Raw genomic sequence first — 72,089 nt, forward strand, 5'->3', positions numbered from 1 at the left:
GAGGGCACAAAAGCACTGGGCTCACAGATCTCAATGTCATTTTTACTTCAAACCTGCTACAATCATGGACGCAGCGACCTTGAAGGTTAATGGTTCATTTCTATTTCAGGGAACTAAGGTTATGAAATTTAGTAATTACCGTATGGATGAGTGTACTAAAGCTGTTGCAAGGGCAATATTGCAGAATGACCGGAACGCTACAAAGCTAAGCTGAGAGGCTTTCTTGCGCGTACCATACAGAACCCCAATAACAATAGCTAGGACGAAAACACTTAGGGAGAAAGTAACTCATCTCTATGCCTGTGTTGTAAGGGTCGACTGGGAGGCCACCCTTAACACTAGTTCCAAGGCCAGGGTTTTGAGGATCTATGACATTAGTTCTGTAGAATCTAGTGAATGTATGGGGAGTAGCCCACCCCACTGCGTTGCAGATGTCCTTGACAGATGCACCCTGGAACAAAGCCCATGAAGCTGCCATGCCCCTCGTGGAATAGGCAGTGAGCATTTCTGGAAGGGGCAAGTTGGACAGCTGAAAGGCAGTCCTGACTGTGTCTGCTATCCGCTTAGACAGGGCTTGACCATGGGACTTTGCCCCATAGCAGACAAAGAATTGTTTGAACTGCCTCCAACTTTTTCTCCTGTTAACGTAGTACTTTCAATTTGTAGTTAATTACTGTGAAAAATGTATTCGTCTTTATAAAATATGCTTTATAATATAGTAAAATAACCCTTATTATTTATTGTTTACATTTCATTTTTAAGAAAATGCATTATTTTGGATTTTGTAGTTTTAGATTTAGTACAGATGGATGAAACAGGATGACATAGCAGGTGTTATGAAGAGTCTGCCTGTCCAGGAAAGAATGACTTCAATAGATGTGAGTCAACATGTAGAAAAGACTGCTCTACAGGGTTGCATCTTCAGAAAATAAATTCAAATGCATTGTACAGCTATGGCCAAAAGTTTTGCATTGCCCTATTTTTGCTTCATAAAGTAAAAAAAAAAACAGCTGAATAATGTTACATTAACATACTGAATTACATATCACTTTGTAATGTATGCTTAACAAAAAACTAACAAAAATTTAAAATTGTGACATCTCAAAATCTAACATGAAATACTGTACTAATATTATGGCTTCAATATTTTGTAGTATAATTGATTACATGATGTTAAATAAAATATCTAAAATATGTTCATAAAGCTTTAAAAAAAAAAAAAAAAAAGTCAATCCTAAAAGTGATGCAAAACCTTTGGCCATAGCTGCATATAGCGCCAGTGGTGGCCTAATACAAATGCACAGTGATAAGAAAGCCTATACTTTCGATATATTTGATTGTAGCACCATCTTGTGGAACACATTTAAAAGTGCATTTGATTGGTTAATACCCAATATATAAAGATACATGTTTAACAATGGTGTCTTTAGAAGACATTATATTTGGGAACAGTAGGTTTATTAAAGGTAGACCCCTGCTTTTCATTAAATCTTAGCATGTCATTAAACCAAGCATGCCAACTAAGCATGAAAAAAAACACAACAAAACACTAGTCTTACATTTAATACTATATAAATTAAGACTAGTTTTCTATTTTAGGCACAAAAGAAAAAAAAGAAAAACTTGGTGTCTGTGATCTTGAGTTTACCTTATCGTGTGTTTTTATAAATTCTGTAACAGTTGTTGGTTGGGTACATTTTGCTCCTTATTAGTCAGGGAATTCTGCCAGCAAACTAGGTCTGGATTAAATCAGAAAGAATGTAACTATCATTTACAATGGTCTTTCAAAGACAGACTCTAATAAAAACATATGTCAACTAGACTAAGAACTTATTATTATTTATTTATTTGGCAGAAGTCAATTCCACTTGCAGTTCTTGAAAGATGAATCACACAAAATGTATTGATCGCCTATTGATGTAGTCTCTGTATACAGTGTCACAGTCGTTATCACCTCCAAGCTAGAACAAAGACCAGAGAAAAAAAAATCTCAATCAATCTCTCTCTCTCGTTCTCTCTCTCTCTCAAATAAAACAAATATTAATTAGGTATGATATTTAAATTTAACGTGTAAGAATAAGCATAGCAATTTTGCTGAGCTCACGTGTTATCAAGTTGTATGTGTGTCGTTGGTTCCTGGTGTCTCAATGGTCAACTGTGAATATTTATCATTATTATTATAGAATATACTATAATGTATGCAGTAGCTAGAGAATGAAATCACAGAAATGCCAGGAATGGGACAACTAATTGTAGCCTGTCTAGGAATTGCCAGAAACATGTGACAAATAAGTTTGGGTTTTTATTTAAGTAAAGAAAATCTTTAGTCCCTTCAACCTAACCTACCAATTTACCTACTTGTCAACCACGCTTTTGGAAGATAAATCTTTAAATACAATCTTCTGTGTTTGGAAAGAGTCAGCATGATTTATTGCTATGTCAAGGCCATCAATAGGGAATACATTCAAATAATTTCTTAATTTGCATTAGTGCAGTATTGGTACAGTTTTTAAAACATATACAAAATATATAGTATGTGCATGCAGGCCTTTTAAGTATATTATGTTTTAAGTTTACATGTAACTTAAAATACTGAACAAGTTCAGAAAAATAAACCAACTTGAAATACATTACACACTCAATGCAAACAACACTATTCTCTGGCAAAGGACAATATGATATGTAAAATAATTGACAAACACAGAACAGGAATTACTGCAACATGAAGACCAAGAGAGATTTCTGCAAAATCTGGAAGAAGAATCGTTCGAGCAGCCCTGCAGAATCGTCAGATTACTGAAACAGACTTGACACAAGAATTGAGAGAAGATGGTCAAAAAATTTACAAGCGAACAATTCAACAAGATGAATGTCCATGGGCAAAAACCAAGATGGAAACCAATACACAAAAGAAAGTGATTCTTCCATTGAATATTTGAAGAAGCCTGATGATTTCTTCAACCACATTTTATGGTCAGATGAATCCAAAATATAATGTTTTTTCACCAAGAAAGCAACAATATGTTTGGAGGAAGAGAGGAGAAGGATTTGTTCATCATGCCCAGTGTTAAACATGGTGGAGGTTGTGCGATGGTATGGGCTTGTTTTTCTTCCTTGGGTACTAGTGACCTTTGTATTGTAGGATCAATGAATACTGCAAAATATCAAGACATTTTGTACTCTAATTGTGCTAGAGCTCAGGAGCCGGAGCCAGCAAACCCATAGCATAGCCAACCCTACATCAAACCCTGAATCTTGATATTCCAGGTTAACCATACTGGTCATATAAAAATTTACATCCCCATGCACTCAAGTAATTGCAGTTTTAAGATTATGGTCTAATAGGTTTGGTTCCACAAAATTTCTGGACCAAAGTAATTGCACTGCCCGAATCTACGAGTGCCAGAGCTTCCTTCCTATTAAGTTTTAAAGGCATTAAAATGTATGTACCCCTAGTGCTGTGTTCACCACATTTATCACCCCACAATCATACTTATTGAGACTCATGTTACACTGCATGGGCTCCTGTTCGTTCAGGCACTGCACACTTATATGCCCATACTCTTGGCAATAGAAACATTTATAGTTTTTATACCATTCAGCCTGTGGCTCCTCTTCAGCTCCCCTTTTCCCCATTTCAGTCTTACCGATGCCACTGCGAGACCAGTCCTTCAAAAAGTCCTTCGGTGCACCTTGATGGTGTCTTGTTGGGTTCCCGAAACAGTCTAGCTGCAACCGTGATGATCAATGAAGGCTACAAACTTGTCTGCAGTGCCTGGGTCCCCTTGCCCAACATGTCTCCTGAGTGAGGCAGGCATGGTTCTTCATTTACCTGGGTCGTTGTTTTAACCTTTTTAGCCACCTCCTGGCCAGATGTATAAGGTTGAACATGTGTGACCTTGGGGCAAGTTTCTCCTGAAACTTCCAGGTATAGAAACAGTGTGCACAAACTACTGGGGTTACGCCAGCTCGGGCCAGGATCTCTGTTTTCAAGCTGTCGTAGTCTTCCACTGCCATTGCCTTCAGATCATGATACACCTTCTGGATGTCCCTGATCAGGAAAAGTGTTACTATCCAAGCCAACTGTCCCTAGTGCCAGGAATTTCGTCTTATCTGTTGCAGGACATGGCTCGGCCTCACCATGGACCTCCCAACTGGTGCATTGCTCTCTACCGTGGCCAAATCCTGCCTTTTGGATTGCTCTTGCGCGATTTAAGTCAACAGGAGCTGAGTTGTCTCCTGTTGTGTGGCTGCTTGCTCCCTTTACAGCCAGTTAGTTTCTTGTTGGGCCTCTTTCTGCTCTCTTTGAAGCTGGTTTGCTTCTTTTTGAGCAGCGGTGGCTTGCAACAAGGCTGTTTCATTTGGCAAGTTAGGAGTATGTATATTAATACTGTTTTAAATTACATTTTGGTTGCCACAGGGTACATGAATGTTCTTACATTATAGTTTATTTTCAGTTATTACTTATTTACTTATTGTCAATAAAAAAGTAATTTAATGTAATACATGGTTGATTTTGGTCAAAGATCAAAATGCTAAGATTCCTGTGGATTGTATTGAATATGCATTCATTTTCTTACCACTTACAGTATAGATTTAATTTACAGCAGCAACAGCTTAAAAATAGAAATGTATAAACCTCTTGATTGCTTTTACTTTACAAAATAGCAAAAACTTTGTAAAACTGCAAAAGTACAAGCAAACTAAATTGTAAATCTCTTCTCAATTTAAACTAAATAAATATATACATTAATACAAGAAATAAAACTCACAGTTATAGTATAGTAAACACTATACATTATAAAATTCTAAATTCAATGCAACTTATTTTAAAAACAATTGTTTGAGCATCTAACCATTCAATAAATAACATTTAATTTAGTTCAAGGTTAAAACAGATCTGTAGATATTTCAACAATAAATAAACACATATTATAGTACTTTAAAACTGTCTTCTGAAGTTTTTATTCTAATCAGTATTATTTATATTGTATTTTGTATTTCATTACAGAGCTAAAACTGGATTTGATTTCAAATATAATATTATTAACAACACTTATTTTCCCATTGTTATCTTCGATATTCTCCAGCCAGTTTAACAGTGAAATAATCTGAAGCAAGTTGGGTGAAGCCCAGCTTGTCATTTGATGCATTTATACATTGTGTTTTTGTTGCAAGTAGCACATCATCTTGGCTTCTCAAATCCATCAACAAGGTGTTCCTTTCCATCCCTGCACACACTCAGTAGTACTCATTTGTTAAGGAGCTGTGGCTTACCCAGTTGACGTCCAATAGCTTGTTGAGAGGCATAAGACAAAATGCAAGTTTTCACTACTTCCTGTCGAAAATCCAAAAGTGACTGTGTTTTGGTCTTGTGAGGAGGTGAACAGTGATAAAGCAGCCAAGCATTCTACATGGCAACATCAGGCACAAATGCAAAAATGGACCACCACCACTTTTTATTTCTGATGCCAATTCCATAGCTGCCAATGTTCTGATCCATGTGATCAGTTCCTCCCACGTACATGTTGTAGTAGGACAGCAACTGCGGCTGAACATTTTAAATGTGCTGTTTTAGTGACCGTGACCGTCTTCCGGCTTTCTTTAATGAGCTAACTCCAAAGGCTGCATTGTTACAACACTTTTGTCATTCCATCAGCAAATAACAAGACCAGAATCACTTTTCCCTCCTGAAGTCAAAGCTTCCTGTTTCTTCTTTTTTTCATAGTATCAATAGCCTTCCGTGGACACTGTTCAATCCTGGGCTCTGATTGTACCTGTGGCAATAATCTGTTGACTATGCAGCACATAAAAAAAGATAGAGTGAGGAAAAAAAGTTATCAAAATATAACCAATAGTTTAGGTCCTTTGGCATAGATTTAATTAATGACATAACCACTGATCCCCCAAGGCTAAGCTCAGGATGGTATTTTGGTGATGCTCCAAAGTAGGATCAAACTGCAGCAAATAGCCAAGATGCATGTATAGGTACCACATCTTGTATCCCCAGAGGATTGGTTTCCCGCTTGGCGGATTGTCAACCATGGTAAGGTAGCATGGCTTCATCGATATCTAAGTTCTGCTCAGCTGGACAGAATTTGACAAAACGTTTGTTTAACAGGTCAAATACTGGACGCATCTTTCCCAGCCTGTCACCTTGAGGCAGTGCAGTGAATGTTAGACATGATTTCTTCGAATAGATTGATTGGCCGCGTCAGAGTGAACGGCCCTTTATAGTGCTTTTTTTAATTAGTGAGAAATATGGCGGCTGTTGACATAAAACAGCCCCGGGAGACACTCCACACTGAAGAAGGTGATGACGTAGGAAGGAGTCTAATATGAAAAACCATAGTAACAAAAGGATCATATGAACAATTTTATTGTTCAACTGTTTAAAACAACATATCTTATTAAATGTTTCCTGTTTAACATCTGCATGTCCTTTTCCCAAAGTCTAGGTACTGCAGGATGCTCTATTTGTAATTGGTTAGAGAAGAAATAGAAAAGTGCCATCTGCTGCACCCCAGAAGAATTACAGGTATACTAAATTAGAATGTGAAGGAATGTGTAACTCAGAAGGCTGGTTTCCCAGACCCTGATTACAACTGGTCATACATCCCTGTGACAGAGAGAGACAGAATTTGAGCTGTAAATCTACCTTCCTACCAGAAAAGGTGCTGTGTAAGGTTGGTGTTACATTGGGTAGGGTAGTTCACGATTAGTGCAAGTAAATCTGTGAAACCAGCCCACAGATTATGTGGCTGTATACGCCAACAAAGGAATAGCAGTTGTATAGTAAAATGATGATGATTTAATTCAAGTTTTGTATACATGGCCCGCTATGTGGTATTAACCCTGTATATTGCCACCAAAGTTAAAAAAAATAGATTAAATTGTTTAACACTATGTGAGCATGTCTCCAGAGAGACTGTACAATTGCTGTCATACTGGCTAGAGGTGCCACTTTAATTAACCTTCACATCTGAAGTATCGCTTCCATACGTGGCTGCTGAAGGAGCATTTTTTTATTATTATTTATGATTCATTGACTTGTGTGATGAGAAAGCTGGCAATATTTGTGTAATTATCATTATGGCCTTTACAAACACAGCCTTTGCATTAGTCAGGGTAGGGAAGAAAAGAGGGCCTGGGTTTGTACTATATTCATGCAGGGTAGTACATTGATGTTAAAATGGTATGCCAGTATTAAATGATTAACCACATTGTCAGTTTACACCTTTCCTCTTTTCACTTTTCTTTCATATCTTTAATTTAGTCAAAGGGGCAGTCATTCAAATTGTGTTTATCTTACTTGAATTATGCTGCCTTGGTTAATTATGTAAATTTTGTTGGTACATTGGTATCCCCTCATGTACATACGTACAGACACGATCAAGTCGTGGTTTGCTGCCAGGAATAAGACCTGCTTTTTCTTCCCAGAATCCTGCTGAGAAATGACACTGTAATGTTTGTTGAGAATTTGCCTGTATAATATCTAAAGTCTATAATATATTATGTACACAAAACCAGGGCTGACCACCGGCCAAAACAAGTTGGTTCAAACTGTGTTTCAGCATTCCTGCAGCTGTGAGATTTGGGGAAAAAAGTCTCCCCATACAAAGGCCTATTGAAAAGCTATTGATCTTCACATAATGGAAGTGACAACATTTTAAAAATCTGATTCTGGGCTTGACACCTGAATTCATGAGAAGGGACATTAATTAGATTAAAAGTCGGTTTTAGCAATCTGTGAAGTCTGGTTAATTACCACAATGCAATGTCATTTTGCATAAAAACTCAGGGCTACAACAAGCAGTCACAACATGTAAACAGTTGTAATCAAGTAAAGGTAAGCACAGCTTTCACATGTTTTATTTCAGACTGCAATCAGATATGTTATACAGTTGTAATTACTCTTTAAAATCCCAAAAGAGCTTTTTAGGATAAACAAGTATTTCAGCAATATACATCCCTGTGACAGTGAGAGAATTAGACTTGTAAATCTCCTTCCCGACCAGAAAAGGCACTGTGTAAGGTTGGTGGCATGTTTTTCCATAGACAGACAGACTTGACATGGAAACCAGAAGTCGGCCATTTTAGAGAAAGTGCGTAGCTGCAAGTGCTCTGAACAACTCCATTGTGGTCAGTGATTGGATAGACCAGGGCGTTGGGCTGATTACAGGGAGGAGTTTGGTAGTACAAAGGGGACGCAGCCACATGAGTACGGCCCCTTACACTCGAGACTGAACTAAGTCAGAGCGCTGTTTTTTTGTGTCTGTTTACATACTGAAACCAGGAGCTGCAGCCACAGAGCCACTACAAACCCTTGCACATTCCCCTCATTGCACAGCACGGACACTTACCACTTTCCCCACCGAAGAGCACAGTTTTGTGCATGGAGGACTGTGATTATTGGAGTGTTTAATTTGTGTTTGGAACTGAAATACCTGCTGTGGAACTAATCCTATACTATTGCTGGTATAGAGGTGGAGCAATTATTATTTTGTGTTTAATAAACCACAGACATTTTTGTATTGAAAGTACATTTTGGGCATTCACAACTTGTGCACACACACACACACACACACACACACACACACACACACACACACACACACACACACACACACACACACACACACACACACACACACACACACACACACACACACACGTACTGACAATCCCCCACCAAGGCTGTAGATTCAAAAGTTGATGATCATGGCATACATCAACAGTATAGAATAATAACAAACAATTAAATATCGAATCACAATTTGAAAAGTGTGATACAGATGCATGGATGGGCAGACTGACAACCCACATATATTCTCAGAATCTGATGTTCTCAAGAACTTTTGCTGAATAATGTTAATACCACGCTTCATGTTAATTTGAAAAGCGGTTCTCCAGATACAGGTAAAAATGTCTATGGTGACATACAGACATACGACTGCCTGCACTATATTCCCTTTACAGGGGATTTCATCCTCAGGGGGGGACAATTGTAAGTGTATTACATATCTGGTTGCAGTCGTACATCCAATCTAACATAGTCTGTCCTAACATCCCTCCCTTTTATGAATAATTTGTAGTGATTGTCTAGTTGAGGTAAAATCTTTAAAATATATATCTTAGTTTGATATAGACATTATTAATTCCAAAATTGCCCATTGCCTCACACACAAAATGTCACATTAATAAATAACTGAAAGGGAAACTACAATTTTCTAAATAATAATAAAAAAAACCCCACACTTTGCTTTCTCCTCGACTGGCTTTTGTCTTTGCGAATGTACTCCCAGACCTTGTGTAATCGCTCTCATTTCCCCTGCAGCATTGGGTGTAAGTGACACTAGTGCTTATTAATTAATTGCCCCTGAGAGACCAGTCCTGGGGCTGTGACCACTGGTGTGGAAAGGCAGTCGACTACAGGGAGAGTCAAGCACTGCAACAGATGCTAGGGGTGCTGTCAACGGTTAGCTGGCTATCAATCACCTGGGCCATTCTGGTCCTCCCAGTTGCAGAGAGCAAGAAAGGGAGAGGGGATAGAAGAGAAGATGGCGTGGGACCTGCAGCCTTGCTCATTCCTTTCTCTGCTAGGGATGATATCCGTGTTGTTGTCTCTCTACATGTCCATTGTTGTTCCACAGATCCTGGACCCTGAGGTAAGTGTAGGCTGATCATCTTTCTCAGGCTTTCCAGAATTGTGTTGTCAGGTTACCACTAACACTACAGTGACTGGGCTCTCAATGTCTGGCAGGGATCTATGAATTTAAGGTGGTATGTCAGGCTCACATTGTATAGAACAAAACTGCAAGTAAACAATTTGGGTAGTTTCTTGCTTGGTTTAAAGCACAGACCACATGTGGTTTTCATATATTAAAATAACACTTCTGGGGAATTATTTAAAATGTAAAGTAAGGGAGATCAATTCAGCTGGCTTTGAAACCAGTCCCATTATAATGATTGGGTTTGTTATAGTCAAAAAATGCCAGCTCCATTTAAAGTGTAATTCCATTTGGATAACTGACACTTAAACAGCATTGCTATATATATATATATATATATATATATATATATATATATATATATATATATATATATATATATAATGAACCATTGCAATGTGCCTTTAAATTCTGTGTGACACATGCAATGGTATAAGATATCCAATACAGGCAAATACATAAAACAAAAGCATATATGTTTTTTCACCCTAATAGGTGCATCTTTAATTAATTAATTAATTCATATCTTAAAAAACATAGAGGAATTACTGGTTGACAAAAACTGTTTGTACTTGTTAAAGGTGTATAACAGGCAGAAATACCAAAAACAAAGCAATAAAAGCGCTCTGAAAGTTGTACACTTGTATATTGATTTAATAGTGTAAAGGATCAAACACTATAACCTGTAGAACAACAGGAAAAAAAAACAGCCAGAGGAGCTGTGCAAGTTTGTAAGATTGGGGTTTGTAACTTTGCGGTTCTACTTTAATATAAATGTAATAATTCTGAAACAAATTAAAAATGCAAGCAAAAAAGTGTTTTTTTATTTTGTTATTAATCCTGTATAGAATAAATGAATAAAGCAGGACAGCTGAATAAGAAGAAATTGGCATGCTTACAGAAAACAGCATCAAATTATAAATGGTCAATCACACTCAAATGTCTGCATATTAAGCGTAAACCATGGCTGGGTGTCAGCCACATTCTCTCCCGAGGAACGGGTCATTGTCCTAAACACTGGGAAGGTCACTCTTAACTGGGGAGATCTCTCTCTCTCTCTCTCTCGCACTCTCTCCTATGGCTGGGAATAAACAAATCATGTACATGCTATTTTATGTTACTGCCTGTTATGAGTGGTCTGCATTGCAGACTGCAGGGCTGTCCCAGATTGTATACCTACCATACTGCCTACTTGCTAATAAAGCTGCTAGTTGTGTTGCATATCCTTCTTATAGCTGTCCTACTCTGTGCTACAAATATCTTTACACTGGCGCCCAGTAACAAGTTGAAATTTCAGCCCATTAAATTTAAGAATAAATCCCTTATAAATTACCAAATGTTAAATACAAGATTAAAGTCGCTATATTCCTACTGAAATGTCTCGTTTCTAAATCTTTTGTTTAAATGTTGTCAATATAAATACTATGGTGGTGGATACCTCATGTTTATCTTTTTATTATTTTGTAATCCACATACAATCTGTTTCAAAACTATTTTCAAAATGGCCGCTCTAGTGCACTGGTAGTGTAAGGATTATCGCCCATATTATAAAAAGGTAACACAGAATAATGATCCATGTGGTATGAAACAGAAAAGCCAGAGCGCTTGTTTTGTTTTTATTTTTAAATTGTTTTTCCTGCAGTGATTTCCAGGACAGATCTCAAATCCCAGTGCACTAGAGCGGATATTTAGAAAAGAGCTTTGAAACAGACTTTAAAGTGTAAAAAGTTGTCAGGATGTTAACAATGAAAAGAGAAATTACAGGTACGTTATTTAAAAGTTGTAGGAACACGTGGGGACGTATAACGCTATATTTTTTGGAACCCCCCCCCCCACTTACTCTTTAAGAAGAGAGTGTTGTGGGAAGATCAGCTGCTAGGAGGAACTCTACCTGAATATATGGGACAGGTATCAGGATTGTATGGGGTACTGTACTTGTTGTAATGTACAAGCAGTTATTGTAAGTCCATATTATTTCTATTTAGTATTCATTTGATTTAATGAGTTATTAAAAAAACAAAAGCTTCTTTATCAGTTTCATGAATAAAAATAACAAAATTACAAAAATGAATGCCATGCCCTGGGTCCTAAAATGTAAACAAATACATTACAGAACCATAAAATAAAATTGTGCATTCAAATTACCTTAGCATCTGTTGTGATGTTTAGTGTCTCCTCTGATATTATATTGCCTGTTCCTCCCAAGTCTCTATGTGTTATGAAATAAGCAAGAAAAAAATCAATGTTAATCCAATTCTGATATTATAACAGAAAAAGTTTCTGGTTCCTGTTTCTGGTAAATTATAAAAACATTACAAATAAAACAAAGGATTATTGGATTTAAAGATTACAATTAGATTATTAAAAAAAAAAAAAAAATCCTGGACCAAATTGTATTGTGCTGAGACTCTTTGGGACATGCAGGCAAGGATTGAATCCATAGACACAAGAAGGTAGGGTGCTCAATACAAGTAGGGACGGTAAAGTGTATTAAACCAGATATTTAACACAAACAATTAGCAGCAATTTCAGCAGAAGCAAAAAATAAAAGCAATCTTTCAAACAGAAGTAAAAATACTAATTATACTAATGAATAATCAAGTAATATTTGATATATCAGGATATATAAGAAAAAAACCACCACAATTACAACCATGATATTAAGACCAATAAAACCACAACCTTGCAAAGTGCAAACTTTACAAATACATTTTAACTATACTGTATCTAATATTACAATTACAGCATGCAATAAGCAATCAATAATAAGCACTAAGCATCCCTTGAATCTTTATTACAACAGGCTGTGCGAGTTGCGGCTATGGCTAAATAACCAGTTAACAAAGATAAATTTAAATTTCTTAGAATGGTCAGCTGCTACTCCCAGGTCTTATAATTTAATTCAATCACATATTCAGCTGAGGATCTTTAGGTGTGCATTTGCTGGGTTGGGGGATGGGAATGGGAAATTGGAGGGGCCGTCCTAAAAACAAAAAACATCAATAATTCAAAGCGTGATGACAACTCTTTACATGTCCATGGTTTCTGCTGGAACTGTGCATTTCCCATATGTTCCTTATATAGGCTTGGGTAAAATACTTTGGTAAATGCATTTTAAAAATACAATTTAAAATTACAAAATACCTATACATACATACATACATACATATATATATATATATATATATATATATATATATATATATATATATATAACAAACCAACATTTTCATAGGCCACCCCGAAAACGTTTGTCAACAAAGGTACTGAAACAATGAACAATGAACACGTTTCAAGCTGCATTAAGCAAACGTGCAGTGGGTCCATCTTTCCACCAATGCACCCAATATCTAACATTGTAGACCTACCTCTGGCAGCAATCACTGCTTGGGCCCTGTTACTAACACTAGCCACTACATTTTTATAGATATCTGGTGAAATATTATGCCAATTCTTTTTCAGAGCATTTTAAATTTCAGCAAGCGTTGATGGTCTGATGATTCTGGCCCTAAGGTGACATTTGAAAACATTCCAGAGTGGTTTGATGAAGTTCAAACTGTCACTCTGGGCCTGTAAACATTATTTTCCACATTGTGAACACACATTTTCTCATAATAACTCAGTAGTATTTTGAACTCATATCATTTTGAAAATCAACCCAGTATTCTTTAAGAGGTATACACCACTAACAAAGAACATTTTATTTTCATCGTTCGATTTTTGAACGTTTCAAATTTTTCTTTTTGACCAGTTCTGAACTAAACTACAGTACTTGGCTGGTGTTTGGTCACCTGTAACACTGCTTTTTGCAGGGGTGTGCAATTCGTATCGCCTGACGCTCGGGACAACAAGATTTGTCTGAAGGACATCAAGTTTTGTCGTTATACTTTGCCTGTCAAACAAGTAGTTTTGATTTATTCATTTTTCCTATGTTTGTTCTGTTGCTAGAAACACACTCCGGGTATATTTCTAGAGAGCCACACAAGTTTCTGAAAACTGAATTGTGGTAGTCTAGCACCTACACACAAACAATTTAAAAATTGTTTACATCACCACCCCTATCACTTCTGATTGGCTAGCTACTGATCTTCTATTCAAGGCACAGACTTATCTTTTAAATTTATGGTATTATTTACATTTTTTGTAAATTAGCAAATAAGTGATACTGCTTTCTAATACATGAACCTGACATTTAAATGCAGCAATCTAGTAAAAAAAAAAAAAAAAAACACCACAGTTACTAAGGTATAAGCAGATTAGAAAAAATCTTGTTGGGGTGTTTAAAAAAAAGAAAAGTAAAGTTTACCTTTCAATGCAAGCTTTCCCTGGCAAAAACATGCCATGATTTTTTTTCTTTCGATTTTAGTATTGCAAACCTATAGTTTGCTGTTTACTATATATTATATATTGTTTTAGATTTAAATGCTGTATTAAAAAAAATAAACTTTTTTTAACCAGACTTGAACAGAAGCGATAATAGTTATTTATTGGACATGCACAATCCATCAATTTGTGAATTAAGACATGAATATTGGCAAATATGTGTATAATGATAGAAATAAAATGCTGAGAAATTAACTGTACAATATTGTACTCTTTTTTATATATAAAATACAGACTGTAAATTTCATGGCAATGTGTTTATGTATTAATTACTTTATGTATTTATTTTTCAGTGAGAGTAATGCAGGGAAAAAATGTTGCCATCCAAAAAAACTAAAAAAAAAAAAAAAAAAAAAATACAGGTATGAAAGCAGGATCAACCTGCTGCAGCAGAGTCTACTGTAAATATTGTGTGCATTTTGGTAGAAAAATAAAAATGCAGAAAAACTTAACACGTTCTTTAAAAATCTGGGGTTCAGCAGTTACAAAACTGAAAGAACGTCAAGCAAAATCAGAATTCCACAAAGCAGCAGTAATAGTTAACAATGGTTTCATATCTGTGATGCAACAAACTAAAAGCTATTTTTATATTTGAATCTCCCAAATATTGCTTATTGTAGTTGTACTCTTTATATGGTACTTACAGTACATGTACTAGCAAATGTGTTGCAAACTGCACTGAAAGGAACATTTCCGTAAAGTATGTTATACATTTGTTGAGGCGAGGTCAGGTCACAGGGAACCTTTTGTGTATCTTGAAGAATTTAATGAACCCATCAAGCTACAAGGCTAGATCCGACCCTGTTAATCACTAATGGATTGATTGTGTTTACTGTTAAATAAAAACAAAACCCTACAAATCATAGTCTACTTTTTTGTGTGTGTTTTGTGCAACGGGGAGGGGGCAAGTAGATTTTTCTAGTATTTTCTCCCTTGCACAACAAGGTTTTTTAAAAAATGACACACTCCTGTTTTTGATAGAAAAGGCATCCAATTAAAACCCAGATCGCACCTAAAAGCTTCGAATCTGTCACCTTAAAACAATGAAACAAGCTGGTTCAGAAAATAAATAACTAATGCATTGTTTCAAATGCATGCTTACTTTTTAGTTTAATTAGAACCATGTCATAATGTAATTTAATGAATGCTACGATGTGGCATACAATAACCTAATAAGATTAAGCACTCTTTCAATCATTTATGACTATAGTGTTAAATAGGGTTAAATTGACTCGTTATTGTTGGCTAACATGAAAAAAGTAAAATAACATATAACAAGTAGAATTTCACTACAGTATAATACTTGTTTTGTTAGTTTGTTAGATTGCTTCTGAGGATGCCTGACACGCTCACTGAAATACGTTTTAAAGAAATTTACCAACATCTGCACATACTGGGCCGCTACTCCCCAGATGCGATGCAACAAGTGACAATTACACTAGTTTTAAAACTATACAACTATACTTTTTTTTTTTTTTGTATGTATTTGAATATAGTGCTTTTATCACTATTACTGTTTTCACATTAATCTAACAAAAAAAATCAACCACTGCACCTTCCCTTTCCAATTCATGACCATGTTTATGTGTTATAACTGTATTTATTATTGCTAATTTAACACTCAATTTCTATAATTTTGCATAGTGTTAATTTAGCGTAGTAACTTATATGGCAAATATTATTCTGGAACCATTAATTTGATTGCTGATTGTTTAATAATTAACAAAGTGGGTGCTATTTGGCTTTGTTGAAAACAGTGCATGTTTTAGGTTTGGTGAAAATTCTGTCAGCAAACGTGGACATTTGATGGGAAAAGGGGACGGTTCTGGTCAAACCATAATGTCAGGTCATTCTAGGGTTATGGTATTTTCTGTTACAGATTGCAGTTATTTAAACTATATTCTCATTCAAAGAACACTTTAATCTAGAGAATGATTATAAACTCTCTTCAAAAAACAGTCTTAAGGTTTTGTGAAAAGGGCCCTGAGTCTTGAGTCTCTTTGATCAAATGACTCAGTTCCTGCTGCCTTTAAGCTTGTCCAAGTTACGTCAGTACTTGACCCGGCTGATTTATCTAATTTCCATCCAATCGCCAATCTCCCTTTTATCTCAAAAACTCTCGAAAGGATTGTAGTCAGTCAGCTGATCAAACATCTCACGGACAACAATCTTTTTGAATCTCTACAGTCTGGTTTGTGTCCGCATCACAGTACTAAAACTGCTCCGCTCCAGATTGTGAATGACCTCCTGCTCAATGCTGATGCTGGTGCTCCCTCTGTGCTTGACCTAACAGCTGCTTTTGACACCACCGATCATGGCATCGTCTCTGGAACCTGTCTTTTCTGGATGTCCTCTTACCTATACAGACGAACTGTTTTCTATGCTGGACGCAGTGGTGTTGCAAACCCAGGCAACACCTTGCCCCCCAAGGATCTGTTCTTGGGACCTTCTCTTCAATATCTACATGCTTCACTTGGGTCACCTCAACTGCCAACACAGCCTCACGTTTCACTCCTATGCTTACGACACCCAGCTCTACTTAAAACTTGACCCTGGTAGCCCCTCTGCCATGGTCTGGCTCTCGGCTTGCATTCAAGACATCGAGGCCTGGGTGTCTGCCAATTTTCTTAGCTGAACACTAGCAAATCTGAACCCCTTTTAGTAGGATCTAAAACTCAAATTAATCTAAATATAGCGGCCCTGAACCTCGGAAACTGTCTGCTGCTGCTGCCTTCACCCAAAATACGAAGCCTTGGTGTACTTCTTGACAGCAACCTCTCCTTTGATGCCCACATCTCCTCCGTGGTCAAAACATCCATCCCTACCTTTCCCTCCCAGATGCAGAGATACTTTGTCATGCATTTGTCTCCTCTCAACTTGACTACTGCAACTCTCTATACGGTGGTCTCCCGGCACGCACCTTAAACTGACTGTAGCTAGTCCAGAATGCCGCTGCCAGGATCCTTACCAAATGTTATAAAAAAAAACGTGATAACATCACCCCCCGTCTTGCCCAGCTGCACTGGCTACCTGTAAAGTTCAGGACTATTTTAAAAACTCTCCTGCTCACCTACAATGCCCTTCATCACACAGGTCCCTAGTACCTCCTCAACCTGCTGACCCGCTATGTCCCTGCCTGCTTGTTATCCCCAAGCAAAAGTGCACCACACTTGCAGAACGCTCGTTTAGCTTCATAGCTCCGGCTCTTTGAAACTCTCTCCCAGTTTTGGTGCGTGATGCTCCCACTATCGCTTGCTTTAAATCAACTCTCAAGACCCACCTGTTCTTTCTTGCTTTCCATGCTCTTTAAGCCTGATATCTGCTATTAACTGCTATGTTGCAGCCACTATCTCGTGTATTATGTTACTATTATGTATTATGCACTTTCCATTATAGTTAATGTACTATTTCCTGTATTATGCTACTATCATGTATTATGCACTTTCCACTGTATTTAATGTATTCTGCATTGTTTTTTTGTTTTCTTTTTGTTTTTTACTGTATCATGTATTATGCATTTCTCTGTATTTAAAGTATTATGGATTTTCTTCTTGTTACTTCTTGTAAAGCGCTTTGTGATGGTGGTCCACTATGAAAGGTGCTATATAAAATAAAGATTGATTGATTGAATGCTTGATTGATTGATTACAACTGAATACAAGAGAAAATGTGACCCTTTGGCATATCCCTGACTTTAAACACTCTGCTTAGCTCCACACTAAATTAATAATTTGCTATACAAAATCTAATAAGGAGGAGTATACTTGAGCTATTTTAAGTGAAATAAAATGAATCCACTGTGTTGACATAAGATGGAACAGTCAGCATCCATTAATGCCACAGTCACTAACATACTGAGGAGTATTATAAAATATGTACATTATTTCTGAATTACAAACATATTTCAAGAATACCTTATGAATGCTGGGATCTATCTACTGTATTTAACTTCTAAACTTCCTTCTTTGAAATGTGGTGTATTGAGTATTTTTTTATCCTTTTTGTTAAATAGTTCTTTACGATTGAAAGACTCATTGTCAGTTATTTCTTTCTTTTTTTAAATAAAATCTGACTCAATTGCTAGCAATAGTACTAATAGTACTTTCATATTTTAAGGTCAAGGGTCTCAGACAATTGAAAGACTGTTATATAACCATTGCTTACTCAAAATATTTGTTTTGATTAAGTACATTTTTTCTTTATCTTGATTTATAATCACATACCAGCCATAATCAGTGGAGACAGTACTAATCAGGGCCCAATTGTAACACTTTCCCTTTGATTAGGTATGAGAATTATTCTTTCTAAATTTTTTACAAAAAATGGGTCAGCCTTGTAAAGATGTAAAAATGGCTAAATTAAACTCGACACAATTGGGGCAAACTTGTCACCCGCCCCTCATCTGTTTTTATTGGAGTAGGAACAAGTGGCAACATCAGAAAATAAGAGAGTAAGGCGCAAGCAATCAGGCAAAAATGCAGTTGAGATTGCAATGATGGACTTATATTTAACAAAAATAAACCAAAAACAAATGATTTTGAACAAATAACAATATACAGGCGTACTTTTCTAAGCCCCTGCCTCTACAAATCTATCTAAGCCATGCTTTCAGTTAGTGTTGCACTTCTTTCCTGTCATTAACCAATCAGCTGCTTCCCTATTGACTGACATAATTCAGCTGGTAACATACTTTGTCCCCAAAGACACTGCTGAGGGGAAATGAAGCAGGAATTGCAAATAACCACAATAATAAGGCATAGAAACTGAGAGCTCCCTTTAATATTAAAATGAAAATACAGTACATGTGTGCTATAATATTGTTTATTGTATTTTCATGTAAAAAAATGGGTTCTGGTACAACATTAAATGGAGAGCTCGGTTTCTGTGCCTCAAACTACACATTTGAGACCTATTTAGCTAAGCAAGTGGAAAACAGGAAGGATTTAAGAAATAATTGTGTTAGCAACAATTACTTTCAAGTTGAGTTTGTTGCACAGTTACAGTAAAAGCCTTGACTCAATCTGACAATGAATAACTATGACTTCTCTCTTTCCTTTCAGTTTGGAACAACAAGCCCTCCAAAGAAGAAACCAGACCCAGTTACATCAGAAACTGTTGTTTTCTGGGGGCTTCGGTTATGGCAAGTCATTGGAGTTTTTTCACTGTTCGTTTTGGCAGTTAGTAAGTCACTTTTTTAAAACAATTTCTTATGTAAAATAAACAGAACTACTTTTTGTGCAGTAGTTTTGATTCGTATATTTTCATACTATAACTAATCCTGAACCTGAAGCAATCGATATGAATTAGTCCTACAAAACTTGTTAGGACATTGTGAATGGCAGAACAGATTCCCTTTTGATGATTTAGCATCAATACTAAAAAACAACAAAAAAGAGAACAAAAACTAAAAATAATAATAGGGCTACGTGACAGGTTGGCGTAGGGATGACACCAGACCAGGAAGAAGTACTCAGAAATGGTGCAGGGCAAAACTGCATTGCTGCGCTCGTATTTATTCAATTAAATTACACAAAACAAAAGGGCACAAGGACCAAAATAAAATAAACACAAACACAATAAACAAATTGAGTACCTTTCAAAAAATCCCCAAACTCCTGTACTCTCCAACTCTCTATCACAGACAAAGGATTTCTCCTGGCTTTTATAGTATGTGGCTGGAGCTACATTCTCACATATCTTTCTGGCAGAGAGGAATTTAATCCACTCCCTGCTGATCCAATAGAAATTATTATATATATATATATATATATATATATATATATATATATATATATATATATATATATATATATATATATATAAGGAAATCGATTGTTAAGCGAAGAATTGGCATGCTATCACCCTCTCGGAATATTGGAGATCAAAACAAATACCCACCGAGGGCTGAGAATCAACAAGAAGCTGACATTTGGAGCTAAAGATATAACTTTTTAAAGAAATTGGAACAAGTTTTAAATAAATGCTCACTGGATCTAACACTACTGATAACTGAACAAACTAAACAAGAAAACACATCCCTGAAAAGTGAAGTGATACAACTAAAGGAGAAGACGCAAGATCAAATGAAATCAGGTGATTTTTAACTTACAACAAGAAAAAAAAAACAGGAATGAACTAAGTAAATCTGAGAACGAATTGAAAGTGTACAAATTAAAGAAATTTCAAATAGACTGTGATGATTACAAGAATGGGACAGTGTATGATTGGCAAGCCAATTGCAAAAGCTTCAATCAAAGAGAGGGAAAATGACACATCCAAGAACGTCTGACTGATAAACACAGACAGTGACTTCAGTGATCAAGGACATACAAGTGAATCTTCACAAAATTCAGGACAGGACCATCATCTCAATCCAGAAGAAAATAAACATAAATAAAGATGACGATACATGCCAATGCAAAGAATCACCACCAGGAGTCAGATATACCAGTAATCAATTTATCTGACTATGCATTAAATAAGGAACAACAATTTGGAGCAAGGGTCTTTCTTTTGTACCCACTAATAGACTGAATATTTTAAATCTAAAAATGTTACAACTTTAAACAATTGCATTAAAAAATATTTTGCAACAAAATGTACAGATGTACTTGAATGTAATCTCTTGAATAAGTTTATGAAAAAAATCACTTTTTTTCTGGTAGGAGTTCAAAATCCTACTATAAGGACTTTTTCCAAACTGGTAGAAAAAGAGATTGAATATGTTACAAAGAAACATCCTACTTCAAAAAATTCAAATATAAGTAAATTGGAAAGAGATGCCATTAAGGAACTACAAGAATATAAATCTGCTGATAAAGGTGGTTCCATTATTATTAAAATGCAAATTATGTCACTGAAGTGCTTAGTTAGTTAAACAGTAAAGATTATTGTCAGCAAATCCAATGAAACGTCTCAAACAGGAGAGAGATGATATTTTGCATCGAGCCAAGGCTAGTAACTTTATAACACAAAATCAATTTGATTTTCTTAAGATAGAATATCCAATAACGCCAGTATTCTATACCATGCCAAAAATACATAATAACCTCTTAAATTCACCATGAAGGCCAATAGTTTCAGGCAATGATTCAATTTTGAAATCTTTAAGTCAATTCCTTGATTATTTTATTAAAGAAACTGCAAAAAATTACCATCTTGTCTCTCGGATACAAGAGATGTTATCAAATTACTAGCCCAATACACTGTTCCTTCTGAATCTTTTTTGGTTACATTTGATATGGAAAGCCTATATAGCTGTATACCACACAAAGAAGGATTAGAGGCTCTGTCATATTTTCTCTTAAAAAATAGTGATTTATCAGTTCAATGTTTGTTGGAACTAACTGAATTCGTATTAAGATCAAATTATTTTATGTTTGTAACAATACGTTTTACCTGCAAACTCACATTGGCACGTTATGGTCACATTATTCGGTGCACCCAACTAACAAAACGTGGGTTTTTTACGAAAACTGGAATATTGGCAACAGGCCCTGACCTACTGGGATAGTTTTATCTTTTACGACCCAGGCTTATATCAAAAGAAAACACATGTGTTTTGGAATTAGTTTCATTTTAAAAAAAAAAAAAAATGGCATGGAAACTTGCTTACCTTTTTAATTGAACGAATGGAAAATTAAAGTTGTCCATATTGAACCACAGAGAACATTCTTTTTTATTAGACTTCAAATAAAATAATCTGATATATATATATATATATATATATATATATATATATATATATATATATATATATATATATATATGTGTGTGGTGTGTGTGTGTGTGTGTGTTCGTGTTCTGGTTGTAATGTGAGATGTTTACAATATCATTTTCGTTAATGTCCCTATACACATCTGTGGTTTTGATATTACAAGATGTACATTAAAAGATTAGACGGATCGTTCTGTATTTACACTGTTGACAGGTTAAACACCTCAGGGGAACGACTGCAAGATGTTAATCTCTGCTGGTGTTAATAGCCTAGACTATCAGAGATGCCCAAACATGGGGCCCTATTTGTATACGTGACTAAGGGATTTAGCGTGCATAAACTTTAGTCGTTTAGATGGGTGACTTTTGCATGGGCGACTTTCGAATGCGTAAGAGCTTAGGTGTTTACAGGCATGATTTACTGGGTTGAAATTGTCCGTGTATTTTAAGATTCACGGCTAGATCCATTAGCTGACATGCTACGTGCTATTTCTAAAGCATTTACACGTCTATTGTTAGGCTTTTAGGAACGTTTGCGTTACACCTGCTTCTATTTGGTGTAACTTCAGTCGCGATTCTTTTTTAAAAAATAGACAATTCACTACCCTTTTGTAACGAAAATTGCAGATTTTAATTTTTTTTTTCCCCCGAAGTGGTTGCGGTACAGGCAGAGAAAAGGAAAATAACAGCTTATGCAGACCTAGTATTAGTTTTTTCGACCCAACAGATGATCAGATTATTAGTTGTTTTCGACTAAATACACAAGCAATATTGGACTTACGTGAGTTATCAGAGGATTTGGAGAACTTCACAATGCGCATCTTTTTTATTTATTTATTTATTTATTTATTTATTTATTTAAGCTCTTTAAGGGGGAAAAAAAAAAAAAAAAAAAAGTGACCAAGCTTTTCTGTGCCGTACCACATCATGGATCGTTATTGCTGTGTTACCTGTTTGACAATGTTGCCAATCATGCTTTTTTTAAAAGAGCTTTGAAAAGACTTTCAAGTTATAAGTGTAAAAGGTTGTCAGGATGGTAGCAGTGAAAAGAAAATGTCCAGGTACATTTTTTAAGCAGTTGTAGCAACATTTAACTATATATTTTTTCGGAACCCTGTTATTTACTGTTCAATGCTGCATGTCTTTGAAAACACCGTGTAACAATTTTTTTTTTTTTTTTGGTTCCTGGGTAGTAAGTGTTATTTCCTAATTACTTAAGCCTCAAAAGTATAGAAAACGGCTATTATTCCCCACAAACTTTGCTTTTGTGACCAGGACAGTGATATTTTGAAATTTACCTATTTTCCAGAACATTCCAGATAGATTCAGTGCTGAGTAAACGGAGTAACTTCTAGAATTTTCCACTAATATAAATAGTAGTATAAATACAGGGGCCTTAAACCCACCAGTTCAGTTTAGTTCCAGCTGCCTAAGTGGATACATATCTGCATTTTTCTGAGATGGCATCAAGAGGCTGCAAGCATCCGGCAGACGCATTTTGCTATGTCTGCGGCCAATTTATCAAGACAAGAGCGAAAAAGTACTCCGTGGAAGCATCTGCTAAGATGTGTGAGGCCTACAAGGCATATTTCGGCATGCCTGTCGGGAATCAAGACAAACCCTGGGCACATCATTTCACCTGCGAGCACTGCAAAAAGACCCTGGAAGGTAAGATGGACAATTGTTGCTCAGAATTTTATGTTATAAAATTAGTTAAAATTTTTAAAATTGTAAAAGTTTTTAATTTTAAAATGTTTTACAATTTTCAATGTTATTGAAAAAATATATCATATATGAAAAATGTTGCGAGAATCTCTTACACATTAGTCATGGGTGAAATAAATGTATTTTTGTAGGATGGTACAGAGGGGAAAAGAGAGCCATGAAGTTCGCTATCCCAAGAATTTGGCGGGAACTCTGCTTCTGCCACAATGTGACCAGTCTGTTCGAGGCATCGCCTGTAACCAGAATGAGTGGCGCCTCTTCATTGACAGCTCATCCGGGAGCCTCAAAGCCGTGCTGCTCCATAATGGTAATAAGTACCCGTTTCTTCCCCTGGCTCACTCGGTGCACCTCAAAGAGGATTACAACAGCATCATGACCTTGCTGGACGCCTTGAAGTATGATGAGTATGGCTGGGAGGTCATAGGAGAAAATGGTGGTATTCCTGATGGGTCTTCAGGCGGTTTTACCAAGTTTCCCTGCTATCTTTGCCTTTGGGACAGCAGGGACACTAAGGCGCACTACCACAGGCGGGACTGGCCACAGCGGACCGAGTTCTCTGTGGGGAGGAACAATGTCAAGTGGGAGCCACTGGTGGACCCCCGGAAGGTGCTGATGCCACCACTGCACATCAAATTGGGCCTTATGAAACAATTTGTCAGAGCTCTAGATAAGGAGTCGGCAGCCTTCAAGTCCCTTCAAGACTTCTTCCCTAAGCTGTCTGAGGCAAAGGTCAAAGCCGGTGTCTTCGTCGGACCACAGATAAAGAAGATCCTGGAGTGCAATGAATTCCCCAAGAAGCTCACTAGTAAGGAGAAAGCGGCTTGGAACAGCTTTGTCGCAGTTGTTCGGGGCTTCCTGGGCAATCGCAAGGCCGAAAACTATGTGGAGCTGGTTGAGACTCTGGTGAAGAACTACGGCACAATGGGCTGTAGGATGTCCCTCAAAAGTCCATATCCTTGATGTTCATCTTGATAAATTCAAGAAGACCATGGGAGCATACTCGGAGGAGCAAGGCGAGCGCTTCCACCAGGATATACTGGACTTTGAACGTCGCTACCAAGGACAGTATAACGAGAACATGATGGGAGACTACATTTGGGGGCTGATTCGTAAAAGTGATTTACAGTATAATCGTAAATCTCGAAAAACTACTCACTTCTAAATCTTTTGTAGTCATTTTTGTATTACTTTAGTATAAATACATGTTAATTTGGATTCATATGTTGTTTTTTTCTGACTTTATGTGAACAAAAAGACACACATTTGCCCGTTCTGTCATTGGAAATAGGTAAAATTCAAAATATCACTGTCCTGGTCACAAAAGCAAAGTTTGTGGGGGATAATAGCCATTTGCTATACTTTTGAGGCATAAGCAATTAGGAAATAACACTTACTACCCAGGAACAAAAATTGTGTTACATAGTGAAATCAGTTCCCATGTTTTAGTCACAGCTGACCCACAATGATCAGGAGTACCAGGAAGTCACTACTTGTTTTAGTAATGTAGTGCTAAAAACCGAGGAAATATTTCAAGAAACATTTTCAAGCAACGTGTGATCATTCTGAAAATGAAGGAATGCATTATTAATCCACTGAGTTGTGTTGCTGTGAAGTTATAAATAGGGTTTCTAATTTTCGGTTTTTATTTTCCATATCTCTCCCTCCCGTTACACCGTAATTAATAGTTCTTAAGCCTTGACTGACCGGACTGTTTAAATTAGCGATTGCAGTACTAGAAACTAACGTTTATCCGCTATGATCAATCTCGTGAGCAACTTTAGTTTATTATTGAACAGAGAAGATTAGTTCAGAGATTATAGATCCTACTGAAATTTTCGTACACTGTGTTGTATATTCTCAGTGCGCTGCCATCGCTGGTAGTGTCACATGAGCTGTTCAGTGTCTTGAAATGTAAATAAATCCTGTTTGCCTGCGGGGTGTATCAACTTCAACCTCCATCTTTGAATTGTATTATTGGTCCGGCCAAACTAGCAATTTTAAAGAGCAGAAAAAAAACTAAATGAATGACATTTTAAATTCTGATCCTTTTGGCATTTTTAGAATGCTTGTATTAACACAGGTTAGACTGGGTTTTAATTTCTATAAAGCAGTGTATAATATAGCAATGTTTGAAGAAGCCTGGTGTGCAGACAGTGTATTGTGTGTTGTTAACGATGGTGAACTGGAGGAGTATCTGTAATGTGACTTTTTATGTGTCCACAGTATTTTATGTATTGTTTTGTTCACCTTGGGTGGATCTGAATTATGATTTCATGACAATATATGTTTTATAAATATTGACTTTGTGTATTCTCTTTAAATGTTAAATAAAGTTTTTTCAAAAAGTAAAAAAAAAAAAAAAAAAACAACTCCATCTTGATCTGTCACTCAGCAGTGAAAGGATATCCGTCTGCTGCGTGGACGCGTCCAATCACAAGCATTACACCGTATCTTTCTAAACAAGAAATTTAGGGGTGCAGGGGAGCTCCCTAATAAAAAAAAAATTGTTGTCAAAACAACCATTATGTGAATAAAGTAATTGTTACAGCTGTGTATATAGGTATTTAAAACAGGATTAATTTATCTGCCCTTAACTCTGGTCCTACCACAGTCGGATACCCGATGGATTACTGTATAAATTATGTGAGAACTATGTAAAATCATGAACACCAATAATAGGAAAGCAGACTTCTCAAGGGGTCTGAGAAGAAATACATGCACAGGGAATTAAAGCACATACCCTTGGATAAGACATAAAACGGAGGTCTTATTGTAAGTGACTGCAGCAGCAATTGTTGATGTAGTTCTGCTAAACTAAATAATAATAATAATAATAATAATAATAATATAATAATAATAATACATTGAAGGTAATAATTTAAATTCTTTGTCTACCTTCTCCCTTTCATGGCTGCTCCATAGATCTGACAGGACAATGTGTAAAATCTATTCAATAAATATGGTCCTCTAGACTGTCCCTGTTACACATTTTAGATAAGTTATTTATGATTTTATACCAGAATTATATTTTACATCTACGTCATTTAGTGCAGTGACGTCTTTATTTTCAGACATAGATATATATATATAGAGATATATATATATTATAATATATAAGATATCTATATTGTGCGTGATACATTTAAACACGCACAAAAATGCCTGTGTCTGTGTGTTTACACACTGTGTGTTATTGATTTTATTAAAAATATATTTCAGCATTTGTTTCAGCTCATTTATATATTTTTTGATGAGTATTAAATATATGTCTAGTTGGGTAATATATTTGAAATATATTGGTAGAAAATACGTTAAAAATATTTTGCAATATATTTAATTTACATAAGTGGAGAGAACAGAAAAAAAAAATACTGGGAAACCTCACCAAAAATCATCCAGACTGGAAAACTTGTATTTATTTTAAAACGTGTTGTTCTTTTATTTTTCATGCAGTGGCTAGTATTAGCCACTAGATGGGACCCTTTACAAAAGGAAAACAGCGCAATAATAATTAAGCCTTATCCCATGTTCACATTATATATAATACTTAAACTCCTCTCTAACAGTAGAACTACCAGAGTTATACGCATACCTAGAACAAAAATAAAGGTCTATTGGAAGAAACAACATAATTATTATAATGAAAGGACAATCAGATAAGCTGTAGTTTTAATGAGGCACGTCACATAAGACATCTGCACAACTGAAACATTGTAAATAAATGAACATTTGAACAGAAATGGGTTTATATACAGATATATTATGCGCAACTGAATAAAACAATAAAAAATTAAATACACAAACATTTGAAAATAAATTCGTGTAGATACAGGTATATTACTTATATACAAAACTGTACAACCGAAACGATGTAAACAAATAACAATGAAAATAAATGGGTTTATACACAGACATTAACGTGCAAATATGCAAGCGAAGCTATGTAAATAAAAAACAAACATTGGAACATAAATGTTTTTCATATACAACCGCGAGCCTAAATGTCTGCACAATCACAATCCACACAGATGTGGCGCTTCTCCATATACGCAGTGCACTTTTCACTCACTGATTTTGTGCATTGGTGAAAAGAGATCGTTAACATTGCATTTGTCAACCTGGCATTGTCGTCGCTTGCGGCTGACACAGGGGTCCCTACCTTCAGCTGCGGGTATGCTTTGCACTCTTCTTCTGTTCAGAATGTTTCAGGCAAAGTTCTTTAGCTAGCTGCAATATATAATGTCTCCAGGTTATCTTCTTACCCGTGCATTCCTTATAAGGAATACAAGAATTGATGCCGCCTGGTCTAAAATGTCAACTTCATACTTCGTTGTATTGTAAAAATCCACAGTCTGTTTTTTCCCGAAGGTAACATTAAAATACGTGAATCTAAATAGATCACAGGAGATACCCGTTTCACATGACAGAGAGTAGATGCCCGAGTTACAAAAGGCTGATTGAATTACAATAGACAGTTTAGATTATAAGATGTTATATAAGGGCAGTCTGATCGACTGAACTAATGACAATTCAACACATCGCCCGGCAGTCTTGGCTGATAAATACAAGCAATAAAATAGAATACTGTACTGTATAAGCAAAATACAACTGTTTTCTATGTAGCGGTCAATTTGACCAGTCTGGTAGTTCTAAATATATTGCATCTCCCTCATTTTTGCAAACCTACGATTCATACTTTGTCAGGACAATTAATACATATATTTAGGCAAAGTCATAAACGCACAGCTCCATATCGGTCAGACAAGTGGAGTAAATTTAAAGAAAAAAAAAGTGAACGGTCAAATTGACTGCGTTGGTAGTCTAGTGTTCATTACAGGACACCAGAAACAATACCTGTATGACCCAACTTGTTCTTCCAGCCCAATGAGATAGAAACAGACTTTTTGAACTCTCTCTCTCTAGTTTATGTTAAGGTACCAGCATGAATATGATTTACATACTCCACACACCTGAATCAACAACAATATATTGTCCAGCAATTCCACCACTTAAACCCAGACTTCCATATCTGTTGACTATATTCAAAAGCATACAAGTAAAACACAGCATGGGTATTTACACAACCATACCATCAAAATAATCTAGCTATTAAACAAGAAAACAACTTGTTGAGTCCAGTGGCATACTCCATTAGGTTAAACCAGGATACACATTAGACCTCATGCTGGCCCATCCAGCATTGTGAACAGATTCACTCTTTTGATTAGTGATAAAGAATCTATGCAATGGAGGCTTTTAAACCAGAATCATATCTAGTTTGTGCTGTAAAATACTCCCCTGGCATTTGTCAGTCTGTATGACCTATTTGTTTTGCATTACACTAACATGATCTCTTAATCAAGTGTATATGTTGTGTAGTTTGTAAGGAATCATGAGTTTTAAAAATGTACAATTACAATTTTCTTTTCTTCTTTAGTAATCACATTGTGTTGCATCTTCAAATGTCGAATCCCAAGAACGAAAAAGGAGATTGAGGCACGCTTTGCACAACGACAAGCAGCTAAAAAGTACGCTGATACACTGGAAACAGTACCTCCGCTAAATGAACTGACAGACATACCCGGAGGTAAGACAGTCCTGTAAATGTTAAGATAACTGAAAGTAAGGGTTATTCTGAAACAAACCTTGAGGAATTTATCTTAAGTATTTAAAAAAAAGATATTTTAAAAAATGACAGGACATTGCATCTTCAGGAACTAGAACTAGCAAAGCCACAGGGCCAACATGGACACATCTTTAAATACAGAAATATACATTCACTTTAGACGACTTATGATTGAGTGTACAAGAAAACCAACTCAGGATAAATACAAAAATAGGTAATATAATATAACCTATAAAGACCAGCCACTATTAAACGCAATCTTTCTGTCAATCTATTGACTCATATACATGTTAGAATCTTCAAAATGCTCTGTTAATTTATTTTTTTTTTATAACTGGCATAGCAACAAATAGCAATCAAGTACCTTTAAATAATCTTTCACATTATCAATATAAATGTGCAATTCTGCACTGACCTACGTCTTCTCTCTGTCTCTTTCATACTCTATCTGTCTCTCATTTTCTTTTTCTGGATGGCAGGCTCCTCTGATTCTGCCTCCCTTCCGACCATCTCTGGTCAGATCCAGTCGAGGAGCAACAACCCTCTTCCTGTAGTGAAAGAGGAGGATGAGATGGCTCTTCACTGAAACTATGTGCCAGGCTGCCTTTCTTGTGTTCCTCCCTCTTCTGCTCCCTGACTCTTCTTCTTCCAGGCAGTGGCTAGGAAGACTTTATTTGGAAGCACAAAGGGGGAAATGGAGGGTTTCCTGTTTCAGAAACTCCAGATGGAGTGTCATTTCATTTTTTAAAATAAATAATAGTACATTTTAGCAACATTTTTTTTTTTTTTTTTAACAGTAGTATTAATGGTTTTATTGATACACTGAGAAGTGTCTTTGGTAATGTCAGTCAAGCTATTGTCAAGATTTTAGTAATACTGGATTTCTTAGAATTCAGATTTTAAAGTGTTTGTGATTGATTGTAGTGTTGCTAGTTTATAAGTAGCCAGCACACCTGCCTATTCAACCAGCATACGTGGTATGTTTCGGACACTTTGTTTGGTACACTTTTAAAATATTTATCTGAGCCCCAAGAAAACTATTAAACTCTAATGTTGGGAGTATAGACTTCTGAAAATGAGCATGTTTGAGGAAGGCTTTCTGTTGTAAATGTGTGATACTGGGTGTTATGTGTTAGACCTTGTGGGCCATTGATAATAAATATATATGAATCCCACCCCTTTCCTGACTACCTACCGACCTACATACATACAGTCTGGCTTGCAGTATAATAGAATATAATCTATAAAGACCAGACACCATTAAATCCATTCTTTCTGTCTATCTATTCATTTGTAATTGCCTCTTTACAGCCACTTTTTAAAGGAATTTTGAAGAAACTCACAATTAGGCAATCATTTTCGTGAGGTTTAAATTATTTTAAGTTAAGTATTGTGAAGTATTGCTATTGCTTTTACATGCTATTATTATAATTATTATTATTTGCAGATATTTGCATATATTAATGTAAATTCTTAGCAATTACGTGTTTATTGTCAACACAACGTTCACCAAGTCCCTTATCCCAACTAACCATTCAGCTCAATAATAGTTGTTTGCATTTGGAGCTGTTCTTGTTAAATATGGTTTCATATCATTCCCCTTTCCTGTATAGTTTATTTAATTTTGATATGCATTTTAAGATTTTAATTCGGGTCAGACTTTTTTTCATTGGTCAACTGCCTCTCCTTCAGCTCAGGATAGCAGAGGAAGCTCAACGTTTAGATTAATACACACAAAAATGACAACTTCACCTGTGCAATAACTACATAAATTTAACATAAACAAATAAATGTAAAGAAAAATAATGAAATAATTAAAAATTGATATTGAGGGTTTACAATGATTCAGATTTGCCAACATACACACACGCACAAACAAAAGTAGTCGTCAACAGGTAATTAGTTGCCAAGAAGCAATTTTAGCCTAGATAATTAATAACTGAAAAGCAACAAACAGGTAATTTTGAACAGATGTATTTCTACTCTCTACCTGTGTTTTCTTTAAAATGTGATCCATCCCCAGTGAAGAGAATAGAATATCCCACTCCAGTTCATTTATGGTACTAAAATGCTCTTCAAACTTGAGTTGCTTTGGAAAGCAGTGCACTCATTGTGAATCCAGGTATCTGTGGAAATGTGCTTCTCTTAGCTTTTGTAGCAATTTACTTCGAGCTGATTTGAACTCGGCTCTCACCAAGATAAGCATCAACTAAGAGTAGCTTTACAGTAAACTAATGTGATTCATCTGTGTCTCTATTCATTTGTGTTTCCTTCCATCTGATGATGTAGATATCCTGCCTGGTGATGGCTGAAGTGTAATGCTGGCTCCAGGGATCAGCTCATTTTGCCTCCCCAGCGCATTAGCACGTACAACGGCTGCAATGCTGGCTCTGGGGATCAACCACAGTGTGGTCTCCCCAGCGCATCAGCATGACAACCGTCTGGATTGAGCTAAGTAAGGTACATCTCTGGGGTCTTCAAGTGGGCACCTTCCAACCTCAGTGTTTCGTCGACTAGCCCACGACACCTCAAGAGAGCTCAACAGTGATTCTGGCGTCCCAACATCAACCCCCTCCGTTCCCCACTGAACTCAGCTCAGCTTACTTACCCATACATTAGCTTTGCTTTCTTCCTATTGTGCTTGAGATCCCCAACCAGAATCGTTCCGCCTCAACCACAGCCAGTTGCTGCTCCTCTCTGCTGCTTCAGATAAGTTCTTCACTGTGCAATGCAACTCTTGACGACTGAGCCAGACATCTCTGAGAAATCAGGCTGTACAGTGTGCCACAAATCCTCGACAACCGACCTCCACTGGGTAAACCTGGACTCCCCATCCTCACTGTCCCGCTTCAGCAGCTAGCTGAGCATACCGCAGTTTCTTCCTCTCATAAGCTTCATCCACAACATTCTCCCATGGCACTGTTAACTCTACATGGTGAACAAGGCATGCTGATCCAGACCACAAGACAATGTCTGGTCAAAGGTTAGTGGTGGCAAGCTCAGTTGGAAAAATAAGCCATTGACCAACATCTGCCAGCATTTTCCAGTCTCTAGCAGTTTCCAGTTGTCCTGGACGAGGCTTGGTTTTCACCTTTTCTTGGTGGTTGCTCTCCTGGACAGAGGAATATTGTCTTTTGTGTGTAATGCTTTGATGGAACTGGTGGCAACTTATTGGTCAGGCTATGCTTGTCTTCCAGTGCTAAGGCCAAACATTACAGCACCTGGACATGGCACCAAGTAAACAGTGCTTGGCTAAGTCCCACCTTACATCGTGTCAAAATGTTTCTTAATGTTGCAGGTGATGAACACAAAGGACATGAGGGATCCTCACCCATCCAGAGGTTTAGGTTCTGTGGCGATGGGAGAACATCATATGCTGATCTGATGAGGAAACTGATCCTGCTCTGTTCCATTGACCATTGGTCTTGCCAGCCGATCTTGCGTTGTTCCACACTTTCCCATCTCATCCATTCTCCCTGCTTGGCCTGGGAAATGGCCTTTACACACCTGATCCTTTCCTCCTGCTTTTGCACCTCGTTGACTACCAGCTTCCTCTGTTGATCTGGGGTTGCCTTGTGCCATTTAGGAGGAGCTGAACTAAGACCAAGACCCCCTCTTCCATGCTGAACTTGCCCCATGATATCACAGATTCAAAGGGCAGCCTTAGCATCTTCCACAGCTTTCTTTGCCGCCCATTTTCTTCCAGTTTTCAACATAGGTGCTGTCTCCCTTATGCATTTGTCGCATGACTCTAATAATATCATTTCCAGTCAGACCTTGGCTCACTTAAACTCCTCGGTTAGAGCAGAGACTGGTATGTGCAGTATTCCTTTACAATAAAGTCCCACTCTGCTGAGGCAGCGTGGAACTCCCAACCATTTCCTGACTTACAAACTAATTAAAGTTTCCAGCTTCTCAACTGTTGTCAAGGAAACCTCGTACACAGTCAGTGGCCACAGCAGTCTTGGCATTAGACCAAACTGAAAGCACCAGAGCTTCAGTTTGCCTGGTAAAGCACTGTTGTCTATGGTCTTCAACCCTTCCACTGCTTGTTCTCTAACTTCTCCCACACGAACTGTGTCCCCATCGTACCATCTCCCAAGACTTTTCAATGGCTTCTCAAACAATGTTGGTATTGCCTCTTCATTAATGTAGAACCTTTTATCTGTTACTTTACCTTTAATTATAGAGATGCTCCTTGATTTAGTGGGTTTGAATTACATTCATGCCCATTGAATGTTATTGGTTAATTTGCGAATACACGATTAGTGCAGGCTACTGTTGTAGTCATGGTTGTCATGTCATCCATGTATGCTCGAATTGGTGGTAGTCACATTCCAGAAGCCAAGCACTCTCCTCACACTACCCATTTTGATGCCCTAATAATTAATTCTGTTGTCATGGTAAAAGCCAGTGGAGAAACGGTGCATCCTGCCATTATTCCACCTTCTAGGCATTACCATGTAGTGCTGAATTCTGAAGTTGAAAAACTAAATTGCAAATCTTCAAAGTAGGATTTCACTAAATGTGTAATTGTCATAGGTACACTGAAAAAATAAAATGCTGCCCAAAGAAGTTCATGTGGCACTGAACCATATGCATTAGCCAAATCCAGGAATGTCACATGGAACTCCTTCCTCTCCTTTTTTGCTGATTGAATTTGTTGTCAGATTACGCTGATGTGTTCTAAGCATCCTGGGAGACCTGGAATGCCTGCTTTTTGTACTGAAGTGTCAATGAAGCAGTTCTTTAATAAGTTAAGTTGACAATCTATTTTTCTTTTGGTATCAAGACTCTACCTGTTTGGCGCCATGCTCTTGGTACAACCTGTTTTTCCCATGCCACTTTCATCAATTTCCACAGGATTCGTAAACCTCCTGAGGCACTCTTATACACTCTGTACGGAACTCCATTAGGCCCTGGAGATGATGACACCCTTGCTTTTTTCACAGCTTGCTCTACTTCTTTCCACTTAGGTGCACAGTCCTTCATTTGGTATTCTGGTGGATTGATAGGTGGGATGTCTGAAGGAATTAACATAGGCTCCTGTTTTTGAATCTGTATATGTTTCCTCCAAATACCTCTCCAGCTCAAACTTAGATGCTTTTAGTGTGCCATTTTTCTCACTGGTGAATAACTTCTTTACAAATTTAAATGGGTCTTTATAAAAGTTAGTTCTCACACGCTCCTTCTTTTTGTAGCATTTCCATAGGCGCTCAGCTCTGCGCAATGTTGCAAGCTTATCTTTTATGATCCTTCGTAACAGATTGAGTCCCTCCTTCTGACTTTGTTCTGCTCTTCTCTATTGCTTCCTCAGCTGTTTACTTACTCTAACTAAGCGTTCAATCTCCTGTTGCCTTCTAGGCTTTCCAGGAATAGTTTGTACTTTTTCCTTTTTTCAACTCTAAACCTCTCACTTCCATATGCGTAAATGATGTCCCCAAATTTATCCAGATTCTTTTCAACTGTTCCACTTAACCTTTCCAATGCAAAACAGAGATCCATGTTTATTGTGTCCCACACAGTTTTCTCACAAGCTCTTGGCCATTTAACTCCAGGCTTGTGCCAGATGAGGTTCTTTTCTCTTTTATACTGGTTTGTCTGACCAGGTTCACAAGGATCATTAGGTTCACAACTAGCTGTATCCATGCAAGTCCTCCTCACTTCTATGTCAGGGGTGCTGATATACTGTGAACTGTGATTTGCTTCTTGTCACTGGATTTCATTCGACTGACTTGACTGACTTCATAAGAAGTACTGATCAATGCAAGGCCCTTGTCCATTCTCCCTCAAGCATTTCATTATCCCTTGATGAATCTTCAAACCTCTGACCATTGTCACCATGCTCCAGCCACAGACACAAACCTGGAGCTCCATGTCTTTGCTTGAACTAGTCTTTTGTCAAGTACTCTCCATTCTCATATCTGTTTCCGTTTCTAAGTCGTTAACAGTGCGGTCCAATGTTGAGTCATCTTCTGCCCCTGCTCTCGCAGACTCTAGGGGTATTTTTCTCTTTAATTTCTTAGAAGCCTTGGGCAGGTGTCTCCAGCTTCCTGTAAACACAGAGCTGGATACTGCCGACAAGGGTAGCTAACACTTGCCAGCCCCAATGCGATCTCTTTCCTCCTGTCAGCTGTCTCTCCAGGCTGTCACAAGGTCTTTCCCTTGTTCACTACTCACAGCAGTCACTGGATGTATACGGATCTTCAAGAAACTATATTGAAGCAATTTAAGTATAATTCAATTGTATTAAGTTTTATAAATAAACACATTGTTATTGTTTTGTATTATTTAACAGAATGTTGCCGACTTGTTGTCGACAGGAGGCTTGTCTTTGGTTTGATCACAATATTTATATGCAGGCAACAAAAGCCTCTTCCGTGACCAGGCCTTAAGAATGTACAGCCATATTAACTGATAAAATAAGTCTGCTTATTGATATTTTAGGCCCTGTCCACACTACATAACCAATCTTGAGAACCGTACTCAAACGGTTGGAATGCTTGAATCAGATCACTGCATATTTTTTTTTCTTCCTGTCAGTTCAGACACACTTAACAGAACAGACGTGAGGAATAAAAATAAATTCAAAGACATCTCGAATTTCAGTAATTTGTTCAACATCTGTACAAAGAGGGGTGAATAATGTGTACAAATGTCTTTTTGTGTTTTTCTTTAGCATTTACATACATCTAAAAATACATTATTTTTAGTGACAAAGTCGGGGTGAGTGAGCAATTTTTTAAATTTGATTTTGTTTTGCTATCTTCCAGTTCATTTAATTGTTCTTCATCCAATACTTTGGGAATTTTGGGGAGTACATCTGTAAGTGATTATAAGCAAGATGGCTACTGATACTTAGTTTAAATTCTGTGAGGCAGTTCAGTGATTTAGAATACGTGACAAGGCTCCAACTGTCCCTATCCAATCACATTTCTTGTTTCACGTTCCATTATGAGTCCTGGATATTACTTTTAATAATATTCATATACTGTAGCATATACTGTAATTCTTACAAAAAGAGAAAGTTAATTAAATAGTTGAGCCGAAATAGGCATGTTTAAACATACATGTCATTGTTATGTCTGTAAAAACAGAATGAGACCAATATATTGATAAACTAATTTTGTATGTTTACACACAATAAAAAAATCCAACATACATATGACATATATCAACAATATGTAAAGAATGGCAGAGAATAAGAAATTACAATTAAGTGTTTAATCATTATTTGACAAGCAATTCTCTCAACATGAAAAAAATATAGTGGTATGAACAGTCACCTCAATATTTCCCCAGAATCTGATACTCTCAATAGCTTAAGCTAATCAAAGTTTTAACTGAGTTTCATGACCATTGAATAGGCTGTTCTCCAGATATATGGACAAATATGAAGTGTGACATCAGTACACCTCCACTATTTCCCAAAGGTTATTAAAACTATTGTCAATACTATTCTTTTTTTTTTTTTTTTTGTTAGTTAAGTTTGTGAAATACTGTAGTGAAAATGAATTACAGATGAAATAATGTGCAATTAGTAGCACTTAAAGAGTAACCACTGTAGCAGGTAATGTTACACATCCTCACGCGTTGCTACAACTGTTTAAATAATGTACCTGTCATTTTTCTTTTCATTGTTAACATCCTGACAACTTTTTACACTTGTGACTTTAAAGTCTGTTTCAAAGCTCTTTTCAAAATGCCCGCTCTAGTACATTGATTGTATATGAATTATTGCCCACATTTTCAAACAGGTAACACAACAGTAACGATTCATGATGTGGTATGGAACAGAAAAGCAAGAGCACTAAAGCTATATTTTTCAGAACCCCACTACGTCCTCTTTAAAGCACCTGCAGGAGAGCTCAGGCAGGAAGAGATGTGAAGTAATAAATGTGAATAATTAGAAATTAAAGCAAATAAACAGGCTTAAAATATTAACATAATAAGTCACTCACAGTGAAATGGTGGGTAAAATTAAGACAAAAAAAAATCACTATAAGTCAATGTGCCGTCAATGTAAAGTCTTAACTTATATTGTTATGCATCCCACTGGCAACCCTATATGTCAGACTGATCTGGTTTTGAATACAGTACCACTTTCATTAAGAGACTCTTGAAATAAGACTACAGACTGCATTATGTGTGAACCAGTAAACATTTTGTAAAGATAGTGAATATGGTGTTACTGTTTAGGGTCAATCTACTGTCCATAAGGAAATATACATTACATTGGATGTATCCTTAAAGTACCACTCTGGGAAGTACTGTTGTTATACAGCATTGCTATTTTTAAAGCTTTACACAATCACGTTTCAATGATAATAAAAATATTAATATAACATTTTCTAGAAATTCTAGAAATAGAAGCGGTTGCATTTATTTTTGACTGTAGTGCCAAAGGTCTCTGTTGAACACATGGTGTACTACTCTCTTGACAGCAGGCTGTGATTAGGACAGCCAAGGATATTGTTCTCATAAATCATTTTAACTAGAACATACATTTGAATCGATAGTAGATGACACTGAGTACAGTAAAAAATCTACTGCAAGAGTGAAAAATGACATATTAAGGCGTTGCATTTACTATAAATAAAATAGTTTATAATGGACACGACAGCAGAACTCATAAATGGCAGCTATTGGGTACACAACAGCAGGGGTGGACAATCCTGGTCCTGGAGTGCCACAGACACTTGTTTTTTTGTTTTACCCAAGCCCTAATTGATTCAATGATTAGTTTAATTGGTCACAATTATCATGTGTTCCAGGTATTTAGCAATTGATGATTAAGAGATACCTACAAAACCTGCAGGATTGCGGCACTCCAGGACCAGAGCTTGATTGACAGGCGATTCCAAATCAGAGACTGAACAAATTAAAGATATTTCACAAGGAATGGGTTAAAAGTGTTGACAACTGACAAACAACACCATCTGAGTGCAGTTGTGGCTGGAAGAACATTTTAAGTGACTGTGATTGCTGAGCATACTAATGGATGGTCACAAGTAAGAGGAAGAAAACCACTATGTAAGTGTCAGATGATTTAAAGAAGAATGGAACTGTCCCCCTGAACATTTTGTCAAGAGAATTCCACATGGCAGAATTTTACTATACAGTATGTGGAACTTTATTTCATTACTGTCACAATACCAGAAATTTAGACCTAAATATAAGAGGTTAACACATCATGTCTGTTCTCAAAAACAACTTTCTAGTAAATAGAATGATCATCAATAGTAGATCTAATACTCCTGCAAAGCACACCTTGTGTTTTATTTTTTTTTTTTTTTTTTTTTTTTTTTCAGAAACTCAACTGACCATTACATATGCCTAAAGAACTAAATGTAGCTGACTGTGAGCCTGATATGCTCATTATCATCCTTATTGATATTCTGCCTCATCAGTAAGCATGTTGGTTTCTACAGGTTTCAAAAATTACACCTACATTGACAAGTCTAAATCCAATGTTACCCGCAGGAGAGAATTTATTAATCTAGACTAGTGATTTAGATGCTTAAACCCCAAACTATACCAGCCCTGACTACACCTGCCTAAAAAAATTATAAATAAATAAAAACTTCCGTCATTTTAGTCATGTACAAAAATAGGGCCCCTGTGCCTAAACTGCCGGTGTCCCCAGTGTCAGCAATGAAACCAATTTCAATACAATAGTTTTCAGGAATATAGAAGAACAAAGATTACAAAATCTGTAATGCACCATCCATTAATCACAGAAAGCATTGAGCTTTTCAAACAAACCTACAGAAATGCAGTAATTGGAATTACAGTACTTTATTAAAATGCTCATTGATGAGGCAGAATATCAATAAGGATGGTAATGAGCAGACAGGGTTCAGAATGGCCTACATTTAGTTCTTTAGTTTTTTTTTTTTTTTTCCCCAACAGCAAAGAAACTTTTGTAGAACTCGTGTTATAAAGAGCTGTATTTTTCCTTTGTTTGATTATTATGGTAATTGAGCAATTAAAAAAATTAGATTGTCTAATGAACAAAGCAGACAGATCTGTATTAGAGTACCACCCTCAAACTCATCACTGCCAGTTACTGGCTTCTTAAAATTGGATGTCACTTAATTGTATAAGGCAATTGCATGGAGTACTTTTTGTGTGTAAAACTGTAATAGGTTTGTTGCTACAGGTAAATATACCCAAGTCTAGTTTATGATCTAGTCTTGCACTTATTTATCAAGTGCCTTAGAGAAGGTCCTGGGTTGGCTGTTCAGCATTTAGCTATAGCGCCCTCTATGGCATGGTATACATACCAGAGTCTCTAGGATATAATATAGCATCAAATAAATAACCCAAATGTATCAAAGAACAATGACTAAGATAACATTCATTTTAATGAGTATGTTCCAAGAATATGTGTTGTTAATAAATGTTTCTGATCCCAGATTGAAGGTATGATGAGATTGTCTTTTAGGGATGTGAAATTACTGCTGTCTGTTTCTAGTAAATCTTGCAAAGACACTTGTAAAAGAGGCTTCAGTCTCAATTGAGTTTTTGTCTTGCTAAAGAATGAATAATTAAATAAATACAAAATAATAATAAAAAAAACTTAAAATAGATGATGACACAAGTCACCCATCTAAACGATTAAAACACAGCTTATATATAAGTTTCAGATTACTCAGTTTATATTACTCATATGAATAAACTGTGTGTGTGTGTGTGTGTGTGTGTGTGTGTGACATTTGGATTGAGATATTAAAGTATTTTGGAACTGCAAGTAATTAAATATTATTAATGAGTTAACTAAACTTCTGACTTCTGATACAGATGTGCTACTAGCAATGTAAATAAATTCCAGAATGAAATAACATATGCATAATTAAATCATGTATTTGAATGTATATGATGTTAACATCAATTATTGATACATTCAATAATTTATACATCACTTAATTAGGGGTGTGCAGGGAACCCATTATTCGTACTCATACTCAGAAACAAATACTTACAAAAAAAAGTATTTATTTATTTATTTATTTATTTATGGTCTTTTATTTTAGCCCAAGTTAAATAAAATTCAATTCACATTTTTCACTGGCTGCTATCAACAAATAAAAACTAAGACCACATTTCTCAAAGTTGTTCTTAATTTGTCATTAGCATTATTTTTTTCAGAAAGCAGAAACAAACTAACGTAATTTGGGGGAGTCGTAGATTTTGCTTTGAGAAGAACTATTAATTGCTTCAGTTTAGCCATGGTGCCAAAAACCGTCTGCGAGACAGCTGACATCTATTTTCCTACCATTCCATTTATTGTATATTTTAGTTTTTTTCCCATTGCTTCAGATGTTTAATGGTTCATTTTATTCTGAAATCTCAGTAATTATTTGCCTTGTTTGCCATAGATTATGTAAGCACCCATGGAAGTGTGCAAATCGTTTTGAAAATTGGTGCTAAACTGTTTTGAAAGTATAGCATCAGAGAGCTGACTGGTACCCCCCTGCTCTTCATTGAGTTTTTAGTGATAAACGGTATAAATCAGCTGTTGTATATTTATATGTATAACCGGTCTCAGGAGATCACTTATTTTCCGTCATGAGAAAGGGTGTTATTATCGGTGTAGACAATAAAAAGAGAGAAAGTGAGATATTTCAATTTTTCAACCTCAGCCCACTTCAACGCTAAAAACTCTAACTTGAAGGAGCTGTAATTGATATCACTCCGCTCAGTAGAGAGCAGACTCCTACTGGCAAAAGCTACAACCTGTTCTTGTCCCTCTTGCACTTGGGACAAAACTGCACCAAGCCCCATCTTGCTAGCATCACTATGTAAAATAAACAACAAAGTATAATCCAAGATTGATCCAATCCTGCATATGCCAAGATTGGGGCTTGGATAAATGTAGCTTTTAGTATCCTAAAATAATTGTCTTGCAGATCGTCACTCTTTTAGCTAGTTTAACATACTGTATGTTCAGAATCTGGAATGATACTTAATAACCCAAGTACATTCAGTGTTTACTAACCCAAGAGTGAAGTAAATCAATCACTGCTACTTTGACAATCAGTTTGATATCCATGCTATACTGGTAAGGCTGGACTAATATAGTTTATAGGAATACAACTAATTCAAAGTCCAATATTAAAAAGTGACTATGCAGTATGATCCTGAGTAATTAATTGTCTTATATTTCAAAATTGATTGAATAGTCAATGAAGTAAACATGATTAAATTCCTGAAAAAAAGTAGATTCGATCAATACAGTGGAGATTTAGTTCTCTTGGTGAGCAAGCAATTTGTTCCTGAAAGCATGAGGGCTTTCCTTGCCAGAGGCGATGATGTGTCACATGGATACTGTCTTAGAGATTGAGTTCTCTTAATGAACAAACACCTCTGTAAAATTTCTGAGCCTAGTGGTTTATAATGCAGCTAGACTGAATTCTAGACATGTTAAAGAGTATTTCACTTATTAAAGATGTTATATAACCTAAATCCTCTGTTGGAACACAGTGATAAAGTATACAGACTAATGTGCTGATGAGCTGCTGTCAAGAGTGTGATCTGCAAGGTTACCGAAAATATTTTGCAATACACAGTTAGTTATTCTGACTGATTATGAGGAAATCTTTTTGTATAGATTGTGTGAAAAGAGTTAACATGATGCTGACCTCCCCACATAACCTTGTATATGATTTGAATATTGTATTTCATAAATCAGTTAAATTACTGGATATGGTTTTTAATATAGATTGGTAAAGGTGTGAAACTGTATTATCAAAACTACCTGTAGTTCTAATGGATATTAGAATTATTCCAAATATGTATTAAAAGTTCATCCCATAATGGGTAAGAATGGCCTTGGTCTATATAATTTACACATAGTAAATGGGGAAATGTAACTGATTAATATCAAGTTGTCATGCCAAATGTCTACCACCCTGGAATAGAATTCGTTTGAAACCTTTGTTTTCACAACCAGAATTAAGAGTGTACAAAAATAAATCACTCACTACACCTATATGTGTGTGCTATTGTCCGAGATTAATCATTTAGTCACATAATTGGTTTGAATATTTTTTGGAATTAGCAATGTTCAAAGGAATTTACATGATACTAATGACTATTAGTTATTCCAAATGCTTTTATGAAAACATCATCCCCTTTGAATTAATGTCTGGTACAAAAATAGCCTTAGCTATATATTTAGTGTATAGTAAGGGGGGGAAGGGGGGTGTAAATTTGATTTAATTCAATGTCTACTTTTTTCATATGTAACACACTTGAAAGACCACATACAAGAAACCTTTGCTTTTGTGCTACAAATTTAGAATGGAGTGAAAGAAAAAGAAAACAGAGAAATCTTTAGTTAGATTATTTTATAGCTTAAGAAGTTAAGCTTGATAAGTACTCCTAAAATACAATTTTCAAGTATATTAATATTAACTGGTTGAGGCAATATTCTCTTGTTGAACAAGACATTAGTAAGCCTAATAATATTTTAAAAACAGTAAACTATAAAAGGAAAAAACCTTCAATTCCAGACTTCGTGATTTTAATATATCAAGAACAGGAATATAATTCCAGGAATTATCAGTGAAACCACAATGGTAATTATTTAAGTCTTTGGGTTAAAATATACCGTACTTGTAAAACAATTGGGAAACTTGAAATAAATAACTAGTATATTGTTGCTGACATAAGAAAAGTCTATAATCAACGAAACGTTGCTGTAATTTGTAAGAGTGTAACTCTCACCGTTATATAACAATGGCTAACTGATGTTTCATGCCTATGTGAAGCGGTGACAGACAATGGTATGTGTACTGTGTCTAAAATAGATATGTCAGTATAAATCTCATGTTAAGAAAACATGATAGATGTGGTTTGTCTTGCCGTACACTGTTTGCCATAAGGATCTGTAAGTGAATTAGACTAAATCTATTAAGGCTAGATTAGTAATTACATTCCTGTGAATGCTGATCATTGAAATCAGTAAACATGTTTCGCACACATGATAAATGGTGAACTATAAGTTCGTAAGACCATGCCACGAAAATGCATTAGATTTCCCTATTAATAACACTGTTACAATAATACTAATACATTCACTTTCTAACGTAGAACTGGTAACTATTGGTAAAACTAACATTAACACTGTTAAGTAATTATTTAACAAACGTCAAGCCTTTTACTCCCTTTTACAAGAAATACCTGAACATTGTGGGAGATCATTGTAAAGTATTAAACATTTGACTAAGAAATCAATGAACTGTATGCTATTAACGCATATCTCAAACCAGTAATCACCTTTTCTTTTTGTAATATTAGTGTAGTGAATTAGGTATACAATTTATTTAAATATAAATTAGTCTCTAGTCGCCCTGATTAAGAACTTCACAATGTAAAAAATGAGACATACCATATTTAAGTTCTGGACCATGTAGACCTCGGATTCCCATGGACAACAACTGACATTCACACATGTCAGAAATGTAAAACAATAGTTTGTTTAAGAATAAACAGAGGTGCACAAAGAATCTAATACTACAGATAGGAAGGGCTATTGGTTAGATATATGTATGAATAGTATGCATTTCATTGATTGCATAGTCAAACGATTACAACGACCATAACATTATTAGCTTACATGGTTAATATACTAATATTTAATGTGGCTTATCACACAAAGTGTCTATTTTCCATTCGTTTTTTCAATACCTGTTTCTTGCTGTAATCGATCATGTCAATGTGCACGAGGATTAATTCAACTTTTAGAACAGAATCCAACATTCCAGTACCTAATTTAGGAAATTAGTTTTACCGTGTTAATATAGTTTAGACGTGATGTACCAAACTAATAATATGATATCAACCTTGGTTGATTATTTATTCAGATTAACTCAGAAATGGGGCAATGATCAAACTCTCTGCATTTACGAGGCAACTCCTTTGAGTTGCACATTTCAACAAACAAAATACATTTCTTACACACTGTAAAACAGGAAATTATATTATGTTCTTAGAACAGTTTATCCACTGACTTGCTACCATTTACTATAGTTACTTTCTCGAGTCAAAGTATTTAATAGTAGATATGTGGAATACTTACCGATTTCCATATACAGAAGTCAATCTGTGTCGATGAATACTGCAGCTCTCCAGATCCGCAGTTCCAATGTAGATGGCACTTTGCTATACGCATTGTATGGCTAGGCTTCCAATAAACAAATAGTTCTTTTCAAATGGAGATCAACTTGTTGATCTCCAAGTCTTGCAACATTATCTTTGTTGTCAACAGTTTTCCAATTGGGCATAGTTCTGTTGATCAGACGTAACTCAGTTCAGATAATGTATTGCAATTGAAAAGTTATATAGTTTGTAGAAGTGTTCTTGTTGCAATTCTCTCAGGATCTTCCAAAAGCATAACTGATGGCTTTGCTTTAGTTCGTTTTGTGCAGTGACTTGGAAACAAAGACCCACTTCCCGGTTTAATGCAGTATCCCGTCTACTGATTCAGTCTCGTGTAGGACAGACGGCAGGGTCCTTCCTCAGAAGATGATTTTAGCCATTGGTTCTTCCTTGCCTTCCGTGAATTCGAGCAATTATGCTCCCATGACATCAGTAACTTTCTTCAGAACAGTTCAGCTTCCATTTTTCCCTCAGCACTCCTTCTGATTGTCAAAGTTCAAAGACTTGTTCCTTGTGTGGGGAGCGCTCTCTCTTGCCTGGAGCGCTGTTCCTTCTGCGGGGAACTTGGTTAGTTTGGAAAAACTCTTCGCTTGTGGACAGCGCGCTTCGTTTGAAAGGTGCGCGACTGGTTTTGTGATTGTCACTTCCACCCTGTGATTGGTTAGTCGGCTGTGCCTGGGTACACGTGGAGTGTTTCTCACTGGTTGTTCTCATTTAGAGACAGCCCATTGTTCTCAATGGTCTGTGGTTTTGACCCCTCTCGGTTGTATTTATGAGGGGTACTGTTCTCTGTCCAAGGTGTCAAATCACCCAAAACTGTCTAGCTGGTATTGTGCAAGATGCTGCTGACACCAAATGAATCATTCATTAAATCATGTATGAATCGAGAACTAAAGGAAAAAAAAAATCCAATACATATTTGCATATATGAAAAAGAAAATTCCAGTGGATTCGGAAGTCATCAAGTTTAATATTTTCTACTGAATCATGAGGTAAACTAGCTTTAGCATTCAAGTTATTACATATTGTTTATTTATGCTATTATATCGAGGGTTCTCAACCTTTGTAGTAACTTAATTACTTCCTATTACACACAGGTATTGTACAGTCATTCATTTTAATGAGGGGTTTTACAAGACACGACCAGTGAATGCTGGTTATATTCTTGTTCATTATCAAATTAAAAAACAGGTCTATGGTTCATTTTGTTTTTCACAAATAGGGAATTTTCAAATTTGATATAAATGGTATCTTTATAAAAACCCTACATTAAAGTAGAATGTTTTTTTTTTCCTCAATCAGTGCTGTATCTTTTTTTTTCCTTTTATAAATATAGTCGTTGCCAATTTTTTACCCTGGTTTTTTCACCCCAGTTTGGTATGCCCAATTATTATCTGTATCCTCGGCTCACTGCTCGCAACCCCCCAGCTGTCAGCTGTGACATAGCCTGGACTCAAACCTGTGATTCCTAGGCTATAGGGCACATCCACGTGGAGCGCCTTTGCTGGATGTGCTACTTGGGAGCCCCCAGTGCTGTATGTGTAATCTCACCATGTAAAGTATTAAACATTTTCTCCCACGATTACAAAGACCACAGCATTATTAGTATACATGGCTAATGTACTAATATTAATTATGGTTGATCACAAGTGTCTACTTTGCATTAGTGTTTTCAATACTTGTTTCTTGTTTTAATCAATCATATTTCATATCAAAATGCATTCCAATAACTAATTTATCAATTTAGTTTTACTGTGTTAATTTATTTTAGACGTGATCTGCCAAACTGACAGTATGTTGTCAATCTCAATTGATTCTATATTCAAATTAACTCAGAAATGGGGCAATGATCAAATTCTCTGCATTTATTAGGCAACTCATTAAAGTTACACATTTCAACAAACAAAATACACTTTTTGCACACTCTAAAACAGGAAGTTGTATTCTGTTCCTAGAACAATTTATCCACTAACTTGACAGCATTTTCTACAGTTAATTTCTTGAGTCATAAAATGTTTAATATTTGATTGGTTGAATACTTATCGATTATCAACAAAGGAGTCAATCTCCTTAGCAGCTTTTCTCATCTCTCTGGGTCTGACATTCCACCAAAGGAAAAGAAGACAGTACTTTGCTTATTGTAGGCACTGTACTGCGTTGGCTCACAGCAAGATAATACTTCTTTTCAAAGGAAGGCAGCTGTTGATTTTCAATAGTCTTGCAACATTATCTTTGGCTTGTTGGAAGATTTGCAACTTGAATGGGTTCCGTTGATCAGACGTACTCACAGTTCAAAGAATGCATTGGACTTGAGAAGTTATGTAGTTTGTAACAATGTTCTTGTTGCAATTCTTTGGTAAGGCTAACAGACCTTCTCAGATGCGCAGCTGCTGGCTAGTTGATTCAGTTCGTCGTGTGGTTGTTTCCAGCAGTGAAATAAAACAAAGACCAGTTTTCAGATCAATCGAGCGTCCTGTTTCCTGGTTCAGTCTCTCGCAGGGCAGAGAACAGGGACCTCTTCACAGCTGATTTCAGCTTTCTCAGGACATGATTTTAGTCATTTTCGTACTGACTCTATTCCCACTTAAGAGCAGACTTCAGAACAGATTTCCCACACTTTTAGAACCACATTTCCAGAACCACATTTAGACCCACTCCTCTCTCATTTTCTGAACTCTTTCAGGACATTTCTTTTTCAGTTACTTCCATTTCCGACCACTTTCAGCAGCTAACTTTTATAGTCAGCTTCCTTTATTTTTATTAAACCTCAACCTGTTTTGATTGGATCGTTGAATTCATTGCTGGTGTTTAACGTCAAGCAATGTGCATAAACACTGATTAATTTGTCTCTGGCCACTCCTTGGCCTTGCCCACAGCTTGTGATTGACAGTTCACTGAGATTTCCTTTGTCTTGCCAAGTGTAATTGACACTCTTCCCCCCTCTCCATGTTCTCGAGAGGGGAAAATAACTGATTTACGTCAATGTCCAGAACTGCATTTGTCTAACTTTGACCAAGAGATGGGGGGAAGGGAGAAAATATTAACTTGCAACTTTCTCAAACAAGTTTAACACAGTGCATATTAATATCCAGCAATAACCTGATTTGACTAAAATGTCCACTACAATGGGTTGCATAGATAATAATATTTAAATCACCCTAGGACTGCAAAGCAATTTTGCAACCTCAAGTGAATTTAAGATAATAATTCAGTTTAGGGTAAAATTCTGATTTAAGGATTACTGTATGTATGTGTATAAACACTCCAGGAAATGTGGATTTTCTTGGAGCATTTAGCTTCTGACGAATCAACCCTTTTCACAGAAGAACTAAGACAGTTTACATATATTGTTGTCACTTTGGTAGTGTCAGGAGTCACAATAGAGTCAAAGTGAATGACAGAATAGCTACTGCAAATCACAGCAGAGAAAAACAGGCTATATCCCTGACTCCGATACTGCTGCATCAATTCTCTCTGGATGTGGCCTATTGTCACCTTTCTGTCGCTTCTTTTATTTCAATGTCTTTTATTTATTTTCTTCTACCCTATTTAAATCTTGCCCCACCACCTTTAAATTTGAAGTGCCATGCTTTTGCATCTTCTCACCACCATTGCTGCAGACTCTCAGGCATGACCTGAACTCAAAGGGTTAGAGGCAGACAGGCTGGCTGGCTGGCTGGCTGGCTTACTTGCTGGGAGCTACTTATAATAAACACAAATACAACTGCTTACTGCACCAATACACACTGGTGGCTGCAATTACTGGACTGTTGTTCACCAGAAAACTTCTGATTTTGTTCCTCAAACGGCGCCCAATCACCGTGTTAGAGCTGTTAATCAGCTGCAACGTTACCAAAGCCTGAGGCTTCAAAGACATTCTAACTGTGGGAGACCAGATTGAAATTTAGTTATTTTAAAGACATCCAAGGAAATTCATTGACATTTTAAAACTGACATATTATTCACTAGTGAGTCATAACAAATCATGAAATCTTGTTTGTCTGCTTGTATTGCATTTAATTTGGATGTCCCTAGCCTGCAACAGACAAACAATAGTTTTCACATTTGTTAAACTTTATATAGTTGTATGTATAACATGTGTTTCTAATATGTATGTTTCTAATGTATTATTTTTTATGATTTTCTTTTGCAGCTGCGAAACCTGAAGAAAATAAAACAGAAGTGCCCACAGTTTCCAGGAAAGTGGATGGGGACAAGGCAGGAGGCAACAAGAAAGATAGCAACAAAGAGGGACAGAAGAAGGAAGGGAGCAAAAGCACCAAAGAGAGGGGCAAAAGCACCAAGGAAGGGGTGAAGAGCGAGGGAAAGGGCATGGAAGGAGCTGGCAAGAAGGCAGGAGGGAAAGGAGGTGAAAAGGGAGTGCCAAAGAAAGGAGTTGCAAAAGGAGGAAAAGCAGCTGTCAACAAGGGAGGAGAAAAAGGTGGAGGCAACGCCAAGGCTGGAGGGAAAGCAGGAGCCAGTGCTAAAGGGGGAGCTAAGAAACTGCCTGCAAAGAAGTGATAATTGGTTATTAACAGCAAACTTAAGTCAAACAAAGGTGATTTTTTGCATGGGTGCTGTTCATCCAAATGAAATACTCACTGCACTTGTGGATGGTACTGTTCTTGAACATAAGATTAATATGCTGAAGCAGAAATTGTGTTGCTCATCATTAACTTCTGTGAAGTGTCTTTTCCATGAACAATCCACTAATAAATGGAATAAAAGAGAACGGAAAATATCTGGAAAAAAAAACACATTTGCCACAGCAATTATATTTTCTATGGATATTATAATTTTTCTAAAAAGCTTTTAAAATATACTTCTGGTATACATTATGCATGAAGTGTATCATACATGTTATACATAAAAGTACAGTATTTTATGTTGAAATATATTCAAAAGAAGTATATTTTCTAATATATATATTTGATTCTATACTATAGCAGGTGGAGTCAACAGTTGAGGCATCATGATATCACATGATTTATGATATATAAGCAGGATTCTAAAAAGTGAAAACAACACAGGCCTGCAAGCAAGATGGCAGCCAGTTAAATTGAGTAATAGAGAACAAAAATATTTAAAATTTTTGTGTAACATAATTTGGAACATTACGAACGTTTGAACTATATAATAGTGTGGGCAAGGCAGAGGTAATAAAACTCTTTCCAAATGTATTTGTACATAGAATTTGTTCAATATTTTTTTTTTCCATTATTATCAGTCAATGCTAACCCAGCATTATATTGCATTAAAGTGCAAACCGACTTAAATCTGTTTTAATGAAAACCAAAGCAATACCATTACTAGGTATACCTCAAAGTAGAGGTGTTTACTTTAAATTCGAGTACAGTATAGTGATATGTGTATTAAAATCATGACTATCCATGCAAACAAACAGCAACGTGACTTAATGCCATGAAAAGACAAAAAAGACATTTATGGAGCATTGCAAGGGTCAAAATTTGATAGTTAAATCTGTTAATTCATTTGTCGATTCATCAGTTAATTCTTAAACAAATTGGTCAATTCATAAGTTAATTTGTAAATTAATTCTTGTGTTTCTAAATTAATTTTTAAAATGTATAAATTAATTCTTACATTTATAAATTAATTTGTAAATGAGCTGTTTGCCAATTGAACTTTTTAAAGCCTATGTTTGAACATTGTCAATCACACGAGGGGGCGTCTACAATCAATACTGCTGCCAATGTTTGTTTACACCTTAGTGATGTCGCTGTATTTGTAGCAGTGGCGTAACTTTGGTTTCAGAAGAGGGGGGACAGGTCTATGGGACAGTTTCTGTAGCTCGGGCATACATTAAAGATTTTTCTATCTGAACTAATACAATATGTTACACAAGTATAACAAAACACTGCATCCCTTGTATATCTAATTAAAAGATCCAAAGACATTCCTGTGGCAATCATTAAAAACAATACACTGTTGGCACAATGTTGTCATGAGTGATGTGTGTGGGAAAAAGCTATATTTATTCAGTCATGGAATTATGAAGCCATGGCTTTAGTCTTCAAAGAGCATGAAGCTCCGTTCATTTCGAGCCTGGACCCAGGATCAGATCCCTTACCGGCCCCCCTGGCAATACAAAGTGCTACACTGAGTGTGGCATAATGCAAATTTAATGAGAGGGTTGAGAATTGCCCTTGAAATATATTTCTAGAAATGTTGAGGGTTTCCCCACAATTGAAACACTTAAGATAAATACAGCTTTGCTATTTCGCAGGAGGCTGTGTGGTACAGTGGTTAAAAAAACAGACTTGTAATCAGAAAGTCCCCAGTTCAAATTCCAGCTTAACCACTGACTCACTATGTGACCCTGAGCAGGTCACTTAACCTCCTTGTGCTCCGTCTTACGGGTGAGATGTTGTTGTGACTGTGCAGCTGCTATATAGCTCACACACCCTAGTATCGAATCTGGTCCAGCACTTTGTGATGGTGATCCACTATGAAAGGCACTATATAGAAATAAAGATTATTTTTAAAATGATGCTAGTATGTATTGGTATAACAAAAGGTGTTTTTAAAGCATATTTTCAGCTTCCATCCATTTAAAATATGCAGGTACGCATGTAGCCTAACCTTCAAACCGCAGTGTATTGACGATAATGTAAATAACACCAAGCTCCAGACAGTTTCAAAGTGTTTCAAAATTTAAATGTCTTCCAGTTTACAGGTAAGAACTCAACTTTATGATGGTGAATACGATGATGTTCGTTATGGTAGTTGTTTATTTATTAATTAAAAAATGTTTAGTAAAAGAAGATAGAGTCTGTGCGATGTATTTAAACACACAGAATAATTTAGAATCAGTAATATATCGTCATTAATTTGGTATTGTTTAAAAAGTGGTAATGTATTTAGTTGTTATTGATGGCTATGTTTATTTACACAAAGGTCATTTTGCTGTTTTAAGTTTACTATTTCAATTTGAAAATGAGAAGTTAAACTGTAAGTAGACAGAAACCTGAGAACATTAATAAATAACACAAGCTATGGTGAATTACAAAACTTAAAAATTTCCCTGTTTTGGATACAGCAATGTAGTGCATCCTCCTCTATCTCTGTCTATCCTTTTGCCATTTTCTCCCAACATTTCTGTGATCTCAGGCTATATAGAAATTTGTCATCGGTGGTCTACACGCCATGTATGCTCAATTCTCATTGGTCAGTTTCCCTAGTTAAGGCGTGTACAGCTCCAGGATCGGATTACATCACAGATCAGTGGAGCCTAGTCCAGATCCTCGTAGTAAAACACCATCTCATGATCCGGCTCCAGTGATCCCAGATCCGATCCCATTTTTCTTCCCATTGACTTCTATATTGATTAGTGATTATACCAATAAATTATAGTGAAATTAAAATTTCCTTACTCCTGCAATGAAAAATTATTGGAAAAGTGAGGGGGACATGTATCCTGTGCAAATTACGTCTATGGTTCCCAGTGTATGTCTGGAGACCGGAGGCTCATGAACCGTAAAGCTGAAGATTTTTTAGCACGTGTGGCGTCAACTGGATTAAAATAAGGTAAGTAGTACATTCATTTGTAAACCTACCACATGCACATATTTACCTCCAGGCTGTAACAGACTGGCACAGTTAGTACAAATGCATTTTCATAGCTGAAAAAAATCACTTAAATATTCTGTGTATTATATGTAAACAAATAAATAATTACTATGGAGTTATTTATTATATATTTGGTTTGTGGTGTGTATTGTTGGGAAATGTATCTCCCTTGTTCTATTTATGTAGGCCTGTGTGAAAATACTTGAATGACCCCTAAATAATACATGTACAGTGCAATAAAATGCGCCGTACATCACAGTAAAGTCAATGACTCATAGATCGCCACTGCACTATTATAAAAGTACACATCTATGGAACAAAAGCTGGCTCATTATTGGCCCGTTAAGCTGTGTAAACACAAGCAAATGCAAACTACCCCCCCCCCCCCCCCCCCAAAAAAAAGTGAAATGCATCAATCTCAAAATGTTAGTTCTGTCGGTAACAAACCCCATTTTCAATGATAATCTTATTCCTATATGGTTGAGTTGATGGTACTCCTTGTTAACTACATATAAATATATTCGGTATAACAGGTTTCCCAACCAACACAACACGAACCAAATATATAAAAAAAAAATAATCTGTTATATAATGACATTAGAAATGTGTGTAACAAAGGAGAAGCCATACTAATGGGGGATTTCAACTTCCCCCGTATAAAATGGGAAAACTTGGTGGGGAGCACGACAGATGAAATTGAAATGGTGGAAATGACAAATGACTGCTTATTAACGCAATTTGTCAAGGCACCGACTAGAGGGGAGGCATGTCTTGATTTAGTCTTTTCAAATAACGGAGACAGAATAATAAAACAGAGGTCAGAGAACCATTGTCAAACTCAGACCACAACATGGTCTCGTGCTTTTTAAAACCCCAAAAGTAATGACTAAAACCAAGGTTTACAATTTTAGAAAGGCAAACTATGAAGGTATGAAACTGAGACTAACAGAAGTAGACTCAAGTCAAATAGAGAAAACATCCACAGAAAAAAGATGGCTGTTTTTAAAAAATATATTCCTCAAAACAATTACATTCCAAAAGTAGACAACTCTAAATCTAAAACAAAATGGCCAAAATGGTTTAACAGATCAATTTATAAAAAATATCCCGATAAAAGAGGCACTTTACAGAGCGTTTCAAAGGGACCAAAAACAAAGTACACAGAAGTACTTGGAACTGCAAACGCAAGTCAAAAAGGAAGTGGGAAAAGCCAAGAGAAAGATAGAAATGAACATTGCTAAACAGTTACTAAACAGACACAAACAAACAAACAAAACACTTAGGAATATTTTTCTGTAAGCTTTCTCTGCGTCTCATATGGTCCTTCCAGTTTCTCACATAAACCAAGCGAAGGAAAAGATTTACGATTCTCCGTCACTTCTTCCCTTTTTTGCTAACATGCATGACCCCTTGGTAAATGATTTCAGCTGTCTCTATTGCCTGCAGCTGCTACATCGTTTACCTTCCGGGCCAATGCGTTCCTGCACTGGAGTCTCGCCTTCTTCCAGGCTGACCGACTTCCCGACCCCGGAAACGAACTGTCCGTCCAAAGACTTCCCCTCTTGCTACTTAGCGCCCTCACAGGTCGGGAGGGATATTTACAACCAGAAATCATTTATTTCTGTCACACAAATATATTAAGAGATTACTTTTCACAAGTTTTTACTAAGGACGATAAGGACAACATGCCCCACGTCAACCTGTTCATATGCTGTTTTAAATAACTTTAGCAAAACCAAAGCAGAAGTGTTAAAGGGACTAGGAGATCCTAAAATAAACAAATCCCCAGGGCGATCCTCCTTATAGTACTAAGATAAATTAAAGAAGTTATTTTCAAACCACTAACCAAGATCATGCATCAGTATTTTAACATAGGGGTTGTACCGACAGACTGGAGAATTGCAAACGTAATACCGATCCACAAAAAGGGAAACAAAACCAAACCAGGTAACTACAGACCAATAAGCCTGACTTCTATTACATGTAAACTTATGGAAACTATAATGAGATCCAAAATTGACAGTCAGCAAGGCTTTAGGAAAGGGAGATCTTGCCTAACTACCCTGCTTGATTTTTTTAAGGATGCAACATCGACAATGGATAATTGCAAAGCATATGAAGAACCCAAGGCTGCAATACATCCCATAAAGCACAACATGTTTCCTCAATTATCAACCCAGTCTCCGATTTAGATATTCTCTAGGAGAAAGCGAGTGATTGCTGCGAGTCTCCTGATGCCAGATACCTAAAACAAATACAATGCAAATCGAAAATTAACTATCTAAGATTTTATTTAACAGCTTTAATCCTGCTTGACTAAAAGGATTATGAAATATGTTTTGAGTTCAAAAATATGGTATCACAGTGTTTTTCTTTTGTAAGCTGTCTGATCCGTTAACAATGTAGCAGTATTTTACAGCGTGTGCTACAATGTAACAACACTGCAGGGTTTTTTTTTGTTCTCTTTTGTTTGTTACACCAGGTGCAATAATGTGTCTAGGCCTAGTACAAGTTCTGTTGTAGTTGCTTCTTAAAAAAAAAGTTTTAAGACGGCAATCGTCGCCTGAGCTAAGTGACATAAACAGGCTTACGTATTATTATTATTATTATTATTATTAGTATTATTATTATTTACTCAAACATATTAACACAGTTAACTAGCCATTGCAAAATATGTCAAAAGTAAAACGTAATTAGAAAATCTTAACATAAGCTATGTATGTGAGTGTCAAAGTTAACCTTTCACTTGGTATGATAACTACTCGATTGTTAGGTTTGTGATGTGACTGGATCTACAAAAACTTCAGGTTGCATTCGTAAGTATCGAGTGAAAAACTCGGGTGTCACCCAATTTCATTTTTTGTACTAGCCTGTGACATTCACCTAATTGTTTTCTTTTAAGGTGGATTTCTTGCATATATGTTGTTTTTTTGGGTTTTTTTTTTTTGCTGCGCTGTTTGACTTAAAAGCAAAGCTGCCAAAGTAAAAACTAATTGAACTGCTTCATCCACCATTTCTGCTATAATTATTTGTGGGTCCAGAGGAAATGTCAGTTTTGACATGACACAACAGCGTAATTGAGGATGTATCTTTAAAAATGCATATTTGATGTTTTCGTTTTTCCTCAAATTGAGGGTGGTAAATTTTAATTGCGTCTTAAAATTCTAAGGAATACGATTTTTTTTTTTGGGATAAAATAAACCATTAGACCATTTAGTTTAAGGTTAAGGTATGTAAGCTTCTAGAAATTTTTAGGAAGGATTAAAACACTTACTTGGAGCAGACTCACTCATTTTAGGAACTTTTTTGGCATTAATTACACTATGTAACATAATTTTTGTTCCTGGGTAGTAAGTTTTATTTCCTAATTGCTTATGCCTCAAAAGTATAGAAAATGGCTATTATTCCCCACAAACTTTGCTTTTGTGACCAGGACAGTGAAATTTTGAAATATCACTATTTCCAATGAGAAAATGGGAGCTTTTGTGTCTTTTTGTTCACATAAAGTCTGAAAAAAACAACATATGAATCCAAATTAACATGTATTTATACTAAAGTAATACAATAATGACTACAAAAGATTTAGAAGCGAGTAGTTTTGAGATTTACGATTATACTGTAAATTTACAGTATAATCGTAAATCTCGAGAGATGACAATGCATTATGGAGTAATATAGATTAAATACAATGTAATGTTCTGTCCATGGGATCTGTGTACTGTTAAATCTGGAAGGTGTATTTTAGTATTACTAACTATAACACAAGTGAGTGTTTTATGGATATAGATTTAAACATAACCGACAGCCTGTATGTTTTCACTCCAGTGTTAAAATATTTGTGGAAACCAGCAGTCGGCTTACTTTGGTATGAAGTCAAAAAACAGTGGAGTGGTACAGTAGCGTGCTACTGGATTCCCTTTAATGGGTTTTACATTAAGACATTTTGGAATTTAACCCTATCACTTCACTCAGTAACAATATATAATTGTAGTCCCTTTACACATAGTATCAGGCATACTGTCAAAAATACTTCTATTACTTACATACTTTCATTGTGTTAAAAATTGTGAAATAATCAATTGACAATGTTTTTGCAGAATTTCTAGCAAAAGGGTAAACAAGAGTCAGTTTGCTGAATTATGGATTTCTGTCACTTTGCCAGAATAAATCAATTCTGTAAACAGCCGGTTGTTGTTAGATAGAGATTTTATATATAGGATATATATATATATATATATATATATATATATATATATATACACACAGTGCCCTCCGAAAGTATTGGGACAGCAAGGTCTATCCTGTTATTTTTGCTTTACAGTGAAGCAATTTGTATTTGTGATCATGAGATTAATATGAGTAAGTACAATATTATATGTTTTATTTTTTGGGTAATTCCATGCATACATTTTATCATATTAGAACCAAAACAACCCACTTATTTCAAATGACCCTAAGTATTGGGACACATTCACTTTAAGTAACTTTCAGGGTTTAAAAGTCAGCTTTCAGCTTCGAAATTGCCTGCTTTTCTTTAACAGAAAGTTCTTTGATTTTCATACTCCAAACACCGATGTCAAAGTGAGACAGGTTGATAGGATGTTCACATTTCTTTTATGAGTGCCTAATTACCCAACAAGAGACACCTGTCAGCCAACTGTCGGTGGACCTTTTGCTGACCTTCAAATGAAACGAGAAGTTTTATCAATCCGAAGTTGTGATAGTTAAGCAAAGCGAGCGCATAACTGGTTCGCTTAGTCTAGACTGTACTTCAACGAACTTTTTGAATTTTCAGAAAAAAAAAAGGAGTCATTATTAGAGTTCACAGTGTTTACACTTCTCACTGTTTCCAATAATTTTGGAAGGCACTGTATATATATATATATATATATATATATATATATATAGAATGTTCTCAAAAACACTTTTTTTTTCCTGAAAAACAAAAGCAAAACTTTTGCTATAAAGATTTCCATTGATATTTTAAAACTTTTTTGGGTTTTGTAAACTTTTGACTACAACTGTATGTGTGTGTGTGTGTGTGTGTGTGTGTGTGTGTGTGTGTATATATATATATATATATATATATATATATATATATATATATATATATATATATATATATATATACACATACACACATACACACACACACACACACACAGTACCAGTCAAAAGTTTGAGTACACCTGCTTGAAACCAGGTTTTTCATGATTATCTATGCTTTTAACTGTATAAACTTGTCTATAAACACTTTATATTTCATTATATGATAAGTGTACTTATATAAGCTGATAATCACAAGTGAATTGCATTCAAAAATTTAATTTTTAGATAAAAATGTAAATCTTGTCAATTTCAATGAAATGGTCACCCAAAGCAAGGGGATTTTAGTCTGAAGCCCAAGTCAGTTAAAAGTCTGAAATGTGTATAACACAGTGTTAGAACACTGGCCTAAGTATAAAAGTGTCTTTGTTAGATGTTCTCTGAGTTAACTAGCATGTTACCTAATTAACCTTTTGTCACCAATTATTGTTAACAGGTGAGGGTCCATGATTACTATAAATATAGGTAGCATAGCACACATCTGTGATTCCTGAATGTAAGGGAGCAGAAAATGGCAAAATATGCTCAGTTAAGCAAAGAAAAAAGACAATCTGTAATTACTTTAAGAAATGAAGGTCAATCTTTAAGACAAATCGCAAGAACTTTGCAAGTGTCTGTAACTGCTGTGGCCAAGACCATCAAACTATTTGAAGAAACTGGCACTCATTAGGACCGAACAAGGTTAGGCAGGCCAAGGGTGACCTCAGAATCAGAGAACAAGTTCATTCGAGTCACAAGTCTGCGAAACAGGCAATCAACTGCCCCTGAAATACAAGCTCAGCTAAATACTACTAGAAGTACAGATGTTTCAACATCAACTGTTCAGAGGAGATTGCGTGAAGCTCGCCTAACTGGAAGAATTGCTAATTGTTAAGAGTGCAGAATAAGAGGAAGAGACTTGCCAAAAAACACAGAAACTGGACGTTTGAGGAGTGGAAGTCGGTCTTATGGACCAATGAGTCAAAATTTGAAATATTTGGGTCCAACCACCGAGGATTTGTAAGACGTAGAGAGGGTGAGCACATCAGTTCTGCATGTGTGGTTCCCACTGTCAAGCATGGAGGAGGCAGTGTCATGGTCTGGGGTTGCTTTGCTGGTGACAGAGTTGGTGATCTTTACCAAGTCCATGGCTAGCTCAACCAGCATGGCTATCATAGCATACTTCAGAGGCATGCCATTCTATCAGGATTACGGCTAGTTGGGCAGTCCTTCATTCTTCAGCAAGATAATGACCCAAAACACACCTCAAAGTTGTTCAAGAACTATCTGGCGAAGAAGGAAAGTGAAGGATAACTCACTCTGACCTGGCCTGCCCAGTCTCCAGACCTCAATCCCATAGAACTTGTATGGGATGAACTAGACAGAACAGTCAAAGCAAAGCTACCCACAAGTGCCCTACATCTCTGGGAATTGCTGCAGAAGAGCTGGGAAGACATGTCGGGTGATTTCCTGCTGAAACTTGTTAACCGAATGCCTTGTGTTTGTGAGGCTGTTATTAAGGCAAAGGGTGGCTATTTTGAGGAATCCAAGATTTAGAGACAATTTTCAATTTTTGTTTTGTTTTGCATATTGTAACATGTGTTTTCATTTTCAAGTATTTACAGAAACGTATATATAAAACATTGTCAATTAGGAAAAAAAGCTAGTTTCCAGCAAATATACTCAAACCTTTGACTGGTACTGTGTGTCTGTCTGTCTGTCTGTCTGTCTCATATATATATATATATATATATATATATATATATATATATATATATATATATATATATATATATATAAAATGGATATATTTTAAATACTCTATCCTGATTGGTCAAAACATGTCACACGGAGGTGTTGATATTACAGCATATCACCATGGGTTGGCACTTTTTTCAAAAACGGGCAAATATCCATACACTAGAATTTAAAACAAAAAAGGCAGACATATTGGAATTTATCGCAATAAACAAGACCGACGAGATTTATGTAAATGTTGAACTTTTGGGAAACCAAAGTGTGCATGAGATATTGAATGAATCTGAACCGAACAGCAATGAATCTGAACCGAACAGCAATTCAAAACTCGCCATTCTGATCGCTCTGTTCGTTCTCCCTGAACTACGGCGCTTCCCTATCCCATTTTGAAAATAAATAGTTTAAAAAATATCTCTTAAACTTTCAGCTTTTCACAAAATATTTTGGGTCACTCTTAAGAGGCTTTGTTGTTAAAAGATGTTTTGTTGCCGTTGCTCCAGCTGTCGGTTCTTGGGCTGCCTGCAGCTACTGGTCCCACTCCCTTCGCAGCTGTGTGATCTGAAGCCGAACATTTACAAATTCATCTCGACAGTTCCTGCCATACCTTTTAAATGTGTCCAGGTACGATGGTATCATGTTTTCTGCTGTGCCCTGCATTGGTCCAGTAGTTCTCCACGTTACCAAGCTGTAAATTGCAGTCAGTTTGATAAGTAACCGGGTATTCCATGCAAATAACGCCGTCCTCGCCACTGTGAAGCTGTAGCACAAATCTGTTATGGATGACTCCTGTTACTACCCCGGATAATAAAGGATTATTTAAATAAATAAATAAAAATAAAAAAAACCCATTCTCACCTGATACTACTGAAGGTCTTGTGAGGAAGGGTCTGCCTGATTTAAATGCAGTCTTATTTGTGCTGCGTGATTTAAAGGCAGACTCATTTGTGCTGTGTCATGATGAAAACGGGCAGTAATATTTAACTTTAAAATCTAATGACTAAACCAAGAATTACAAGACGTGTAACAAATCAAAACTGCAATTTCAATGGCAATGTGCATTTCAACATCTGAAATAATGTTTTAATTAATGCATTTAATGTTTTAAGGGATTTTTATGTTTTAAGGGACTGAGGTCAGGCAGAGCTAGGAAGGATATTTATAAAAAATTACTTTTTTTTTGTTAATTACAGACATGTTTTTGTTTTTTTTTTTTGGGGGGGGGGGGGGGGGGGGGGGGGGGGGGGGGGGGGGGGGGGGAGGGTTGTAATGTTAGTTGATCCATTTTATAAGTGCAATAAGGCACTTCAGGGTATGGGATATACTCTAATATCCACATGGCTCGGGCAGTTAAAGCCACTGGGCTTCGCCTCCTGACTTATAACAGACCCAGGGCATGTGGATATTAGAGTATATCCCACACCGTGAACCCTTACTGTCTACATATACACACACATACACAATAATTTTTGTTCAGGGTACAAAAGAACTGGCCCAGAATATTCCCGTTATCATGAATTATATTTTTTATAATTAAAAAAAAAAAAAAATAAAAAAATAAAATCATACAGAGAAATAAAGGGGAGAAGAAAGTATTAATTTCAAACAAATAAAACATATTAAACTGCAATGCAGAGTTATATATACAGTGCCTTGCAAAAGTATTAGACCGCTGACCAATTCTCTCATATTACTGAATTACAAATGGTACATTTAAATTTTATTCTGTTCGATATTTTATTTTAAAACACTTAAGCTCAGAATCAATTATTGTAAGGTGACATTGGTTTTATGTTGGGAAATATTTTTAAGAAAAATAAAAAACTGAAATATCTTTCTTGCATAAGTATTCAACCCCCACACATTAATATTTGGTAGAGCCACCTTTCGCTGCAATAACAGCTTTAAGTCTTTTGGGGTAAGTATGTACCAGCTTTGCACACAGTGTCAGAGTGATTTTGGCCCATTCTTCTTGGCAGATTGTTCAGGTTGATTGGACGACGCTTGTGGACCCCAATTTTCAAATAGTGCCACAGATTCTCAATGGGATTGAGATCAAGACTTTGACTGGGCCACTGTAGGACATTCACCTTTTTGTTCTTGAGCCACTCCAGTGTTGCTTTGGCCTTGTGCTTGGGATCATTGTCCTGCTGAAAGGTGAATTTCCTCCCAAGCTTCAGTTTTTTAGCGGACTGAAGCATATTCTCTTGCAGTATTTTCCTGTATTTTGCTCCATCCATTCTTCCTTCAATTGTAACAAGATGCCCAGTCCCTGCTGATGAGAAGCATCCCCACAGCATGATGCTGCCACCACCATACTTCACTGTAGGGATGGTGTGTCTTGAGGCATGGGCAGTGTTAAGTTTGCGCCACACATAGCGCTTTGAGTTTTGGCCAAAAAGCTCTATCTTGGTCTCATCTGACCATAAAACCTTTTCCCACATCGCAGCTGGGTCACTCTCATGCTTTCTGGCAAACTCCAGACGTGCTTTCAGATGGTACTTTTTGAGTAACGGCTTCTTTCTTGCCACCCTCCCATACAGGCCAGTGTTATGCAGAGCTCTTGATATGGTTGACTGGTGCACCATTACTCCACTCCCAGCCACTGAACTCTGTAGCTCCTTCAAAGTGATTGTTGGCCTCTCTGTGGCTTCTCTCACAAGTCTCCTTCTTGTTTGAGCACTGAGTTTTGAGGGACGGCCTTTTCTTGGCAGTGCCTGGGTGGTGTGATGCAGCTTCCACTTCCTGATTATTGATCCAACTGTGCTCACTGGGATATCCAAAGACTTGGATATTATTTTGTACCCTTTTCCTAATCTTTGCATTTGTATTACTTTATCTCTAACTTCTGTAGAATGCTCTTTGGTCTTCATTTTCCTTCAGATTCACAGCCTTACCAATGGGGTTTTTATCCAGAAAATGTGACAGCAACTTTAATGGTTCACAGGTGGAGGCCAATGGTAAGGTAATTGTGTCCTCGTTAGGGCAATTTCTTTCATCGGTGCAAACTGGGAGCTTCCACAGCACAGGGGTTGAATACTTATGCAAGCAAGATATTTCAGTTTTTTATTTTTCTTAAAAATATTTCCCAACATAAAACCAATGTCACCTTACAATAATTGATTTTGAGTTTAAGTGTTTTAAAAATAAAATATCAAACAGAACGAAATTTCAATGTACCATTTGTAATTCAGTAATATGAGAGAATTGGTCAGGGGTCTGAATACTTTTGCAAGGCACTGTATATATATATATATATATATATATATATATATATATATATATATATATATATATATATATCGGAATGAATACCTAATGTGAATGAATAAATGTATTCCAAAGAAAATTTGAGATCTGAGGAATAGCCCTATGTTAAACAGGGAGTGAGGGGTTAAGAAACACTGCAGCTAGACGTTTTACAATGAGAGTTGCACTGATGTTGTGTTTGATTTGGTAAACATATTTAAAAGTTGAAATCAGGAACATAATTTATTAACTTGCTTCAGGTGTCCAGAAAATCAGTGGCACACGGTAGCCAGGGATGTAGTAACCAGCCACAAAGTTGCCAAATTGTGTTTTATAAACCAGCCAACAACCACCACTTACACTAAAAGCTTAAATATATTACAAATATATATGTATCTCCTTTTTTCTCACTATCTATAGTACAAGCACCACTGTTTCTTATCCAATAAGATCAAATGTGGTAGGTCCAGTGAAACAAAATATTATTTAGAATGTAATGTAAAATGTAATTGACCAAAACTGTCAGTGGATTCAGTTGTAATTATAATTGTACTGCTACAGTTTTTAAATTTTCTCCTTATTTCACAATCAAACAAGAATCCGAGTCAAATGCATACGAGTGTCAATCTTGTAAGAATCCCAATATTAACCAGTCCTGAGGCAAGAAGTAGGTTTACCGTTTTCTTGAGCCAGGTTTGCTGAATCCAAGTGCGAGCATTTGTGTGAGTTGTCGTTTTATCGGATGCTGAGCTCCAGAAAAAATACAGGGGGAGCGCGTGATATACTATACAGGGCATATATTACAATCTTGTTAGAAAGATATAGTTGCTTGCAATATTAATACTAAAGAAATATACAAAAATGTCTGGCACACAAAAATCTTTCCAAACATGCAGTTTACTGAATTTCACCCATTGCAACTCGACAATAACAGTCATTTCTAGAAGTGGTTAATCAGCTGAAATAGATACAGTTCATTTGACATTTTCCCCATCTTTGTTAATCCACGTTTTTGCTTGGAGGTATTTTAGTTATTTTACCTGACAAGTCTATAAAGGCATGCCTAATTCGTTTCCTTGTTTTTGATACAACTCTACTTCCCCTTTAAGTCAGTCTCTATAAGTTGTTTTATCTTTGTACCCAGGGGCGAAAACACTAATTTCAAAAGTATGTGGGGGGGATAGGGGGACATTCCGTGAAACTGGGGTATAAAAGAAGGTATTCTCTAAAAAAAAAAAAAAAAAAAAAAGAAAAAAACTAAAGAAATAAAAGGGTTCTTTTCTGTGTTTTTTCCTTTTTATTTTAATGCAAAACATTCATGAATAACAGTTATATCAACATTTACAATCTTCAAAGATCTAGTTGCATACTTTCACAGAATCAGTTTGCCATATTACACTTTGCACAATGTTTAGGTATCAATACAACTTTGAAACAGTAATAACACTTACATCAGTAATACTTAGGGTAACTTGAGGAAAACAAAATAAATCAAATTGCTAATTTAATGATTGATACAGTATAAACTTTAGTGGAAAATGTTATCCAGTTTTTTAAAAAAAAAAGAAGGAAAGAAACTGTGTTACTATTAGTCTGAATAAAAATAAGCATTGTGTACAATAAGTTTAATACATTATCTGTACCTCTCTGTTACAGTATATATCTTGGCTGTTGCAGCAGGTCAAATTTCTATGTGTTATTTCCTACAAATACAACTTTTCCTACAACTTGTACAAATATTCATTTTGTGACCTGGGATTGCACAGTATGACCCTCTTGTAATGAAAATTCCTGTTTTGGTATACAAATAAAATAACCATCAGGAAAAAAAAAAAAAAAAAAAAAAGAAGCATAAATGTGCTTGCTTTTAGAAGAAGATGTATTACAATGCAGTTCTGAGCAGGGCCTCTCTGTATCTTTTACTGTAGCTGAACCTACTGTATAGTTAACTTTCCCATTGTTCCTTCCAGACAGTAGATAACAAGAACTCCCTTGTTTTTCTAAAGAAAAGATCTGAAAATATTCCTGCGTCGCCGGTCATTTGCAGCAATAAATTGCTGTCAGAATGTTTTCCTTTCCAAGTGATCAAGTTGTTCTTGATTAATGTGGCAAACAGCTACATTGTTCAGGCGACTTTGTTCCATAGAATTACGAAGCCAGGTCTTCAGCCTTCTAAGAGCACCAACGTTCCTAACAGCTTCAGCAGAGGAGGCAGGGACAACTAATAGTAACCTCACAAGGTCCTTAACCTGATCAAAAAAGGCCACAGACCTCAGGCAGCGTGTCCCTCAAGATTTTTGCAGCTTCAGTACTGGAATTGTAAGTGCATTTTAAGATGAACATGGCTAGCTGCACATGTAATGACTTCCTGGTCCACAAGATAGTCAGTCTCTCCAGTGAGGAGAATGTATTTCAATTTTTCAAGAGTCTGCAGGCCTCTCTGGATGAAACGCTCTCTGACCTGCACATCTAGTGTCTAGCAGCTTGTAGTACCCAGCTCTGTAGTACTCCAAAGGGGATGTTGGTGCATGTGCAACAGCCTCACCAGTAAAGCACTTGGGTGGTTTTCTCAAAACACACTGTGCACAATAACTACAAAAAACATTTAATTTGACAAACGGAAACAAAAAAATCTCCAAACAAAAAGCTGTTTTGCTTTTTTCTTAGCTGTATTGTAATCTCTTAGCTATATTGTAATAACTTGTTATCTGTGTAAGTTGCCATGCATAAGGGTGTCTGTCAAGCAAAGATTAAAAATCAGACTAAGCTCCTGCTGCCTTCAAAACAAAACATAAATCTTAGCTGTGCTGAGAATACCTAGTTTCCAGCTAAATATGACTTCTTTCGTTTTCACTGCATTTTCTCAGGTTCAACTAAACAAAGATATTGCGTTGGCTGCAAAAGACGTAACAAGCGTAAACCTTTTGAAATTATGCTAATGAAATCACGCTAATAAAAAGGAAATTGCAGTTTCCATATTTTGCTCTCTTCACAATAAATCTTATCCAAAGGAGAAAAGTTAACGGCAAACCTTAAATGACAAAACACAAGTTTTTGTATTTCTTTACATTTCTAATACTACATATAAATAATTATGACGTTTTAAAACCACCGATACCTTCAAATTATTAATAAATTGTAACATCATACATGCCATTGACTCGCTAGGTCATTGTAGTATGACTCAAACATCAATCATGAAATCGGTACTTGTTTGACCCTTGCCATAGTAACCAAATGCACTGCGCTGATAAAAGTATGACTTCACAGAGTGTACATACCTAAATTAAACATTATAGTTGAGCGTTGACTCAACAAAAACATTAGTATTGTCACAACACTTCCGGGTACTTAGGAGGGCTTCGTTGCATTCCTAAACTAAACAGTAAAATTTAAAATGAGCGATTCTGCATATCAAGGCCTCCAGCTTCAGAATCTAAAAAGAATATTATAAAATCTTAAATACAAGTTTTTATTAAATATGCTGCATTACTTCGTAATATATTACATAATATATAATAATCTTTGAGCTTTGGGTGTCGCCATGGCTGCGTTCCTAAATTCAAAGCTGAGACTCTCAGAGCTGGTGAGCTGCTCAACAGAAAGATGGCGACACCAACATCCATGATCAAGCTGCTATATAAAAATTATGAATGGGATTTAAATGTAGATACTGATACCGCAATCCGCCGTCAAAACAATAATTGTTAATACACACACACACACACACACAACACAACTTTTTTCACATTTTGTTGTGTCAGTGACTCAGAGTTTCATGCATTTAATGAGGATTTTTTCCCACTTATCTACACACCATACTCCACACTGTTAAGAGGAAAAAGTTTGTATTGAGAAAAAAAAAAAATTATATATTAAAAATACAAAACTAAAAGATCAGAATTGGATAAGTCTCCACCCCCCTGAGTTAATACTTGGTGGAAGCACCTTTGGCAGCAATTACAGCTGTGAGTCTGTTGGGATAGGTCTCTACCAACTTTGCACACCTAGATTTGGCAATATTTTACCATTTTTCTTTATAAAACTGTTCAAGCTCTGTCAAGTTTCTTGGGGAGCTTTGATGGACAGCAATCTTTAAGTCATGCCACAAATTTTCGATTGGATTTAGGTCGGGGATCTGACTGGGCCACTCAAGGACATTTACCTTTTAGTTCCTTAGCCACTCTAGTGTAGCTTTGGTTGTGTGCTTTGGGTCGTTGTCATGCTGATAGGTGAACTTCCGTCCCAGTTTCAGCTTTCTTGCAGAGGGCAGCAGGTTTTCCTCAAAGACTTCTCTGTACTTTGCTCCATTCATTTTCCCATTCAATTTTCATTGCCCCAGTCCCTGCCGATGAGAAACATCCCCATAACATGATGCTGCCACCACCATGCTTCACAGTAGGGATGGTGTTCTTTGGCTAATGCGCTGTGTTGGGTTTGTGCCAAACATAAAGCTTTGCATTTAGGCCAAAAAGTTCCATTTTAGTTTTGTCAGACCACAAAACTTTTTACCACATGGCTACAGGATGTCCTGAGTGCCCGGCCAGACTACAGGGGTCGCTAGTGCGCAGTGACCCGAGGACACCCTGGCTGCCTTCAACTTAAACACTCACCTTCGGGGTGCACAGTTGACGTTATTATATTTTTTTATATATGTACTTAAACTTGGAATTCACATAGGTGCATATTCTGGTGAGCATGTGTGCGAACTGGCCCACCCGTGGCTATGCCACTGGCTGTGATTAGAAGTTTATCTTATCAAAAACAATTCAATCATCATTTACACTACACTGCTTTGCTTGGAAAGAAATGTCAATTTTTCCCTCTTTGCTGCTTTTGACATTGTTGGTAACTTCTGTAAACCAAAAATACACATTTAGTTTCTAAGATGGTTAACTCTTAGTCCACTTAACACTATTTTGATGGCTCAGTAAAAATGTTTTTGATATATATAACGTAACACACACACACATAATCTGTAACTTGTAAATATTAACCATGGTTTCCACGTTGAATCTCCTAAAGATTTAATAAAGTACCGGAGGAGAGAGGTAAGTTTAAAATAAAACACATGGGGTTAAAAAAAGGATATTTAATTATATCATGTAAGTTTATTATAAAACAAGAATAATTATATATGCAGCTGTGACAGGGTCTTCCTTGAGTCACACGTGTGGGTCGCCGCTGTTCAGGCATACAGAGAGACAGACGTGGTGTTGAAACGCCGGCACAGGCGTGCAGGTTTTATTCTCACACAAACAGAAAACGAAAGTAAAATAAAGGCAGTCATGTGACGTTACCAGCGATGGTAACGCACAGACGACAAATACAGCAAACTGTACAAAAAGTGCAAAATAAAACACAATACCACAAACTATAACTCAAAAGGTGCCGTGAAAATGGTAGGCCTTGCAGCAGCCCCGATCACAGCGATCGCCATGGTTTCATATTGACCCTCCGCCGACACGCCCACCCGCCTACTGGAACAGCTGATTGCTTTCAGCTGCTGCTCCACGCAGACGGGTAATCGTCCCCAGCTGAGAGCCACAGCAGATAAACAATTAAATCAATATTAACAATCAACACAAACATACAATAAACTACATATTTCATTGTGCAATGCTTACGCTTTCCCACAGCAGCAAAAGAATGTTTTCTCATTGCCTATTGCTCTTAATATATCCCCTGATGTTCAATTGTTGTTTTGTATGCAATGTTAGAATGTTTAGACCCTCAAGACATTGCTGAGGTGAAATGGCCTGAGACAACAATAAAGCATACCCAAATGTTTTTTTTTTTTCTAAAATAAAAATACATGTTTTCTATAACAAGTGCTTCTTTCAAAATGGCATGTATGACCTACATAGCTAATTTAAGTGCATAATGTGCAAAACAGGTAAGAGTCATGGAATAATTTAATTAACTATAACCTCTTTAACATCTGCTGCTGTTTAAAAAACCCTCATTGTCCCTGTTTTTATGCGAATTTAAAGCGAAAGAGAATTTCCTGAGGGGAATGAAATATTGAACAACAGTATACCTTTCTCATTTCTCATTTATTCTCTTTTCCTTTGCTAGTTGGTGTATTTAATAACCTTTCACATTTGCTTTATTGATAGACATTGCTCATTCCTGTATGTGTATACCACACCAACCACACACAACAGCAGTTCATGGTTAAACAGGACTGTACCTACACTTTTATTGTCTTCCAAGATTCAGGCAAAGGGAGTGTCAAATAACAATACAAAGTTCGGTACACAAAACAGGTTCTCAGGTAATGCACATAATCCACCTAGCAGGTTGATCTGATCTGATCTGATCTGATCTGATCTGATCTGATCAGATCATACACAGGTCATCTCTCCATACTCTTCTCTCTTTCTCTGTCAAAACAGGTCTATCTATATAGGCTGGCCACACCCTCTGCAGGTGCTCTTAACCCACCCCTGACCCTCATTCTGGGTCCTGTTTCTGGGCAGATTTCCCTGTCGGCCATCTTGTGTTTGTTGGCCATTTCGTGTGAGGGTAACCTCCATTCAAAATGTCTGCCCTCAGATACCTTCCATTCCTTTTGTACCTCTTGGTTTATATATATATATATTTGAACTGATTTGAATTCGGCTCTCGCCAGGACAAGCACAAACTAAGACGTAGCTTTACAGTAAACTAATGTGATCCATATGCGTCTCCATCCAGTTGCATCTCCACCCGGCTGCGATACTGGCTCCGGGGATCAACCACTGTGCGGCCTCCCTAGCACATCTGCATGACAGTCGCCTGGAGTGAGCTAAGTAGAGTATATATATATATATATATATATATATATATATATATATATATATATATATATATATATATATATATATTCAGTACTGTGCAAAAGTTTTAGGGAGGTGTGAAAAAATGCTGTAAAGTAAGAATGCTGTCAAAAATAGACATGTTAATAGTTTATATTTATCAATTAACAAAATGCAGTGAGTGAACAGAAGAAAAATCTACATCAAATCCATATTTGGTGTGACCACCCTTTGCCTTCAAAACAGCATCAATTCTTCTAGGTACACTTGCACAAAGTCAGGGATTTTGTAGGCATGTAGTCAGGTGTATGATTAAACATACCAAACAGGTGCTAATGATCATCAAATCTATATGTAGGTTGAAACACAATCATTAACTGAAACAGAAACAGCTGTGTAGGAGGAATAAACCTGGGTGAGGAACAGTCAAACTCAGCTAACAAGGTGAGGTTGTGAAGACAGTTTACTGTCAAAAGTCATACACCATGACAAGACTGAGCACAGCAACAAGACACAAGGTAGTTATAATGCATCAGCAAGGTCTCTCCCAGGCAGCAATTTCAAGGCAGACAGGGGTTTCCAGATGTGCTGTCCAAGCTCTTTTGAAGAAGCACAAAGAAACGGGCAACGTTGAGAACCGTAAACGCAGTGGTTGGCCAAGGAAACTTACTGCAGCAGATAAAAGACACATCATGCTTACTTCCCTTTGCAATCGGAAGATGTCCAGCGGTGCCATCAGCTCAGAATTGGCAGAAAACAGTGGGACCCTGGTACACCCGTCTACTATCCAGAGAAGTCTGGTCAGAAGTGGCTTTCATGGAAGAATGTGGAAACAAGGCCAAGCAATTCAACTATGCATGAAAACACAAGAAATGGGGTGCAGAAAAATGGCAGCAGGTGCTCTGGACTGATGAGTCAAAATTTGAAATATTTGGCTGTAACAGAAGGCAGTTTGTTCGCCGAAGGGCTGGAGAGCGGTACACGAATGAATGTCTGCAGGCAACAGCGAAGCATGGTGGAGGTTCCTTGCAAGTTTGGGGCTGCATTTCTGCAAATGGAGTTGGGGATTTGGCCAGAATTAATGGTCTCCTCAGTGCTGAGAAGTACAGGCAGATACTTATCCATCATGCAATACCATCAGGGAGGCATCTGATTGGCCACAAATGTATTCTGCAGCATGACAGCGACTCCAAACATACAGCGAAAGTCAAAGAACTATCTTCAGCGTAAAGAAGAACAAGGATTCCTGGAAGTGATAGTATGGCCCCCACAGAGCCCTGATCTCAACATCATCGAGTCTGTCTGGGATTACATGAAGAGAGAGAAGCAACTGAGGCCGCCTAAATCCACAGAAGAACTGTGGTTAGTTCTCCAAGATGTTTGGGCCAACCTACCTGCCGAGTTCCTTCAAAAACTGTGTGCAAGTGTACCTAGAAGAATTGATGCTGTTTTGAAGGCAAAGGGTGGTCACACCAAATACTGATTTAATGTAGATTTTTCTTCTGTTCACTCACTTTGCATTTTGTTAATTGATAAATATAATCTATTAACATGTCTATTTTTGACAGCATTCTTACTTTACAGCATTTTTTCACACCTGCCTAAAACTTTTGCACAGTAATATATATTAGAAGAATCTGGACAAACTGTATTGATGTTACCCATATTCATGTATTCATACGGATAATTCCTCCTAATAGTTAATGATTAAGATATGCCATGAAGATCTTTGCTTTAAGTGGGTCACGAATAAGATCATAGTTGGGCAGTATCAAAAAATACATGTAATTAAAATACGTATTTTCATTACATTTGTATTTTGTAATTTGTAGTGCAAATGCCAATTTAGAAGTATTTTGTATCAAAAATACATTTCCTGAGTATTTTGTAGTTTCAAAATAATCCAAAATACATTGTCAGTAATAGTTTAAATATTAACCTGCTGCTGTATGGCATTTAATTATAGTGATATAGTGGTAAATATAGTTTATTCCCACATGCACGTGCCAGTTCATCTTGGGAGTAACTTTAAATCAACAAGATAGTCTAGTGAAATTGCAGATGTTGGCGAAAGTTTGAGAGAGACGGGTTATTATTAGATAGATAGATTAGATAGACATATATGGTATTGATTTTCAGCCCACAAAGAAATCGGCTGTTGGGTGACCTCTTCCAGAAACTTGTTTTGCTGAAGGAGAACTGATAGAGAACTATACAGTGCCACACATCAGTCTAGTACATCAATGTGTACTGAAAACTACACTAATGTTAGACATTAAATAAATACTGTTTGAATATTCAACGTTTTTTCCTTGATAAAGAATTACTCTCCTACTCCCCCCCCCCCCCCCCCCCCAAAAAAAAAAAAAAAAAAAAAAAAAAAACTTTCTGGTGTTGAAAGTCGTTATTTATTTTAAAACTGCATCTTGACAGCAGAAAAATAAAGGTGCTTGGAACAGTAATTGTCTCTTAAGAGTCCTTTATCAAAATTCTAAAAACCCCACATATTTCCTAAAGAGCAAATTTGAAGGGTTATTATCAGGTCTTATTATTTTAAATATAGATTTTCTTGGGGAGATGAATATATATAATGTATTTTGTAATTTTGTATTGAAATACAGTGATCCAAAGGAATTCGTATTTTGTATTTTAATACATTGTTTTCTGAGTATTTTGTATTTTGTATTGAAAATACATTTCCTGAGTATTTTGCCCAACCCTGAATAGGATCAATGAAAATGTGTTGTAAATTCATTAAATCCTGGTTAGATTTTTTAAAATTTTTTTATTTCTATATCAATTAATATTTGGTCAGACTCTGGCAAACAGCCATTCTCTAGTCAAAATCAAATTTCAGCTCTGCTTCTAATAAACTATCCTCTTGGAGAATGGCAGATACATAGTACATCAAACTTTTCTTCTTGTGATTCAGAGAGCTTGAATAACCCAGTTTTCTTATTAACCTTACAATTCTGACTAGTTCCCAGTCCGCCTCCGCAGCTAGAAGTGGCAGTCAGGTCTTGAAATCCATTGATTGATCTGTCACAACCACTTGAGAAAGTACAGATCAGCACAGATGGCTGAAAAGATTAAATTACTATTCAAAAGCCATCTAGGCAGCCTTAGCAAATCTGGAACCCCATTTCACAGTCAACCACTTATAGCTTGCTGTTGAAAACCATCCTTCAAATATTTCACAGCTGCCCAATGCTAAAATTAAAATGAACAATTCTAGCAAAATGAACAATTCTCATGAACAAAATA

At 36.4% G+C, this 72,089-nt stretch overlaps 1 protein-coding gene across 1 annotated transcript; it reads left to right on the forward strand.

Annotated features, from left to right (window-relative positions):
* Positions 1-9,484: 9,484 nt before the first annotated feature.
* Positions 9,485-30,388, forward strand: tmie (transmembrane inner ear). The gene is made up of 4 exons (XM_041241057.1): positions 9,485-9,668; positions 19,175-19,295; positions 28,993-29,142; positions 29,661-30,388. Exons 1-4 carry the CDS (start codon positions 9,561-9,563, stop codon positions 29,765-29,767), a joined length of 486 nt encoding a protein of 161 aa, XP_041096991.1. The 5' UTR covers positions 9,485-9,560; the 3' UTR covers positions 29,768-30,388.
* Positions 30,389-72,089: the final 41,701 nt, after the last annotated feature.

The sequence above is a fragment of the Polyodon spathula genome, chromosome 3, assembly GCF_017654505.1.
Source record: "Polyodon spathula isolate WHYD16114869_AA chromosome 3, ASM1765450v1, whole genome shotgun sequence".
NCBI classification, from domain to species: Eukaryota; Metazoa; Chordata; class Actinopteri; order Acipenseriformes; family Polyodontidae; genus Polyodon; species Polyodon spathula.

Coding starts and splice junctions, on each gene's coding strand:
- tmie (XM_041241057.1), top strand. CDS start 9,561: ATGGCGTGGGACCTGCAGCCTTGCTCATTCCTTTCTCTGCTAGGGATG. Junction 19,296..28,992: donor ACTGTTCGTTTTGGCAGTTA/GTAAGTCACTTT, acceptor TTTCTTCTTTAG/TAATCACATTGTGTTGCATC. Junction 29,143..29,660: donor ACTGACAGACATACCCGGAG/GTAAGACAGTCC, acceptor TCTGGATGGCAG/GCTCCTCTGATTCTGCCTCC.